Genomic DNA, 58,009 nt, shown 5'->3' on the forward strand with positions numbered 1-58,009 from the left:
ACTGCGAGGTCCACAAATTGTATTTATTTAATAATTTGTAATAAATGTGGGATTAAATATGTAGGGGAAACAAAGAATTCGTTATCAGTACGAATTACACAACATAGATATAATATTAAAAATAAAAAAGAAATGGAAACACCCCTGGTACAGCATTTCCTAATACATGGATTAGAGTCATTACGAATGGCTGGATTACAAAAAAATTTTAATTGGACCGATTTAGAAAGAAAATGTAAAGAAAGACAATGGATACATAAATTAGCGACAAAACAACCATATGGGTTAAATAAAAAGATGGGTTGAAATTATGAGTGACAATTGACAGAAGAAAATTACAAAAACATTTTTTAAGATTATTAAATTAATTTATATACACATGCATATCCCTGCTTATTTAACCTAACCATTTAATCCCAAACTAAATTCAGTTAACCCTAAATAATCCTAATTCTAAATTTAACCCTAATCTTCACCCTAATTTTAATTTCAATTCTACCCTGATTCCACTTAACCCTAATTCAACTAGTCCAACTTCTAAATTAACCCTAACCTTAACCATTTTATCCAACCCTAATTTTAGTTAACCCTTAATTTGTTAACCCTAATCTGTTAACCCTAATTTTAAGTCCCTAATTTATAATTAACCCTAACCCTAGAGTTAACCCTAACCTTAACCATTGGTTCACCCTAATTTAATTTTACCCAAATTCCACTTAACCATAACTCAATTAATCCAATTTCTAATTTAACCCTAATCTTAACCATTCATCCAACCCTAATTTTAGTTAACCCTTAATTTGTTAACCCTAATTGTAAGTAACCCTAGTTAAATTAATCCCAACCCTAGATTTATTAACCCTAACTTTGATTTAACCCTAACCTTAACCATTGGTTAACCCTAATTTTAAATTAACCCCAATCACACTCAACCCTAATTGGATTAATCCTAATTTTAACCTTACCCTAACCTTAACCATTTCATCCAACCCTAATTTTAGTTAACCCTTAATTTGTTAACCCTAATTGTAAGTAACCCTAGTTTACCCAATGTTAAATTAATCCCAACCCTAGATTTATTAACCCTAACTTTGATTTAACCCTAACCTTAACCATTTGTTAACCCTAATTTTAAATTAACCCCAATCACACTCAACCCTAATTGGATTAATCCTAATTTTAACCTTACCCTAACCTTAACCATTTGATCCCACCCTAATTTATGCAACCTAATTATCAATTAACCCTAATTCCATAATTAATTAGTTATAAATTTGATTATTTAAGGAGTTCTACATTTACAGAATTAAAAACAAAATAATAATTGCTAACCTACTATATACACAATATACAGGATTTAATTAATTAATTAATTAATTAAAAACATATATATACACTATTTACACTAATTACATATAAGAATAAGACTGGTGAAGAAAAGACATTGGAATAAATACACTGGTAAAAACTAAAAATGAGTCACTAAAACAGAGACTATAAAAGGGGAACCAGCTAAATCTTGTCACTTCACTTTCACTTTTGCTAAAAGACTTCACTTTCACTTTTGCTTTCGAACGAGCAACAGCTCTTGATATAACAGTAGGATAGTAGAAATTGTGTGCTAAAACCTGAAGAAGGCTTGACATAAGCCGAAACGTTGTTGGCACACACAAAGACAGAATTGGATAAAGACAAATATAATTGAATAAAAACAACTTTGTTTGATAGTTTCTTTATTATTTTTTTATTAAAATTTTTTTTTGAAAAAACATTTTTTGGCATCTTTACAATAACAATCCATACATTAGCAATACTATACCTGATAATTCATTGTAGAACATACAATTTATAAACTAGACAATAGAACATTTATTAATTATATAGCAAAGGCGACAGGAAAATCCGTAAATGAATGACAAAGACAGAAAACTAAGAAACAGATACAAAAACAATAAAAACTGAAAAAATACAACAAAACATACAAAAACATTACAAAAACATATACTAAAACAACAAAAACAATTAAAAAACTAAAAGTATAAAAAAACAAAAAAAGTGTTCATAAAAATACAAATTACACAAATTGACAACAAAATGATGGATGAGGGATGGACAGTGGCCCGGTATGGTCGCCGAGGCCAAAATAAATATCAGACAGGAGTTGGGAATCAAGGTGGAGGGAGATTCCAAGGGTGGAAGGCCAGTGCACCTCCCTTTCGCTCCGACGGTCGGCCGGAGGCCTTTAACCATCGGGGTGGAAGGGTTCAGCCTCAATTTCCTAACCCTAACCCTAACCCTTAACCAAATTGTGACTGTAGCCCTAACCATAAATAAACTCAAAAGCTAACCCTATCTGTAATCCTAATCTAAATATGGTTAAAAGGGTTATTAAATAGTCATTAAAGTTACTAAAAAGTTATTAAAAAGTCAAAAAGTTATTAAAAGGTTATTAAAAAGTTATTAAAAAGGATCAATAAGGGTCAAAAGAGTTAAGAACAGTTAAACCATAGTTCATATAAGTTAAATGGCAAAAAAAAGGGAAAAAAAACTGAAAAACTACAAAAAAAACTACAAAACAACCAAAAAAATATATAAAAACAATATTAATACTATTAAACCTAATTAATAATCAAATGTTACAATAAAAACAAGGTTAGGTCAAATTAATACATCATTTAGTTGGACATAAAGTCATTTATAGGGACATTGCAAAACATTTGGCCATTATGGGGTTAATTTCTAAAGTGAAACTAAATGTGAGTGTTGTAAAAAGAACAGCAAATACAAAGACAGCAGAGGTTATATAAGGATGTGCACTCATTTTGGCTCAGTTCGAGTTGGTTCACCGGAGTGCGAACATCGCAAACCTGCTGTGCTGTGACTGTGTGCCATTAGACCTGAGGAAGGCTCAAGGAGCCGAAACGTTGTCTGGGCACACAGAATTGGACCGGAAGTCACAGCTTATTTCAGATTTGGCCATTTTTTTGTTATTTTTGGGTTTTGTAAAAAAATTTTTTGGGTTTTTTTTGCAATTATATAAAAATACATTATCAATACAGATCTAGCCTAATAGATAGCATAATTGAAAACAACCATTATTATTTATATAGCAAAGGCGAATCCACCACAATAAATAAATAAATACATATTACTGGATAAAAGATAAATATACACATAAATTAAAAAAACAAAAAGATGTGGAATGGACAGTGGACCCAAGTCCACTATGGACGACGACGCCAACAGGCGCGTCACCAGGAACGGGAGGACGGAGGGGAGCGTTGGGGGAAGGACCGTGCACCCCCCTCCCGATCCTGGAAGGGGGATTACGTCCCTGTGTCCGGGAGAGGGAGGGCTCGGTTCCCCTCACCTAACCCTACCTGATAATTCATTGTAGAACATACAATTTATAAACTAGACAATAGAACATTTATTAATTATATAGCAAAGGCGACAGGAAAATCCGTAAATGAATGACAAAGACAGAAAACTAAGAAACAGATACAATAAAAACTGAAAAAATACAACAAAACATACAAAAACATTACAAAAATATATACTAAAACAACAAAAACAATTAAAAAACTAAAAGTATAAAAAAACAAAAAAAGTGTTCATAAAAATACAAATTACACAAATTTACAACAAAATGATGGATGAGGGATGGACAGTGGCCCGGTATGGTCGCCGAGGCCAAAATAAATATCAGACAGGAGTTGGGAATCAAGGTGGAGGGAGATTCCAAGGGTGGAAGGCCAGTGCACCTCCCTTTCGCTCCCACGGTCGGCCGGAGGCCTTTAACCATCGGGGTGGAAGGGTTCAGCCTCAATTGTGCATTACAACACCACGTAATCACTCAAACTGCTTCCCGCCACACACGCAAAGTGTAAAACGCCAAGCCAGCGACGACATGTGCATTATTAATTTGACCTTCGAGTAAAGTTCAAACTTCGCTCAACAAAATGAGCGAAGCAGCGGCGACGTCATATTCAAGCGACACTCCCGCCACGAGTACGATGGCAATTGTGCATTACAACACCGCTCGCTAAAACACCACGTAAACACTCAAAGTGCTTTGCGCCACATACGCAAAGGGTAAAACACCAAGCCATCGACGCCACGAAGTCAATTATTCATTTGGGCGTCGAGTAAAGTTCAAACTTTGCTCAACAAAATGGCGACCACGTCGCAGCAGCGCTGCCGCGGTGACGTCATGTTTAAGCGACAGTCCCGCCACGAGGACGACGGGAATTATACGTTATAACACCGATAAAACACTCAAAACGCCTTCACACAACTCAAGCAAAGTGTAGAAACCCAAGCCAGCGACGCCAGAAGCCACTTATGCATTTGGGCGTCGAACAAAGTTCGAACTTTGCTAAACAATGACGAAGGCGAAGCCCCAGCGACGTCATGTTTAAGCGACAGTCCCGCCACGAGGACGACGGGAATTATACGTTATAACACCGATAAAAAAACTCAAAACGCCTTCACACAACTCAAGCAAAGTGTATTAACCCAAGCCAGCGACGCCAGAAGCCACTTATGAATTTGGGCGTCGAACAAAGTTCGAACTTTGCTAAACAATGACGAACGCGGAGCAGCAGCGCTGCCGCGGTGACGTAATTTTTAAGCAACAGTCCCGCCACCAGGACGACGGCAATTGTACGTTACAACACCGCTAAAACACTCAAAATGCCTTCACACCACTCACGCAAAGTGTAAAAACCCAAAGGCAGCGACGCCACGAAGCCAATTATGCATCTGGCCGTCGAATAAAGTTCAAACCTTGCGCTACAAAATGGCGACCCCCGCATGTTCACTCAGCTGTATGAGCACAAATTAACGCATGTCAATTCACTCACAAGACGCTATCGCACCCCGAGTGCGTGCCAGAGTCAAACATGTCAAAACACGCTCAAATAAGTCAATACAAAGCAAAAACAACATTCATTGCTAGAGAGCTTGAAACAGCGTGCTTACCCTGACTGGAACAAATGAAGGCGAAAGCAACGGCACTCGCCTCACCCGTTTAAGTGATCCAAACCGGAAATAGATGTTTTGCATTAACCAATCATAGATGTTTTGCATTAAGCAATCAGCTTAGTGTGCGTACCTTTTGGTGCCAAATGCGACCAATCAGATGACCAAGTCCTAATTATGTCCTAGAAATGTCCATTTCTCGTGCTTGATTTACGTCATTCACGTGATGCCAAAGTCTGCTGTACTAGTACTAGTACTAGGAGGAAAGGTTGTCGAATATGTTTCATTTGCATCACAGTTTTTATTTTTGAAATAACTGAATGGTTCAGGGTCACTACACACAATGGAAGTCTTTCATTCGAATGTTATATTTTCAAAGTAATTTAGAAAAAAAATACTCCCCAAAAAGTTTGGATTCTGCAGCTTTTGCCATAAGTGTAGTACAATTTTTACATAGTTGTTCAATTAGTTTGCATTGATCCTCATGAGGCCACAATTTGGGTATAAGTGCATTACTTTTCTATTTACAAGTGGAGGTATTTTTCACTTTATTTGCACAATGCAGTGCAACAATCACTTAGTTTTACAATACGGTTTATTCCTTACTGGATGGATTCACAAACAACATACAAAACACACTGAGGCATTTGACACGCACGCCTGTCATGCAATAGTCCATCTGAAAGCAGAGTTGTGTTGGGAAAAGAGGCAAAGTCAGTTTATGAGAGAACACCTTTATAGCTCCTCACTCTAAACATTTCATTAATCAACAATTAAGAGAAATGACAACTTCATATTGTGTCAGCTTTGTTGGTCACAATGTATGTAGGGAGAAGCTGCGGCAAACATTTTCATACAAACCGAACAAACTGACATGCGGGTATTAATAAAACTTACTTTTAAGTCAGACACGTTGGAAGCAGCAGCGGTCGCACATTTATCACACCATCGAGTCGTTTTAATTTCCAAAGCTTATCTTTGATACATGACGGAACAACTGGCAACACGCGCACACGCTCGTGCAAACACCCAGCGTTGCGGAATCATTGTTAACCCCATTAAATTACATTCAAACAATCGTTGATAAAATTAAATATACATAAGCTTTCTTTTGAAAACCAATATCCACGTTGCAATCATATGTTCAGAACAAGTTGATGATACAATTTCAAAAAGTTACACGTTGTAAACAAACATTTTATCTTCATCAATAAGTGATTCATGAGTCCACTTAAGCTTTGGCTTTAAGCTTCACGTGGATAACGTGGTTACCATGGTAACACGTCGGCCCGGCGCATCAGTGGACACGGGAGCGGGAACGCCACGGCCATGGATCACATCGATGGGCGTGCGTTTTTACATTACATATTTAATAGTTCATTACAAATAAAAATTCATATTCTTCACCTAATTTGACATAAACGCTTGTACACGCACATTTCCCCCATCAAGGAGTTTGTAAAGTGCGAGCCCAGACACAGTAAACTTGAAATGAACGCCACATTGCACACACCGCTGTAGTGTGTCGCTCTACTTCGCACAACACCACAAAAGCATTGAAGGCAAAAAGGCGGCAGCGCACACTGGATGCAGAAACGGCACCCGACGACAGTGGAGCTTGGCGATGCTCGACCGTGAGCGGAAACGAGCGTGTTCCTGCACGCGCTATCGTTTTGTATGCCCTTCACAGCAAGCATCTGCTTAGACTAAACATGCTTATGCAAACGATTAATTTGCCCATTGGCCCGACTTGATTTCTTGATTGATCCTATCGTGTTGATGAACGCACGGGAGGGATGGTTGGGGGGGACTGGACAGCAAACCCACGAGAGCAAGACGATAAGAACAATTGGGAACTACTGGCAAAGCAAACGTTCACATTGGCGCATTACATCTAGAGTCAGCTGATCATGAACCACCCCCGTGACCTATTTAGTCGAGGTCACGACAAGCCAAACAAAGTCAAAACCACTTCAACACCTTGCATGTGCACATCCTTATCAGCATTATTATCAGTAGTATTATTAACAGCTCAACACACAAATACATTCAATGTTTTTCTTTTCTGTTCCACGTCCGAGATTTTTGCACATCGGCTTCTGGTGTCATTGAAGGTTGCGTGACGTAGAAACGAGGTGTCCCCGGAAAGTCTCATTTCGGTCTGAAGGCGGTTTCGATCGTGTCGTTTCTAAAAGATGGGTGTACTCTGCTGCGTGCAAGCAACGTGTAGACGCCGTTTATGACAAAATGACAGAATTGTAGGCTCTTTCATTAGCACAGCGGGCCAGTGGAGGAGCAATGCGAGTGACACCGCTTCGGAAAAAAAAATGCACAGTAAGGAAACGCAAAACAGCTGATCCTTGCCGCCTACGCCACGGTCAGTACAGCGGGTGCCGGCAGATAAGAGGACGGCATCTCCTCACTCGCGGAGGTCAAGGTTAGGGGCCGGAAAAGATCGTCGGTTGCTTGGCGATTCTGCTTCAGGAGTCGTACACTTGACGTCCCGTGTTCCTAAAGCGACACGACCACAAGCGATTACAAACTCCAAATGCGCAAAAACCACGCTGTATCCTATCGGTTGGATATCATTGGCGTTGGGTGGAACACTTGCATGTCCAAAACCATTACTTTTCAGGAAAAGAAAATAACTATGTCTTTATTAAAGCTGCATCATCAAAGAGCAAGCAATTTACAACGCTCAGTCATTTGGAAGAATAACAGTCCCACGTGTGGACTAAACAGTATCAATTGGTGAAAAAATATTCAATTGAACAGATTTGGGTAAGTCACCGATGGTGTAGTGGTACACTCGCCTGACTTTGGTGCGGGCAGCGTGGGTTCAGTTCCCACTCAGTGACGGTGTGAATGGGAGTGCGAATGGTTGTCCCTATCTATATGTGCCCTGCGACTGACTGGCGACCAGTTCAGGGTGTAGTCCGCCTTTTGCCCAAAGTCAGCTGTGATAGGCTCCGGCGCAGTGCCCCGCGACCTTTACCGGAATAAGCGGTGTTGAAAATGGATGGATAGACGGACCAAATTTGGACATGGAAGGATTTTGGCCCGATGCCCGCAATATGTACTCTATATACACGTGCGCACAAAAATGATTTACAAAAGTTCTTCTAAAAACAGTACATCTTTCACAACTTTAGGACCAATTATCATGTATAAAATATTTTTTGGATTGAAAATGTCAGAGAGGTATTCATTTTTTTTAAAATCACTACGCATGCTACTTTGTGTTGAAAACAATCGGAGCTGGCACGCTGACATCTAATTATGTTAATGTTGCAACCTACATGGGCAGTGTCCAAGCGCGCACGTTCTCAGGACAAAGGCTATTTCGGTCGGTGAGGCTCTCAAAAAGGAAAGGAGAATAAATGTGTGGACAATATGGAAAGGGGGGAAAAGGAATGCTGTGTGAAAGCAGCTTCAAGTAGCTGGCCATGCAGCTGCAAATCTTACCTCACCGGGCCACGAGAGGGAAGCAAAGTAACCCGCTCAAAACAACAGTCCAAATTCCGAATTGTCTGCGAGATGACTTTGTGTGTGTTTTATCGGCTGTTCCAACCTGAGAGCGAGCTGTTTGACTTCTGCTTGTGGAGCTTTTCCTTCTCCCTCTTCACCTTGGGCATGATCTTAAGCTTTATGCTGCTTTTACTACTGGGACGCGCCAACCCCTGGATGCACACACAATCACATGTGGCACAACGCACACAAGCACGCACGCCAGGGTGTTTCGCAATCCTTGCCTCCTCGGCACAGTGCGTGAGTGGACAGATCCGGTGGATGTCATCCAGCTTGTGGAGCTCAGCACTTAGGCTGTTCAGGGTTAAGCGGAGCCCCTCTTCCTCAGGGAACTCGGACTGAGGAGGATAAGAAGAAGGGTGCGTGAGAGATCGGATGGACAAAAAGTGGCAGCAGCTAGTGGCGAGAGAGGTTACCAGATGTTTTCCATCCAGAAGCATGGTTGTCTCTGCCTGGAGAACTTTGCTGCTGTTGACAATTTCCACGGCTGTGCTGCGACTCAAAAACTGAAAATCAACAACACTGGTTGGAGTGATTTATCCAAAACCTACAAAACATGTATTTTTGGGAAATAAAGTCAAACATTTGGGGTTAGTGCTACATCAATAGCAGAGTTGTGGCGCACTTTTCTTTTTAAATCCATGACATGTCAGGCCACATGTTCTCTGGACTACAGTAAAGTAGTCCTGTAACATTAGTCGAGCCCTGCGCTCACTTTAACCGCGTACATCAGAATATGGTACAAAAATGATATGAAATTCACACAACACACCGCGCTGCAAAAGCTGTATCACGGGTACATCGCATTGATGCAGTCTGGGATGGTTGTGGTTGACACGTAACAGCGTCCCCGCACATCTCATGTACAAATGTGCATCGAGTGGGTCCAACGGGCCATCTGTAGTCCCGTCTGGACCCATCTGCCTACACCTGTGTAGTCCCGTCTGGACCCATCTGCCTACACCTGGTGTCCCTACCTCAGGGCTGGACAGCTTGGCCTCGGTCAGCACCGTGGCGCTGGCGTTGACGGCGTGTGCCAGCTCCTGCTCCACCAGCTTGTGCGTCTTGGCGGCCTCGCGGATCCTGGGGAGGAGTGAAAACAGGAAGGGATGATAATTGTTCCGTCAGGTGTCGAGAGCGGGGACAAAACAACTCCCCTGAGGAGCGTGTCACTGACTTGCTGATGAGCGTGTCGGCCACCGTGCCCAGCTGCTGCACCTGAGCGCACTCCTCCTCCGTCAAGTACTCCATGGACTGCTGTGAGTTGAGGCGGGGCCTGTTGACGCGGTCGCTGTCGATCTTTAACTTATCCTCCCACGACTTGAGTGTGCTCTCAAAAGCCTGGCCAGCTGGGATGGAGGTGGCCTTATTTTAAGTGAGGACAAGACAGCTTCAGGCGGATCAAAGAGGTCACTCCCATTGGAAACAATCCTCCTGAACTGAGAGCTCCAATTAGCCATCAAACACATCCGACCGAAAGTCACATCCTACCCTGTCCCTGGTGAGCATCTGTGCTCGATTCTTGTGGAGTATCTTGACGATACCCGGTGGCTGGATCCAAGCCTCGCCGTCCACTTGCACAGGGACACCCTCCTCCCCTAGGATAGTGATCTTCACCTGGCGGCACTGAGCACAGGGCGGTGTATGTTTCCATCGTACACGAAGAGGTTTGTGATTTTATTGCAAACACCCAACATTTCCAACATACACAGGGCGGGCGGGGTATGTTTCCATCGTACACGAAGAGGTTTGCGATTTTATTGCAAACACCCAAAATTTCCAACATGCGTGACCCACTGCTGTTGTGGGCCCAGAACAAGGACCGAGTTGTGCAAATGTTCCCTGGCTGTACCACCAGCACTGAGCAAGAGGAGTTAATAACACCATTTACCCAGCCCACATCCCTGGTCGTGTTTAAACATATACGTTGTATGTAAATTTCATGTTGAGCTGTCCATTGTCTGTGTCTACAGATGATTGCAAAGCATTCCCTCATATCTGTACTGAAAAAATAACGTCAAACCCACTCGAATTTCATCACATTAGTGTTGACTTAAAAAATTGGAACTCATACAACCACAAGTCTGTCTGTGTGTGTGTGTGTGTGTGTGTGTGTGCGCGCGTGTGCGCGTGTGCGCGTGTCTAACCTGTGCAATACAGTGGTGCTGTAAGTTGATGACTCTGGACATGGCCATCTGCATGCTGCCAAACACAGCCACTACTTCCAGTTTCTTGTCGTCAAAAGACGGAGCCCCGAAGTTCTGGAAACATAGGAAAAAGCCAAAGTGTTAGCTGGCACCGAGGACGGCACTCTCTTTTGAACATTGTACTGCCAGATGTGCGCACGTTGTCCTCCTTGGTGCCTCCCCAAAAGTTGATGCCGCCTGCGTAGCTGGGAATGTTGAGCACCGCCAGGCCCTGGAGAATCGGAAGAGGAACGGAGACACCATCGCACTAAACAGAGAAGATTCTGTGTTAAATGTCGTTGCCTGAAATACCACAATTTTGGCTCTCTCGAAAACTTGTAATAGCCTCTCCTGCAAATAGTGTATAATTGTGTGTGTTTGTGTACGCGTCAAACCTCAAGCAGAACCCTCTGCTCCAAGTTTTTGTACGTCTTCTGGACCAGCTCTTTAGTCCCCAGCACTCCATACCACATCATGTTCTTTGTGCGACTGCTGCAGGACATCAACACACATACTGTACATCCTTATGAGCACTATGTGGTAATAAGAGTTTTTCTTTTGGGCCAAAGGTTGGCAATGTTACTTTGTCAAAACAGAAAAAAAAGGTACATGCACACTAAGTGCACTTCCCGCTTGAAACATTAACGAAGGACTGAAAATAAAATCTATTTGAGACATGTTATCAAATGTTAACTTTTTCAGGCTCTGAAACGCCATTCTTGCATAAACAAAAAAGCAGAGTGATGTGGCATAGAACATGTTTCTTAAATATTGAAGCACAAAAATGCCTCACCTGTGCTATCATTTAACAAACCCTCCAGACGATACACTGCTTTCTCTGGTCTTTCTTTTTTGCCTACCTGCACTTTTTAGGATGCTCATCTCGCTTGTTGTTGAACTCCAGCGAGATCTTGGCGTCCAGACCGATGCCAAAGTAGTTGTTCATCACACACTTCTCCAAGCATAGTCTGCCACCAAACAGAGATGCTCAGTGAGGACAAACAAACGATATGGCAATCGAGGGGCTTTAGAGCCAAAGAATGCTTACACTGAGTCCTCGTTGAATTTGACCGCGTGGAGTCTCTTCGGTTGCTCCAGGACGATGGGAGAGGTTGGACTTAAACGTCTGTAGCCTGGATAGAGGAAATGTGGGTAAGAAAAGGAGGAAGGAAAAAAAAAATACCCCTCATCCTTTACAAGTAAAATAAGCAATGTGAAAGACCCTGTAAAGTCAATTCAGAGTGATTTGTTTATCAATACATTCTACATGTTGAAGATAATAGTGGAAAACATATACAGAGACTGTGAAATGTATTGTACTCAATTGTACACTGTGTGCTGCACTTTGTTGTACGGCATGAGTTGCCCCAAGCCCACTCAATAAAAACTGGAGCGCCTTACTTGGCATCAGCGGTTATCCAGCGCAATTGTGACATGCGGTTATCTGGCTAGCTATGCCCACACCCTAAAAACGCATCTTCCCTTTGAATTGCCCTCTGGCGTAGCTGCTTTAGCGCACCCTGTATAGTCCACAATAGGCATTCAATGTTGAAGTTGAGCCTCCTAACGTGATTTTACGTCATATTAGCTATCACCCCCTCAGTATGTTTGATTCCTTTTGGCGCATCCATTCCATTCTGTGGTATATCGAATTTACATGCCATTTTTGGGGCTTGCTTTGTGCCACTTTAACATGATTCAATTTGCGTTTTGAGGATGAATCGCTTGCAACTGGACTCGTGGTTGTCTTGGAAGACGCTTCGCCTCTCATCTGAGCAGGCTTCAGGAGTTCATGCAACAAGGCTTAGTTAGGACTCACTACTACAAAGTACTTTTAAAAACTCAAACAGGGCTAAGGAGTTGATGTTTTATGTTGCTGAGACCAGAGAGACACATTTCAAAGAAGCCTATTTTCCTATAAAAAAAAAAAAAAAAGAAAAATGCTGAATGAACAAACAAATACTAAGAGACTAGTAACTCTGGTAAACCATGAACCACATTGACTGGTGAGCAAAAACGTTCACGACAAGCCCTGTGTCCACGTATAAGGAAGACGCTAACGAAATAGTAATTCATTTTTTATTGCTTCAAATTTGGCAAGGTTATTAACAACCCTCTTCTATGTGGTGTGTCAAATTTAAAAATACTTATTTTCACTTTACAGGTTCTTTAAGGACTATTCGTCATGTGGGTGGAGCCCGCCCACTGTGTTTTGTCTGAGCTGTTTAGGATAGTGTCTTTTAATGGAAACAAAAATGCTTATGAGGCTGGCAAATGCTGTAACCAACAGGCGGTGCTACTAACCCTAACTTCCCATTGCAGCCAATCACGAGACTGAACAAGGTCATTTTTGGACAAGTGTGAAATTTGAAACAAAGGGCTCATAGGAGGTAGTAAAAAAGAGCTTTTTCTTTACATGTACGCATCTCCGCATCCTTTAGTTCCTCGCTGTTTTCTCTTTTGATGGAAGATGACGACCACATCCTGTGGACCTGAGTGTGTCGGTTCTGCTCGTCCACCACTGCAAAAATGACACGGGTGAGCGGGCCGCCCCCACCCCCGAAAGCACAAACGAACGCCGCTTTGCTTTTACCTTTCTCTGCCTGTTCGATGATCTGCCTCAGGGTCTTTTTCAGGCTGTTGGCCCGTAGCATCAACTGCTCCCTAGAGCGGTAAGTTTGGGCACTGGAGCATGCGTCACTGCCATCCTTATCTGGGGCTGAGCCACCATCTTCCTGGCCAGCCAGGGAACCCGTTGGAACCACCTGGAGAAAATCGGAAATTATTTTTTTTGCACTCGACAAAGGGCAGCGTTTATAGTTGCTCCTTCTATTACCTGAGCTTCTGCTTCCTCACTTAAGGCTTTGACCAAGGAATCCAGCTTCTCATTCAGCAAAGCACACTTCGGAGAAAAGAGGAAAATTGTCTTTCATTTTTCAGCTTATGATTTTGTGACAAAAGTTTGGAGAACATATTTTTCAGCTTCCAGTACAGAAACCCAAGTTTTGATTGTCCGTTGCAGTCGGAGTTTGTCTTTTTTTGGAGCAGCACCAAACCAGACTGTGATGGAAGAACACAGGACTGATTCGATGACCGCTGTGTAGAACTGTCTCAGCATCTCCCGTGGCAGCCCGTGCTTTCTCAGAAGCCTCAGGAAGTACATCCTCTGCTGGGCCTTTTTGAGAACGGAGATGATATTGATCGCCCACTTCAGGTCCTGAGAGACTGTAATACCCAGGAACTTGAAGGTCTCGACGGTTGACACAAGGCAGTTGGACAGCGTGAGGGGCAGCTGTGGCGAAGGATGCCTCCTGAAGTCCACGATTATCTCTACACTCTCGAGGATGTTCAGCTCCAGGTTGTGTCGGCCGCACCGCAGCTCCGGCCGCTCCGCTTCCTGTCGATCTGCAGATTCGTCACCGTCCTTGATGAGGCCGATGACAGTGGTGTGATCTGCAAACTTGAGGAGGTTGACAGGAGGTTGGCGTTGATGTGCAGTCGTTCATGTAGAGAGAGAAGAGAGGACACAACCTTGGGGCGTCCTGGTGTTGATGCTGCGTGTGGATGAGGTGGCTTCCCCAAGCCTCACCTGCTGTGTTCTGCCCGTCAGGAAGCTGTAAATCCACCGGCTGTTGGCAGGCGATACGCTGAGCTGGAGAAGCTTGGAGGAAAGGAGTTCGGGGATGATGGTGTTCAACGCTGAGCTGAAGTCCACGAACAGGATCCTCGCGTAGGTCCCTGCACTGTCGAGGTGTTCTCGGATGAAGTGCAGTCCCATGTTGACTGCATCATCCGCAGACCTGTTCGCTCGGTAGGCAAACTGCAGGGGCTACAGCAGGGGACCTGTGAGGCTCTTGATGTGGTCCAGCACGAGACGTTCAAAGGACTTCATGACCACAGATGTCAAGGCGACAGGCCTGTAGTCATTTAGACCCGAGATGGTAGGTTTCTTGGGGACTGGAATGATGGTGGAGCGTTTGAAACAGGATGGTACTTCCCACAGTTCCAGAGATCTATTGAAGATCTGAGTGAAGACTGGAGCGAGCTGGTCTGCGCAGACTTTGAGGCAGGATGGGGACCCATGGTCTTGTCCTGCCGCTTGGTTAATCTTCTGTTGTTTGAAAATGCGTCTCACATCCTGTTCGTGGATGGTTAACGCAGAAGTCAGAGGTGTGGTTGTGGTCGCGGGTGCGGCCGGGTGGGTGTGTGGTGTGAAACTGTCCTTTTCAAATCTGCAGTAGAAGGTATTCAAGTCGTTGGCTAGTGTGCTATTGTTCTCAGCTTGGGGGGATCGTCGCTTGTAATTAGTCAGCGATTGGAATGCATGCCAGACTGATTTAGAGTCGTTTGCCCTAAACTGTTTTTCCAACTTTGCTGCATAGATCCTCTTTGCAATGTTAATTTCTTTAGTCAGCTGGTTTCTAGCTCGATTATATAGGGCCCTGTCCCCGCTTTGATATGCTTCCTCCTTAGCTTGGAAAAGTTGCTTAAGTTTGGCAGTGAACAACAGCTTGTTGTTGTTGAAAGTGCGAAATGATTTTGTTGGCACACACACATCTACACAGAAACTGATATAGGATGTGACTGTGTCCGTATATTCATCCAGACTGCCAGCTGAATTTTCAAAGACACTCCAGTCTGTGCAGTCTAAACAGCTTCGAAGTTCCATCTTGGCTTCATTGGTCCATTTTTTCACTGTTTTCACTGGAGGCTTTGCACATTTAAGTTCTTGCCTGTATGTCGGTATTGAGACAATTAAGCAGTGATCAGACGAGCCCAGTGCTGCACGAGGTTTGGCACGGTATGCGTTTAGTGTGGTCTCGCAGTGGTCTAAAATGTTATTTTTCCTGGTAGGACAGTCGATGTGCTGCTTGTATTTAGGGAGTTTGTGGTTGAGTTTAGCTTTGTTAAAGTCCCCGAGAATAATGAGGGGTGGGTCCGGGTGTTTTCAATTTCGTTGACTTGTTCGGCGAGCATCAGCAGTGTGGCGTTCGTGTTAGCTTGAGGTGGAATATAGACGGCAGGGAGAATGAATAATGGAAACTCGCAAGACGAGTAAAATGGCTTAGAGTTCAAAAACAGCGACTCTAAAGGCGGGCTGCAGTGTGTGCTGAGCTCTGTGACGTCCGTACACCATTTTTCGTTGATATAGAAGCATGTCCCGCCGCCTTTTGTTTTCCCCGATGATTCCATGTGGCGGTCTGTCCGGTGAAGATGAAAGCAGGGAAGCATGACGGCGCCATCGGGTACAGCGTCGCAAAGCCAGGTCTCCGTGAAGCACATTGCCGCGGAACGTCCGAAGTCTTTACTGGTCTTTAACAGAAGATGAAGCTCGTCCATTTTGTTGGGTAGGGAGCATAGATTCTCGAGGTGGATCGACGGAAACGCCAATCTGTATCCTCTCTTGCGTAGCTTCACCTGGATGCCGGCTCGCTTCAGTCTGTGGCGTCGGCTCCGCCTCCATGCGCCAAAGACCACGGTCGCTGCTCCGGTCAGTAACACGGGGAAAAAACTGAGCGAATTTGCGAAAGTTGGTGAAAAAGTCCGGAGTAGCCTCCTTGATGGTGAGCAAGTCTCCCCTTGTGTAAGTGAGTCGTGTAATGTCTCCAAAGACAAACGAAAAACACAAAAACAATACTAGAGAGCGCGTAACTGAGGCGACCACACGGTTAGGCGCCATCTTGTATACAATCAAATTGGGTGGGCATTTAATATTTAATATTTGCATGCACACCTGGGCACAACTTATGTGCACCCCTGCCTATAACCAAGTAAATAACAGCAGCATATTAAAATAATAATATAAAAATAAATAAAAATCCCCGTAAAGCATGACTTCACAAGTCCTGCAAATCAGTAAACGTACTCAACATGTATAGTTCTACCTTTTTCTTCAGCAGCTGACACCATCAACGAGCTGTCATGACTCAATACCATCTGACTTTTTCAAAGCTATTGCGAAGTCTGTGCTCGCTGATTTGCAGCAAATAATCAATTGCTCAATTCAGTCAGGCGAGTTTCCTAAAGCTCTTAAAGTAGCTGTCATTAACCTCTTCTAAAACATAGAACGCTGGACACCTCCATGTTAGCAAGCTAGAGACCCCTCTCAAATCTCCCTTTCATAGCAAAGATTGTTGAGAAAGTTATTTTTAATCAACTCAGCAATTTCTTGAACATAAATGGACATTTTGACAAATTTCAATCAGGTTTCCGAACTCATCACAGTACAGAATCTGCTCTTCAAAGTGCTAAATTATAAGGTTGAACACTGACTAGGGAAAGCTGTCAATTCTGGTCTTGTTGCATCTTAGTGCTGCTTTTGATACAGTAGATCATAACATACTGCTGAACAGGTTGGAAAGGTGGGTAGGACTAAATGGAACAGTCCTTAGATGGTTCAGGTCCTACCTGGAGGAGAAGGATTTATTTTGTAGCCATTGGAAGTGTTCAATCTCATCGAATGGCAATGACCTATGGGGTCCCTCAAGGGTCAGTTCTTGGACCCCTCCTGTTCAGCCTGTACATGCTACGCTTGGGTCAAATTCTTCAGAACTTAAATTTTGACTGTCATAGCTATGCAGATGACACAGTTATATCTACCAGTGTCTTCAGATGACTACAGTTCAATTGAGGTGTTGTGTCACTGTCTAAAACAGATAACTGGATGAGGCAAAATTTTCTTCAATTAAACCACAACAAAACTGATTATTGTTTTTGGCAATAAAGAAAAGAGAATTGTTGTTAGTAAATACCTGGAGTAACTCTCTTTAAAAAACAAACACCAAGTCCGAAACCTTGGTGTTCTGATAGATTCCGACCCTACGTTCAACAGTCAAGTCAAATCAATTACTAAAACTGCCTTCTACCATGTGAAGAACATATCCAGAGTGAAGGCTTTCATGTTTTAAGCAGACCAGGAGAAGCTCATCCATGCTTATGCTTATCTCAAGTAGACTTGACTATTGTCATGGTCTTCTTACTGGACTCCCCCAAAAGAGCATTAAACAGCTGCAACTCATACAGAATGCTGCAGCTCGGGTTCTGACGAGAACAAAGACGTGAGAGCATATTACTCCAATTCTAAAGTCTTTACACTGGCTTCCAGTCATCTATTCAGAATAGATTTTAAAGTTCTGCTACTGGTCTATAACTCACGAAATGGTTTAGGTCCTGAATACAAGAAATAAATGCTAATATAATGTAAACCCAGTAGGACGCTGAGCTCGACAGACTCAGGTCAAATAGTGGAGCACAGAGTCCAGCATTTCCACTTTTAAATTATATTTCTTGCACTGTACACCGTTTAAATTGTACTTTTATTTTTTTCCTCTTTGTTTTAAATGTTTATGAGCTGTTTTTTAGGGTTTTAGGGCTTTTAATCATGTAAAGCACATTGAGTTACCTTGTGCATGAAATGCGCTATATAAATAAATTTGCTTTGTTTACAGTATCCTATTTCAAAACAATGTATCATTTTCAGGTTCAAAGGTGCTTCAGGTTAAAAGATGCCCCTTCCCCTAAAAAGTTGTGTGTATTTGGATAAGGCAAAAATAGGGCTGCTTTATAAACTCATGCAAAGCATCTACAGTATGTCTTAAAAGCATTTGACATCGTCTTCGTCTTATTCAGAGTGGGCATACTTTTGCTCATTTATTTGTCAACAGTTTTGTAATATTTCAATTGCAAAGCTTTTAATTCTCATTTATTTCACTTATTTGAGTGCTTTCCCAAAAATTTTTATTGCATCCTCAAGAGTTCCTTTCTAATTCAAACTACAATGGAGCCTTTCAAAACACCTGGCTCCTTTACTCAGAATGGTTAGAAAGATGTATTTAAGACTCAAGTAAGAATTCCATGGATGTCAACTGGTCCACACGTGTAAGCTGCATAACGTGCGTGATCACATCTTTACTCCTATTGGGGTAGGCTAAGTGAATTGTTAACTGTGTTTTGATTCGGGGGTTTGCCGTCAGGGTGGCCAGCCCCCCCCAGTCCAGGGTGGCAGCGGCCACCACGTAGCTCTGCCCTTGCCACAGAACCACACGGTACACATTATTGGATGTTAACAACGTTATATTAAATGCATCATGGGGCCCGTAATTCATTCAAGTTAGAATGCATGCAACAAGTGAACCAACCTGCTCTGCGTGGGACAGTTCGAGGCTGCCGATTGAACACAATGATCTGAAGATGAAGATTTGGACATTGTGGGTTAAACAGTACGCGAGTTAAAATGGAACAGGACCAAAGTCGTCAACAAGAAAAAAGTAGAATGTGTAATTATGCATTGTAAGAAACGAGAGAGAGAAAAAAGACAGCTAATTTGTGAGTGAAAGTTTGTGTTGACACATTATAGACAGTATTCTACCTAAGGATTCAGAATTCAATAAGGTTAATAATAACAATAATAATGATTCAGAAAACCATTCGTACAAGATATTATTTCAGTATCTCAGACAAACAAAGCTGATAAAAAGCTAGTTGTTGGCGTGTTGTATTTTTTCCCCCACATTTAAGTGTTATCCATCCATTTTCTACCGCTGATCTGAGGTCAGGTCACGGGGGCAGTAGCTTTAGCAGGGACGCCCAGACTTCCCTCTCCCCAGCCACTTCATCCAGCTCTTCCGGGGGCATCCCGAGGCGTTCCTAGGCCAGCCGAAAGACGTAGTCTCTCCAGCATGTCCCGGGGTCCCCTCCCGGTGGGATGTGCCCGGAACACTTCACCAAGGAGGCGTGCGGGAGGTATCCGAATCAGATGCCCCAGCCATCTCATCTGGCTCCTCTCGATGCGGAGGAGCAGCGGCTCTACTCTGAGATCCTCCCGGATGAACGAGCTTCTCACAATTCGTTTTGTACAGAAGTGAAAGCAGGTGTAGGGCGTGTGCTGTCCAGTTCGCCACTGCCTCGCTCCGTGCGACGTGCGTGCGTGCACACGGCAGAGACAAGGGAGCCCAAATAACACAAAACACATTACACTTCAGGGAAGATGTCTTTTTGGGGTCGCAGGCTAGTTAACTGCACATTGTAGTAGTAGAAATGGGCTGTTATTATTACTAATAAGTCACAATTAGAGCGGCTAGCCACTGATAAATTCCCATTTTATATATTGTTGCTGTTTCCCCACCACCAATGTGACAACTTCTCAGGGGGTAAAAAACACACACTTGAGTTTCCAAACTCAAGTTGGTATGCCACTTTATATCGCGATCTATACCGTTGCACACTCACATGAACACAGCAGTACTGCAAAATTAGGTTCAATCGCTAATTCAATATCTTGAAAAATCACTCATGTATAAGGGGGTCATCTAGTAAAATGGCGAAAATACGCCGGCGGGCTACAGTCAAACCAGCCGCCCCTAATTTTCTTCATACTAGGCATTACGGTAATAGGCCGCCGACTCAGGCGAAAGCCACCTTCAAAATAAAAGCTCCCCAATAATACGGACGTCAGTGCTCTTCGGTTAAGGAATGCAACCAGCAAAGTTCCTTTGAATCTTGAGATAGATTAAAAAATGTACTTTATTTGATATTCTAGGAAAAATAAATGGTAATGGACTGCACTTATATAGCGCTTTATCGACATCATCACAGCGCCCAAAGCGCTTTCCAAAGCCTCACATTCACACACACATTCATAAACCAATGGGCGACTGCTGCCATGCGAGGCGCTGCCAGGCCCACTGGGAGCAAATTAGGGTTCAGTGTCTTGCTCAAAGACACTTCGACATGCGGACATTCGTAGCAGGGATTCAAACCTGTTCTACCTACTGAGCCGAAGCCACCCCAACATAATCCCATTGGTATCGAAAGACAAGGCCAGATCTGTGTGACAGACCAGCAAGGACTCCACTAAAAGAGGTTTGATGAAGATCTGAGATTGTAGTTTAAAATAAAAGTCTCTGAAAACTGCATATTTTGCTGTCATTACCCCTGACTGAAAAAAATCTGTTACACCACCCCAGGGGCCTCATGTACAAAAGGTGCGTACGCACAAAAACGTGGCGTCCGTTCTTTTTCACGGTAAAGTTCAGCTGTATCAAGAGTGACATGGCCGTGGAAATGTGCGGTCCCTCACGCCAACTGCATGGCTGGCGTACGCACGTTTCTGCAGCTTTTGGTGCTTTGGCGACACTTCGAGGTGATGCTGGGAAACTGTTCTCATAAATCTGCACGCCAGAGACACATGAATAATTTGCACTGATGAACAATTCATGCCCTGCAACATTTGATTTCAACAATGCAATTGAGGCGAGGACTTAGAATTCATTTGTTAACCAGTGTATTTAATGAACCACTGATATTTGTGCGTCATCAAAAATGAGTCCAAGTTTTTGATATCCTCTTTGATATGCTGATGTGCTTCAATTTGAATTCAAAAGATTGATTACAAATACCACACATACAACATTTACGCATGAACCTTTATCTCACAGGGCTGAGTCTAGGTTGCTGTATGAACACATTTGTTATGACCTCTAAAAATGCATGATATTAACCTTGTGGGGGGATCATAGTCAGCCACATGTCCTCCCATCACCCCTGAGAGAGCAGCGTCACCCACGATCGCAGTGATTCTCCCCCACCGGTTCTTCCTTCTTTTTTTGGCCACACTTTGGCGGTGGGCAGCTTTCCTCCACTTCACATCCACATTCATGTCTGACCACTTCTTTTTTAGTTCAAAGTGTGCGCGCTATTCTGTCTCCACAGCATTGACGGCCGCACACGCGCTGTTCCATTCGCTCCTCTTTCGCGTGTTGTTAACGCCGGAGGACAGCGTGCCAAAGAGGATTTTCCACTTCATTGACCAACTTCACATTCAGAAAAAATATTTTTCTTCATTACCTTGCTCATTTTCCTTTTTTCTGATCATGCAGAGATCGGCATCAAGATGCAGGGTTCTTTTAAATATGATTTACATATTCAAATATTGGCGGCACGGTGGGCGACTGGTTAGAGCGTCAGCCTCACAGTTCTGAGGACCTGGGTTCAATCCCCGGCCCCGCCTGTGTGGACTTTGCATGTTCTCCCCGTGCCAGCTTGGGTTTTCTCCGGGCGCTCCGGTTTCCTCCCACGTCCCAAAAACATGCATGAATTGGATACTCTAAATTGCCCGTAGGTGTGAATGTGAGTGCGAGTGGTTGTTTGTTTCTATGTGCCCTGCGATTGGCTGGCAACCAGTTAGGGTGTACCCCGCCTCCTGCCCGATGATATCTGGGATAGGCTCCAGCACGCCCGCGACCCTAGTGAGGAGAAGCGGCTCAGAAAATGGATGGCTGGATATTCAAATATGGGCGTGGACAGGGAGGAGTCGGCTACTCCAACATGTGCGCTCATTTCCACGTTGATTGGAATGTACGAAGGGAATGTGCTTGGATTCATGAGTACGAAGAGTTTCATACAACTGAATATTTTTGTGCGTACTCTATGAGTTATCGCAACACCAGTCCAGTTCTGGGGGACACTACACGACCCCAGGTCTCCAACGAAAGAGGTCCCATCCAAATCTGATGCCGCATTTCAAAATACAAGTCCCCTGAAATTGGTATATTTCACTGTCCTGAACACGGATTTAAAAAATTCATGAATTTTTTTTATGAGTTATCGCAACACCAGTCCAGTTCTGGGAGACACTACACCTCCCCAGGTCTCCAATGAAAAAGGTCCCATCCAAATCTGATGTGACATTACAAAATAAAAGTCCCCTAAAATTGGTATATTGGTCGTCATGAACACGGATTTCAAAAATTCATTAAAAAAAAATCTATGAGATATCGCAACACCAGTCCAGTTCTGGGGGACACTACACCACCCCAGGTTTCCAACAAGAGAGGTCGCATCCAAACCTGATGTGGCATTTCAAAATAAAATTCCCCTGAAATTGGTATATTTCACTCATTTCGGCCACTTGTATCCGGGATCTTTTTCTTTCGATCACGACCCACAGCTCGTGAACATAGGTGAGGGTAGGAGCGTAGATCAAATGGTAAATTGAGAGCTTCGCCTTTCGTCTTAGTTCCTTCTTTACCACAACAGACCGATACAAAGTTAGCATCACTGCAAACGCTGCACCGATCCACTTTTCGATCTCCCATTCCGTTCTTCCCTCACTTGTGAACAAGACCCCAAGATACTTAAACTCCTCCGCTTGGGGCAGGATCTCATCCCCGACCTGGAGAGGGCACGCCACCCTTTTCCGACTGAGGACCACGGTCTCAGATTCGGAGGTGCTGATTCTCATCCCAGCCGCTTCATACTCGGCTGCGAACTGCTCCAGTGAGAGATGGAGATCACGGCTTGATGAAGCCAGAACCACAACATCTGCAAAAAACAGAGATGCAATACTGAGGCCACCAAACCAGACCCCTTCTACGCCTCGGCTGCGCCTTGAAATTCTGTCCATAAAAATTATGAACAGAATCGGTGACAAAGGGCACCCTTGGCGGAGTCCAACCCTCATCGGAAACGAGTCCGACTTACTTACCGCCGGCAATGCTTACCAAACACTGACACCGGTCGTACAGGGACCGAACAGCCCGTATCTGTCATGTGTGTGTGTTCCGGGTTTTGTCCTCTCCCCTGTTTCACACACACCTGCTCCTGTGAGCATCTTCACCACCTGTGCCTCGTTCAACCTAATTACCCCTTGTATTTAACCTCGTGTCTCATTCCCTCTCGTTGCCAGTTCGTTGTACCTTGTCGTCGCGTTCCTAGCATTCCTTGTTTCCACGTCACAGACTCACAGTAAGACTTGACCCTGTTCCGATTATCGACCTTGCCTCTTTGTCTCATGTTTTTGGATACTGTTGCCTTTCTTGGATTGCCTGCCTGTGTACTGACCTATGCCCGTCTATTAAACCTCTCCTTTTGGAAACTGTCCATTTGTTTTGGAGTCATACATTTTTGGCTCCTATCCTCTGTTCCATTCATGACAGTATTAGGTGGTTCGGTACCACATACTCCCGAAGCAACCCCCCCCCCCCCCCCCCCCGACAGGACTACACAAGGGACACGGTTGAATGCCTTCTCCGAGTCCACAAAACACATGTAGACTGGTTAGGCAAACTCCCATGCAGCCTCTCGGACCCTGCCGAGGGTGTGGAGCTGTTCCACTGTTCCACAGCCAGGACAAAAACCACACTGGTCCTCCTGAATCTGAGATTCGACTTCCCGACGGACCCTCCTCTCCAGCACCCATGAATAGACTTTACCAGGGAGGCTGAGGAGTGTGATTCGCCTGCAGTTGGAACACACCCTCCCTTTTTAAGAAGGGGGGCCACCACCCCAGTCTGCCAGTTCAGAGGCAATGTCCTCGATGTCCACGCGATGTTGCAGAGGCGTGTCAACCAGGACAGCCCCACAACATCCAGAGTCTTAAGGAAGTCCGGGCAAATCTCATCCACCCCCGGGGCTTTGCCAATGCGGAGCTTTTTAACCACCTCGGTGACCTCAACCCCAGAGATAGGAGAGCCCGCCTCAGAGAACCCACACTCTGCTTCCTCATGGGAAGGCGTGTCGGTGGAATTGAAGAGGTCTTCGAAGTATTCTCCCCACCGACTCACAACGTCCCGAGTCGAGGTCACCAGCGCCCCATCCCCGCTATACATAGTGTCGATGGTGCACTGCTTCCCATCTTGAGACGCCAGATGGTGGACCAGAATTTCCTCCAAGCCGTCCGGAAGTCTTTCTCCATGGCCTCACCGAACTCCTCCCATGCCCGAGTTTAGCAGTGGTAATACGGTGTTTAAAAAGTCAAGCAGTGAGTGATTTGTGACCGGATAGTGAAATGTTTAGCTGCATGCTCCTGGGCTAGCTCGCTAACTCTCACATAGCCCAAGTCAGCAGCAGTCCGAATGACTGATGGCTGTTTTCTTTGTAAATATTATTCAAAATGAATAAATCCTCCAGTGAAGTTAAGTAACTAAATTACTTTTTCAATGTAACTGTGGCAACACTGGCAATAATAATAATAATAATAATAATAAAAGGCGGCACTCCGATTTCCTCCCACATCCCAAAAACATGCATGAATTGGAGACTCTAAATTGCCCATAGGTTTGACTGTGAGTGCACATGGTTGTTTGTTTGTATGTGGCCTGCGATTGGCTGGCAACCAGTTAAGGGTGTACCCCGCCTCCTGCCCGATGACAGCTGGGATAGGCTCCAGCACGCCCGCGACCCGAGTGAGGAGAAATGGCTCAGAAAATGGATGGATGGAGGGATAATAACAACAACAATAGCGGCACGGTGGACGACCGGTTAGAGCGTCAGCCTCACAGTTCTGAGGACCCGGGTTCAATCCCTGGCCCCGCCTGTGTGGAGTTTGCATGTTCTCCCTGTGCCTGCGTGGGTTTTCTCCGGGCTCTCCGGTTTCCTCCCACATCCCAAAAACATGCATGAATTGGAGACTCTAAATTGCCTGTAGGTGTGCATGTGAGTGCGAATGGTTGTCTGTTTGTATGTGCCCTGCGATTGGCTGGCAACCAGTTCAGGGTGTACCCCGCCTCCTGCCCGATGACAGCTGGGATAGGCTCCAGCACGCCCGCGAACCGAGTGAGGAGAAGCAGCTCAGAAAATGGATGGATGGATGGATGGTTCGAAGACTCCATACCAGTAGGTGGCGGTAATGCACTGAGAAGTTTCTTGCCAACCGTCATAGAACACTGAAAAAAGACGACGACGAAGAAGCAGCAGCAGCAGCTCGACGGACGAGCGAGGGGACAGGAGGCTCGATCGTACTTCAGTAAATCTTTCTGAATTTGGACCGAATGTTGTGAATCCTCCACGCGGGACGCCCCTGATCACTACTTTAGAGGACTAAAACATCATTCGTGCAATCTTCGTGTCCGGTTGGAGTCGTCTCGTGCACGTTGAAGCTTCTCGGCCGAGCTTAATTTAGCTTAGCTTAGCTTGCTAACAAAGAGACGCGTTTGTGATCAGAACTTCGCTCAGCAGAGATCAAGCGTGAGGTAAAGTGTTTTTCTTTCCGCCACCTACCAGTAAGGAGTGGGGACCTCAATGTTTAATAATAACACTTGACTGGTGAAAAAAAATTAACCCACATCAAAACAACAACAATTCTGTTAGCTTTGTCTGACATACTGAAATTTTCTGAATCATTCTTGTTATATTTTTTTAAAATTTTCTGAATCATTCTTATTATTTTGTTAATCAGATTTCTGAATCATTTTGTAGAATGTTTTTGTTTCATTACAAATTAGCTGTCTTGTTTCTGTGTCATATTTCTCACAATGCATAATTACGTTCCCCTATTTCCTCTTGTTGACTTTGGAGCTTTACCATTTGAACTCACGTAGTATTTCACCCACAGTGTCCAAATCTTAAAGGCTTCTTGAAACTCGCGCTGACAGCGACTGCTCTGACGTCACTGCGGCTATCCGCCGCATAGTTTGCCTTCAAACTCGAGCGCAACCCACGTGCGCAGTTTTGAAAATGTACTGCAGTTCACCTCCAAGTCGAGGGTGTCGCTACTGCAGGTATTGGCGAGGACACCACAGGGTGGCGTTTCCTCTGCATATTTTTGGGCCATTTCCGGTAGCTGTTTTTACTTTCCTTTCCGGAACAAGGAATAAAGCAACAACAATGGCGACCGTGGACCAATGTCTGCGAGAACAAATGGACCGAGATGACCAGATATGTTTAACGATGCTGCAAAATCAATCGAGATGGCGGTGGCGTAGATGCTATGTCGAACCGAGGGGGAGGCCGAGTACGTCATCACGGCACGTGACAAAAACGGACCAATCATGAGAGATTATGTCCGCGGCGTTCGACGCGCAGTAATTATTTTTGTCTTGTGCGCGTCAAGCGACGCAGAGGGGCTGCGTGCAGCAATTCGTCGGTCACGTGATGCAATGCGGGCGGGAGTATAAAGAGGCCTTTAATCTTGATGTCATTGTTACACGTCTGACTTGCACTTGCTTTTCTCATCTCTCCAACGTAGAGCAGAAAGTGTTGTGATCGTCGTATGAAAATGTGTGCAAGAAAGACAGCGGAGTACGAGGAGGAATTATGCGGCCCAAAAGAGGAGAAGGAGCCACGACGCCAACTAGTGGACGCTGTGTTCAATCTGCAGTCCTCGAATTGTGCTGCGCAGAGCAGGTTGGTTCACTTGTTGCATGCATTAGAACTTTACAGTTCAGAGGACAACGATTTTAAACTTTTTCTTGATAACTTTTGAACCCCTTGACAAACTTCATCTGCCATTTGGAAGTGATTATATAGCAGATATACAGCAGTTAAATCGATAAATATGTTGCAGAATGCGTCTTCTGCTTTTTGCATCCAGCGCCTTCCTGTCTTCGTCTCTTTCCTGCGCCGTGACGTCACACGAGCCAAACATCCTGTTCATTTGGCGTTGTGTGTTATTGTTCCATGCTGTTGTTCCCGTCCTTGAATATTTGATGTTGTATGATTTAGCGATGTCACAATGGTTTATTGGTTTGCATTTGGTTGTAAAAATGGTTCAGGCAGCGGCATGAGTTTTTATTGGGCTTTCCAAGTGAAAAATGAATGTGTGACCAGTGGCTAGGGAAAGTCAATCGACAGCGGAAGAAACGTGCTCAGCTATGGGTGCCGAGCAAGCATTCCAAACTGTGCTGATCACTTCGAACTGGCGTGCTTTGAGAAAGGCTTAGCATTGGATACAGAGGCAGAGGCTGAAACCAGCTACGGTGCCTACTATTCTTCTTACGGCCATCGGGACCTCAGCCGCCACAGCGAAGCGGCGCAGACAAGAGATGAGGATTTCCTTGTATATACCTACGACTCTTATTATGGTTACGATGCACTGGGCAGTAGAAAAAAAGACCCACGCAGTACTTTTCAGTACTGTCGTCTATACTTTTGCCTATATGATAAGCCAACAGACACGGCAAAGACTTTCTTTGCGGTGTGTTATAACGCCACTCGAGCGAGGGGCACACAATATACAGTGGGTACGGAAAAGTATTCAGACCCGCGTTAAATTAAAAAAAAAAAAAAATGATATTGCAGCCATTTGCTAAAATAATTTAAGTTCATTTTTTTCCACATTAATGAACACACAGCACCCAATATTGACAGGAAAAAATGAAACACAATTGTTGAAAATTTTGCAGATTTATTAAAAAGGAAAAACTTAAATATCACACAGCCATAAGTATTCAGACCCTTTGTTCAGTATTTAGTGGAAGCACCCTTTTGAGCTAATACAGCTATGAGTCTTTTTGGGAATGATGCAACAAGTTTTTCACAGCTGGATTTGGGGATCATCTGCTGTTCCTCCTTCCAGAACCTCTCCAGTTCTGTCAGGTTGGATGGTGAATGTTGGTGGGCAGCCATTTTCAGGTCTTTCCAGAGCTGGTCAATTGGGTTTAAGTCAGGGTTTGGTCTGGGCCATTCAAAGACAGTCACAGAGTTATTCTGAAGCCACTCCTTCGATATTTTAGCTGTGTGCTTAGGGTCGTTGTCTTTTTTGAAAGTGAACCATCGACCCAGTCTGAGGTTCTGAGCACTCTGGAGAAGGTTTTTGTTTGACTTTACGCCAATCTGATCGGTGTTATCAGTATCGGCCGATATTTAGCATTTTACGCTGATTGGCTTTTATGTCGTCATTCGCAGATCAATGACGTCATCGTCTCCGCAAAAGACATTGCGTGCACATTATATTGTATCCAAAAGCCAGTTTATTTTTAGCCCTGTCGTGTAGTATTGGAAATATCTGAGACATTTATTTATTTATTATTATTTTTATTTATTTTTTAAACGTCTGCGGTGTGGCACAGACAACACATCTGAGACAGACAACACGTAATACCCGGATCAAAGTACAATACAAATTTGCTATTTCACGATTGCACTATGTCAGACATGTATTTCGATACCGATAAGCGCCCCGACCAGTCCCAAAGGTAGGGGCATGGGCATCGGACAACCCCCCCCCCCCCCATTCATATCTAGAAAATGTCTCCATTACTTCCTTTGCAAATATGTTGAATTCTGGGTCTTTCAGTAGAGAAGTATTAAAGCGGCAGGTTGGGGAAGGTATCATGTTTGATTCAAGTTTGAAGCAGAGAGAAATTGGAGCATGATCGCAAATTATTATTGGATTTATTTTGGAAGTGCTGTTTTGAGCAATTTTGTTTTTTGTGAGAAAGTTATCAATTCTAGAGAAGGAGCGGTAAACTGAAGTGTATTCCCTTTTTGTATGAAATGTTTTTTATTTTTTTTCTACGTATGTCGGCGAGTCCAAATTCGTAAATATATTTGGGAAGACTTTTTTTTTTTTTTTTAATTTTTTTTTATTTGCGCGGTCAATGGTTGGATTAAGAACTATATTAAAGTCGTCACCTATAATAATTGTTGAATTAGTTGACACATTGGTCAGATGTGAATAAAAGTTGGATCATCAATATTAGGGACATATACCTTAACTAATCTGTATAATATAGTTGAATGAAACCTTATCGGCCTTCTGGGTTCAATTATTGTGCTATTTAGTGTAAAAGTAGTGTATTATGAATTAGTATTGAGATTCCTCGTCTGCTTTTATAGCTAGCTGAAAAGGACTGACTGAAATTTAAATTGGATAGGTAATTTTCTTCAGAATGCAGCCTTATGGGGGGCACAAGCCAGTTCAAAGTGTAGACCGGTCCCAAGCCCGGATAAATGCAGAGGATTGCGTCGGGAAGGGCATCCGTCTTAAAACTTTGCCAAACAAATATGAGCGTTCATCCAAAGAATTCCATACCGGATCGGTCGTGGCCCGGGTTAACGTCCGCCTCCGGCGCTGTCAACCTCCAGGGCGCCGGTGGAAATTCAGCTACTGTGGGTCGAAGAAGTGGAAAGCGGGTTCTTCGGCAGAAAGAGAAGAGGAAAGCACAGATCCTAGAACTGAATGTGGGGACTTTGAATGTAGGGACTATGACAGGAAAATCTCGGGAGTTGGTTGACATGATGATTAGGATAAAGGTTGATATGTTGTGTGTCCAGGAAACCAGATGGAAAGGCAGAGGTTTAGGGGAAAGGTTGAAATTATTTTACCATGGTGTAGATGGGAAGAGAAATGGTGTCGGGGTTATTTTAAAAGAGTTGGCTAAGAATGTCTTGGAGGTGAAAAGAGTATCAGAATGAGTGATGAGGCTGAAACTTGAAATTGAGGGTGTTATGTATAATGTGATTAGTGGCTATGCCCCACAGGTAGGATGTGACCTAGAGGTGGAAGAGATTCTGGACGGAGCTAGACTAAGTAGTTCTGAGCATCCCAGACAGAGAGTGAGTCGTGATTGGTGCAGATTGTAATGGACATGTTGGTGAAGGTAATAGGGGTGATGAAGAAGTGATGGGTAAGTACGGCATCCAGGAAAGGAACTTGGAGGGACAGATGGTGGTAGACTTTGGAACAAGGATGCAAATGGCTGTAGTGAACACTTTTTTCCAGAAGAGATACGAACATAGGGTGACCTACAAGAGCGGAGGAAGAAGCATGCAGTTGGATTACAGCTTGTGCAGACAATGTAATCTGAAGGAGGTTACTGACTGTAAGGTATGTGGTAGGGGAGAGTGTGTCTAGACAACATATGATGGTCGTGTGTAAGAGGACTCTGGTGGTGGGGAGGAAGATTAGGAAGACAAAGGCAGAGCAGAGAACCATGTGGCGGAAGATGAGATGGGACGAGTGTTGTGCAGCTTTTCGGGAAGAGGTGAGACAGGCTCTCGGTGGACGGGAGGAGCTTCCAGAAGACTGGACCACTGCAGCCAAGGGGAGTAGAGATGCAGGCAGGAGTGTATCTTTTGGCACGAAAGGAGAGGAGACTTGGGAGTGGAACCTCACAGTACAGGAAATCATACAAGGGGAAAAAGGTGAGCTAAGTAGTAGTGGGACACTGATAGGACTGAGGAGAGGCGAAAGGAATACATTGCGATGAGACATAGGGCAACGGTAGAGGTGGCAAAGGCCAAAGAAGAGGCATATGATGACATATGTCATGTTGGACACTAAAGAAGAAGAAAAGGATCTATACAGCTTAGCCAGACAGAAGGATAGAGGTGTGAAGGATGTGCAGCAGGGTAGGGTGATTAAGGATAGAGAGATGTTGACTGGTGCCAGTAGTGTGCTAGATAGATGGAAAGAATACTTTGAGGTTTTGATGAATGAGGAAAATGAGAGAGAGGGGAAGAGTCAAGTGTGGTGGACGAGGAAGTGGAAATGATTAGTTAGGGGGATGTTAGAAAGGCATTAAAGAGGATGAAAAATGGAAAGGCAGTTGGTCCTGATGACATTTGTGGAGGTATGGAAGCATCTAGGAGAGGTGGCTGTGGAGTTTTTGACGAGCTTGTTCAATAGAATTGTAGCGCATGAGAAGATGGCTGAGGAATAGACGAAAAGTGCGCTGGTGCCCATTTTTAAGAACAAGGGTGATGTGCAGAGCTGTGGGAACTATAGAGGAATAAAGTTGATGAGCCACAAAATTAAGTTATGGAAAAGAGTAGTGGAGGCTAGACTCGGGACAGAAGTGAGTATTTGCGAGCAACAGTATGGTTTCATGCCTAGAAAGAGTACCACAGATGCATTATTTGCCTTGAGGATGTTGATGGAGAAGTACAAAGTAGATCAGAAGGAGCTACATTGTGTCTTTGTCGATCCAGAGAAAGCCTATGAGTACCCAGAGAGGAACTGTTGTACTGCATGTGAAGTCTGGAGTGGCAGAGAAGTATGTTAGAATAATACAGGACATGTACGAGGGCAGCAGAACAGTGGTGAGGTGTGCTGTCGGTGTGACAGACGAATTTAAGGTGGAGGTGGGACTGCATCAGGAATCAGCCCTGACACCCTTCCTTTTTGCAGTGGTGATGGATAAGCTGACAGATGAGGTTAGACTGGAATCCCCGTGGACCATGATGTTTGCAGATGACATTTCTGCAGTGAAACCAGGGAGCAGGTGGAGGAACAGTTAGAAAGATAGAGGCATGCACTGGAAAGCAGAGGAATGAAGATTAGCCGAAGTAATACAGAATATATGTGCATGAATGAGAGGGGTGGTGGGGGAAGAGTGAGGCTACAGGAAGAAGAGAGAGCTGGAGTCACTTCTGCCATTCCCACTGTCTTCTTTTGGCCGTCCCGACCTCCACCACACCTCGCCCACCAGTTACTCAAACCGACCTCTCCTGGGTACCTGAAGAATATCATGACCTCTCCCCCATTTTCAGCAAGGGCCTAGCCATTTCTCTTCCCCCCCCTACCGCCCCTATGATTGCGCCATTGACCTCTTGCCGGTGTCAAGTGGGTTGCCAAGCCACATGAAGCGATGGAGCGAAAGGTAGTGATTGGCTTATGTGGCTGGGTTCATGTGAGTGAGCTCAGCCCCAGTTGCAATTCCTGGTTTAACCACCAGAGGTAGCCCAACTAAATTTAGATCAGGATCATGAGTCGCCAGTTCAAGCAAACGTCTTCTTAACCACCAGAGGTCGCCAAACCTATTTTCAGGCCATGATTAAGAGTCGCCAGTTCAAGCATAAGTTATCTTAATATCCTTATTCTGTCAAAATCCATATAATAAACATACACATACTGGTGTCAACAACTTTTAAATCTAATTAATTTTATATCCTTGATATACTTTTGATGTATATGCTCTCTTTGATGTTCTCCTATATAAGATCAGAATCAGAATCAGAATCATCTTTATTTGCCAAGTATGTCCAAAACACACAAGGAATTTGTCTCCGGTAGTTGGAGCCGCTCTAGTACAACAAACAGTCAATTTACAGAACACTTTGGGGACATAAAGACATTGACAAAAAACAATTGTGCAAAAAGATGCAGAGTCCTCTAGCACTTAGAGCAGTTCGAACGACTAATATTGCAATAGTCCGGTGCAATGACCATTGTGCAAAGGGCGCTGAGACTTCAAGGAGTGTATGCGGTTTAAAGTGACAAGTAGTGCGATCATCTGGGACAATGTCGGTTGTGCAAATGTTACAGATACTCCTCAATCAGTGTGCAAATGGAGCAGATGCTACTCTGGCATGAGTGGCCAGTATATGCAAATAGTGCAGCATGGCGAGACAACTACAGTGAGTGCACAAGTAATAAATAATTGGCCCCACAGAAATGTGACAACGAACTCAAGTCAAAAAATTGCCAGCTTGTTGTAATGGAATTATAGGTTAGGTGTTTAAGAAGTTGATCGCAAGAGGGAAGAAGCTGTTGGAATGTCTACTAGTTCTAGTTAGCGTTGATCGGTAGCGCCTACCTGAGGGAAGGAGCTGGAAGAGCTGGTGACCGGGGTGCAGACGGTCCGAGAGGATTTTGCACGCCCTTGTCTTAGTTCTGGCAGCGTGCAAGTCCTCAATGGTGGGTAGGGGGTTACCGACAATCCTTTCAGCAGTTTTGATTGTCCGTTGCAGTCGGAGCTTGTCCTTTTTTGTAGCAGCACCAAACCAGACTGTGATGGAAGAACACAGGACCGATTCGATGACCGCTGTGTAGAACTGTCTCAGCAGCTCCGGTGGCAGGCCGTGCTTTCTCAGAAGCCGCAGGAAGTACATCCTCTGCTGGGCCTTTTTGAGGATGGAGTTGATGTTGTTCGCCCACTTCAGGTCCTGAGAGATTGTAATTCCCAGGAACTTGAAGGTCTCGACGGTTGACACAAGGCAGCTGATCGTTTGATATTGAGTACATCAAGCTTAGTAAAGCTGTTTTACATTATTTTTACTTTTGTATTAGACAAAGCTTGGAAGCTGCTTTTGTGCAAAGACTGTAACCTGTGTAGAATTGTTGCTCTCAGACGAAGCAGCACATGATGTACTACAAAGACAAGAACAAAAACCTGTTGAATGCATGAGGGAATTGTATTCACATGAATGTTTATACATTTATTTTGACATAGGACATATACCCATTTATTGCATACTGCTTAGAGATTAACATGGTGTTATTGAATGTATTATTTGAGTTCAAGACATATGTAATATGCTTGTAACTGAATGTATTGCTGAATACCTATTTGAGTGAGCAAATGAGGGTTGAAGTCAGGACACGCTGGAAAGTGAAAGGTACTTTCTGGACACGAAAGGTCGTACAAACAGAACATTTTAGAAGAAGGGGGGTCAAAGCCCAACCAAGGTTATAAAGAGCCTCACACGTGAACGCATGGGGCTCTCTTATCCATCAAAGGATAGGGAGGCGCACGCTCTTCTCTCTCGCAATGACGGGGACATGCTGACAGGAGGAATTAATCAGGCTACTTGGATAGCTTGACTGTTTTTTGGGATTTTCCTCCTTAATTGGGTAAGACTAAAAGAATATTATAATAAGGTAATTATAAGGACCGCCATCGACATTGCATGAATAGGGAGAAGGGCTAGTCAGCTGTTCAGAGATTCTTATTTTCCCAAATACATTATTATTAATTAGGCTTAGGGCTCGGTAGGACTTGATCACCCCTTAAAGCTCACTCAAAAGGATATATTTGTTTTATGATTTTATATTTTTAACTATTACATACCCTTGCTGTCATATTATTATTATATCTTTTAATAATCACTTTATGAAAAACCTTGATTTAATTATTTTCTATTTTTGTCATTCTTATAGTAGGAGTTGTCTCATACTTACCACTCAACCTCTTATAACTGAATGAACGTCGACGACACTAATATCACCGGGTCGTAATACTATCCCAAAAAGTAACTCATCAATACCACTTCGGCTTAATAGAAAAACAAATCCGTACGCTCCTAACAAGGATTGTTAAATTTACTAGGTCAATGACAAGTGCAAACGATTCACAGAGATGGAGCTGCTGTAAAAACGGAGCGCTCACATTATTGTCCTTTGACTCGGTACGGTTACTCATCAAGGGGTGATAAGTGAGAGCAGACCGGATTGGCTCCGTAAAACTAAAGGCAGTTAGCACACCTAGGCGAATTCATCTCGACACCGGCTTAAAAATGCTCCCGCTATACAACGGGGGCAATTGACCCTTTAAACGGAGAGTCGGTCAGGACATTTCTCCCGATTAGTCCTGCAGATAAGCGGAATTTGACACCGGGAACCCCACTTCCCTCCAGCCGCCTCTTTAATCTTTCCCGTCCTGAAAAAGAAGCTATGGAAAATTATATCCGCGACTCCCTTGCCTCTGGACTCATCCGGCCCTCTTCTTTTCCCCGGGGAGCCGGCTTCTTTTTCGTTGAAAAGAAAGATACCGCTCTTCGTCCATGCATCGACTTGTGCGGTCTTAATGACATTACAGTGAAAAATAAAGCCCCGCTGCCCCTCATCGATCCCTCCTTCGAGCCCCTCTGTGACACCCAAATATTCACAAAGTTGGACCTGTGGAGTGCATATCATCTTATCCGCATTAGAGAAGGGGACGAATGGAAAAGTGTCTTCAGCACCCCCCTCGGACACTTCAAATACTTGGTCATGCTGTTTGGGTTAACCAACGCCATAAATGACGTCCTCCGTGACATGGGCAACCTGTTCGTCTTTGTATATTTAGACGACATTCTCATCTTTTCCCGCTCCCCCGAAGAACATCGCCAGCACGTCCGTCAAGTCCTTCAACGCCTACTCGAAAATTGTCTTTATGTGAAACCTGAAAAGTGCGAATTCCCGCTCTTGTCCGTTCACTTCTCGGGATAAATCATCCCCATAGGACAGTTACAAGAAACTGTTCACCAGCGCTCACATCCCAACCTTCCCTTCGTGGTGGAGGTTGACGGCTCTAACACAATGGCGGGAGCCGTCCTCTACCAGCGGGACCCAGTTTCCCCAAAACTACATCCCTGTGCCTTTTTTCTCCCGTCACCTTTCCACATTCGTGCAAAATTATGACTTCGGGAACCATGAGCTGCGAGCCATCGTTTGGGCCCTGGAGGAGTGGAGGCACTGGTTGGAGGGGACCGTTACACCCTTTATTATATGGACTGACCACAAAAACCTGGCTTATCTCCGTTCCGCCATTAATCCCCGGCAAGATCGCCAGGCTTTATTTCTTAGTCGGTTCAATTTCTGCCTCTCCTTCCGCCTTGGTTCGCGCAGTGGTAAGCCTGAAGCCCTCTCCCGTATGTTTGCACCCCCCTCCAGTCCAACAGAACCAGAATCCATCCTCCCTTCCACGTGCTTCATTCGGAGCAACGACTTGGAAGATCGAACAAGTGGTTAAAGAGACTTGGAAGACTCACCTGGATCCCAAGACTGGACCTCCTAACCTGTTTGTACCCGATTCCGCATGCTCTGATGTCCTTCGGTGGGCCCACAACTCCAAGCTCACCTCTCATCCTGGCATCACCCGAACCACCCATTTCATCCAGCACTTCTGGTGGCCCAGCCTAGTCAAAGACACCCGATACTTTGTACTAGCCTGTTCCGTCTGTGCCCGAGGTAAGGCTTCACATCAACCCCCAGCTGGTCTGCTCTTAGCCATTCCGAGCCGCCCTTGGTCCCACATTTCCCTGGACTTTGTCACCGGCCTAGCCCCATCTTAAGGTAACACCGTCATCCTCACCATTATTGAGCGGTGCTCAAAGTGTGTTCAATATAGACCCCTTCCCAAATTGCCCTCTTGCCCTCAGTGTGTTCAGACTTGATCCGTAACCATCCAACTACCTGCATCTGGACTCACCCGATTTTGTTCTCTTCCGTCTCCAGTGTTCCTTCAGTGCCTTTCCCCCCTCACTGTCTGCTCCAACTACACCGCCAAGCTTCATCACCTGCTAACGTTCCCGCTTCCTGCTCACTACTTATCCCGACGGTCCACCACCTCGCCTTGGATGTCCTTACCCTGAGCCAGCCCGCAATAAACCATTCTATATCTACTCCCTCCGCCTCAGTCTGCTCTTGGGTCCAGTCCAATTCACATACGACTTTGAATCTTGTTTTTATGAACTTTATTATTTTACACTTTTCCACATTTTATTCTTGTTGTTGACCTGCCCAATTTTGTTATTTCCAATATATCAAACTAATCTGGCTTTCACATTAACCTTCAATATAAATCTAAACCATCATACACAACATTAAAGTCACAACGTGAGGAAAGACTTGCCAAACCGTGTGTGTTTGTCTTCTTGTGTCTTGCAGACATCACTGAAGATCTCCGTACTGAGCAGCAGGAGCCAGAGCCCCCTGACATCAAAGAGGAAGAGGAGCCCATTTCGATTAAAAAAGAGGAGGAAGAAGCTCGGTCCCACATCAAGCAGGAAGAGGAAGATATCACCAAGTTTCCATCGACTGGTGTACCTTTGAAGAGTGAAGATGATGGTCAAAGTGAGGAGAGCAGACGGGTCGAGTCTCCAAACAGCAGCTCAAGTCAACACATGACAACAGAAGGTGATGGAGACCACTGTGGAGGATCACAAGCAGACGGCCTCTTAGCTCCACTGTCAGATAGTGATGACATGACGTCACACTCTACTCACACTGAAGATGATGATAAACAGTCTGAAGGTGATAGGACATGTCACACTGACAACAAACAATGGATATGTTCTCATTGTGGGAAAACATTTGTTTTTCAGAGCATTTTGAAACACCACGTGAGAACACACACTGGTGAGAAACCTTTTTCCTGCTCAGTTTGTGGTCAAAGATTCTCTGAGAAGGGACATTTACAAATACACACAAGAACCCACACTGGTGAGAAACCTTTTTTCTGCTCAGTTTGTGGTCAAAGATTCAAGCAGAAGAGAAGCTTAAAATTACACACAATAACCCACACTGGTGAGAAACCTTTTTCCTGCTCAGTTTGTGGTCAAAGATTCACGCAGAAGGGAAGCTTAAAATTACACGCAATAACCCACACTGGTGAGAAACCTTTTTCCTGCTCAGATTGTGATCAAAGATTCACTCGGAAGGAATACTTAAAAATACACACAAGAATCCACACTGGTGAGAAACCTTTTTCTTGCTCAGATTGTGGTCAAAGATTCTCTGAAAAGGGAAACTTTAAAAAACACACAAGAACCCACACTGGTGAGAAACCTTTTTCTTGCTCAGATTGTGGTCAAAGATTCTCTGAGAAGGGAAACTTTAAAAAACACACAAGAACCCACACTGGTGAGAAACCTTTTTCTTGCTCAGATTGTGGTCAAAGATTCTCTGAAAAGGGAAACTTTAAAAAACACACAAGAACCCACACTGGTGAGAAACCTTTTTCCTGCTCAGATTGTGGTCAAAGATTCTCTCAGAAGGAATGCTTAAAAATACACACAAGAATCCACACTGGTGAGAAACCTTTTCCATGCTCAGTTTGTGGTCAACGATTCACTCGGAAGGAATACTTGAAAATACACACAAGAATCCACACTGGTGAGAAACCATTTTCTTGCTCAGATTGTGGTCAACGATTCACTCGGAAGGAATACTTAAAAAGACACACAAGAACCCACACTGGTGAGAAACCTTTTTCCTGCTCAGTTTGTGGTCAAAGATTCACGCATAAGGGAAGCTTAAAAAGACACACTAGAACCCACACTGGCGAGAAACCTTTTTCCTGCTCAGTTTGTGGTCAAAGATTCACACAGAAGGGACACTTAAAAATACACACAAGAACCCACACTGGTGAGAAACCTTTTTCTTGCTCAGATTGTGGTCAAAGATTCATTGAAAATGGAAGCTTAAAAAGACACACAAGAACCCACACTGGTGAGAAACCTTTTCCCTGCTCAGTTTGTGGTCAAAGATTCTCTCGTAAGTCTCGGGTTAAGACACACAAGTGTGCTGGTGAGAATAGCAGTGATCAAGATGCTTTTAATGTAAATGTTTAATCTAAAAAGTATTTACTTTGTTTCTGACTTACAGAATACAAGAATGCAGACTTTTGTATACCAGCTTTTATTGTATCTACTTGTTGTCCATATATTTTCGAAATGTTGAGAGTTAGCACTGGTGCCAAAATACTTGAAAGGGATAAGTTAAAGGTGTGAACATAGACACTTATTCTATAGTTCTGGACTCATAAATGATATCTGTAGAGGGGAAAAAAAGCCCACCAAAATAGATTCAATAATAATTTTAGAGTCCTATACTGATGAACTATTTGATTTTCAGCCATATCTTTGCCCCCAGGGCTGCACGAGGTATAGCACGGTATGCGTTTTTTACCGTAGTGTAGCAGTGGTCTAAAGTATTATTTTCCCTGGTAGGACAGTCGATGTGCTGCTTGTATTTAGGGAGTTCGTGGTTGAGTTTCGCTTTGTTAAAGTCCCCGAGAATAATGAGGGGTGAGTCCGGGTGTTTTTTTTCCAATTTCGGTGACTTGTTCGGCGAGCGCTAGCAGTGCGGCGTTCGTGTTAGCTTGAGGCGGTATGTACGCGGCAGCCAGTATGAATGATGCGAACTCACGTGGCGGGTAGAATGGTTTACAGTTTAAAAATAGCGACTCCAAATGCGGGCTGCAGTGTGTGCTGAGCACCGTGACGTCCGTACACCGTTTTTCGTTGATATGGAGGCATATCCCGCCGCCCTTTGTTTTCCCCGATGATTCCATGTCGCGGTCCGCTCGATGAATGTGGAAGCCGGGAAGCATGACTGCGCCATCGGGTACAGCGTCGCAAAGCCAGGTCTCCGTGAAGCACATGGCCGCGGAACGTCCGAAGTCTTTACTGGTCTTTAACAGAAGATGAAGCTCGTCCATTTTGTTGGGTAGGGAGCGTACATTCGCGACGTGGATCGACGAGAACGCCAATCTGTGTCCTCTCTTGCGAAGTTTCACCTGAATGCCGGCCCGTTTCCCTCTGTGGCGCCGCTTCCATCTCCATGCGCCGAAAACCGCGGACGCCGCTCCGGTGAGTAACTCGGGGGGGAAAAAACTGAGCGGATTTGCGAAAGTTGGTGACAGAAAGTCCGGAGTAGCCTCCTTAATGGTTAGCAGGTCTTCCCTTGTGTAAGTGAGTCGTGTAAGGTCTCCAAAGACGGACGAAAAACGCAAAAATGAAAACTATACTAGAGAGCGCGTTACCGAGGCGACCACACTGGTAGGCGCCATCTTGGATATAGAGAGGCTAATACTGTCATGACTCTCTTGTGGTCTTCTTGCTGCCGTCGCTCTGCTGCCTGCTGCGCTGCTGCCCTTGAGAGTACTTCCAGAGAGTTAAATCCTGTGGGTGTTGCAACTTGATTGTCCACACCCTCCATTTTGAAAGTTGTGTTTTGCCATTCTACTCCGTGCAAAGAGGTTGCCAAAGTCTCCTCGGAAGCTGGCAACACCTCAGTATGCTGCTATTTGAGCACCAATGTGATTGCTTTCACCATTTCTCTGGCCCTCTGTTTCGGTCTCTCTTCTAGCTTCAACGGCTGGCGAGGCTTACAAGCTGCAGAAACTGAACTGGTTGGGGCATAGCCTCGATGTCCACTCCGATAGCAGGAAACCATAGCCATGTTCACTCTAACCTTCACATAGAATATTGAGCGAAGATCCTGGGGAGTTGTCAATTGTATTTAGCTGTCCATTGGAGCTATACAAAATATAGATTCTTCTTAAACTTAAATGTTATCGCAAAATAGTCCAACGCCGTGGTAAAACAAAACAGGTTACATCCCCTTAATGGGGTTTCTCTTGGGGCAGCCAGCAATGGTTTGAGGGCCATGTCTGCCCTATCAATCATTTGTGTAATTAGCTCAGCCCAGGTGAATCGCTGCCACGTCGTCTCATCTCTAACAGCCCACATTTTCCTCTGTGGTTCCACCTTCTCTCTCCTCTGTCTTCGTCGTTTCTCCACAACCGCGCTGGCCGACAATTGCCTCTCAACTTGCAAATCTTGTTGACACCATGTAGAGTTTGTCCCCGTCGGTGGCTCCATTTCAGTTGGATGGTACACAGGCCAACACTTATGTATCGAGTCATGAAGTCTCTTCCACTGTTGTTGTAAATGTTCTTGACCTCCCTCGAAAGGACAGGTTGACTTCCCGTGAATGGGAGCAGTGGCGCCATTGGAGTGACCGCCCTGGTCAGAATCAGAATCATCTTTATTTGCCAAGTATGTCCAAAACACACAAGGAATTTGTCTCCGGTAGTTGGAGCCGCTCTAGTACAACAGACAGTCAATTTACAGAACACTTTGGAGACATAAAGACATTGACAAAAAACAATTGTGCAAAAAGATGTAGAGTCCTCTAGCACTTAGAGCAGTTCGAATGACTAATATTGCAATAGCCCGGTGCAATGACCATTGTGCAAAGGGCGCTGAGACTTCAAGGAGTGTATGCGGTTTAAAGTGACGAGTAGTGCGATCATCTGGGACAATGTTGGTTGTGCAAATGTTACAGATACTCCTCAATCAGTGTGCAAATGGAGCAGATGCTACTCTGGCATGAGTGGCCAGTATATGCAAATAGTGCAGCATGGCGAGACAACTACAGTGAGTGCACGAGTAATACATAATTGGCCCCACAGAAATGTGACAACGAACTCAAGTCAAAAACTCTCCAGCTTGTTGTAATGGAATTATAGGTTAGGCGTTTAAGAAGTTGATCGCAAGAGGGAAGAAGCTGTTGGAATGTCTATTAGTTCTAGTTTGCGTTGATCGGTAGCGCCTACCTGAGGGAAGGAGCTGGAAGAGCTGGTGACCGGGGTGCAGACTGTCCGAGAGTGTTTTGCACGCCCTTGTCTTAGTTCTGGCAGCGTGCAAGTCCTCAATGGTGGGTAGGGGGGGTACCGACAATCCTTTCAGCAGTTTTGATTGTCCGCTGCAGTCGGAGTTTGTCCTTTTTTGTAGCAGCACCAAACCAGACTGTGATGGAAGAACACAGGACTGATTCGATGACCGCTGTGTAGAACTGTCTCAGAAGCCGCAGGAAGTACATCTCTGCTGGGCCTTTTTGAGGACGGCGTTGATGTTGGTCGGCCACTTCAGGTCCTGAGAGATTGTAATTCCCAGGAACTTGAATGTCTCGACGGTTGACACAAGGAAGCTGGACAACGTGAGGGGCAGCTGTGGCGAAGGATGCCTCCTGAAGTCCACGATCATCTCTACAGTCTTGAGCAGTGTTCAGCTCCAGGTTGTGTCGGCCGCACCGCAGCTCCGGCTGCTCCGCTTCCTGTCGATATGCAGACTCGTCACCGTCCTTGATGAGGCCGATGACAGTGGTGTCATCTGGAAACTTCAGGAGCTTGACAGTCGGGTTCGCTGAGGTGCAGTCGTTCGTGTAGAGAGAGAAGAGCAGCGGAGAGAGGACACAACCTTGGGGCGCCCCAGTGCTGATGCTGCGTGTGGATGAGGTGGGCTCCCCCAGCCTGACCTGCTGTGTCCTGCCTGTCAGAAAGCTGTAAATCCACTGGCAGATGCCAGAGACGTGAGACGCTGAGCTGGAAAAGCTTGGTTGAAAGGAGTTCAGGACCACAGATGTCAAAGCGACAGGCCTGTAGTCATTCAGACCAGAGATTGCAGGTTTCTTGGGGACTGGAATGATGGTGGAGCGTTTGAAACAGGATGGAACTTCGCACATTTCCAAAGATCTGTTGAAGATCTGAGTGAAGACTGGAGCGAGCTGGTCCGCGCAGACTTTGAGGCAGGATGGGGACACATGCTCCGGTCCTGCCGCTTTGCCATCCTTCCACAGTGCTGGCTGAAATGAGTCGACCAGCAGCTGACTCACCTAAGCAGGCCATGCACTGCCACAACCGGTTTCCGTCCCAGGCACAGGTACACACTTTAAGCAGTCGATCTCCACCGCCAAGGTCCTATTGGGCGAACATCTTCAGTCTTGGGAGGTATTTGTCTTGGCAATGAGCACACACACAGGCTCCCAGATCTTTAACTGGGTTGGGTCCTCCGGTCAGTACTTGACCGAGTACATCATGGGGGACATCTGGGTTTCATGAATCCCAGTCCCATCCATATCGTCTGTCAGGACTTTTCTGTCAAACAGACGACACATGGGATGTTGGCTGCTTGCCACCAACTAAATCCTCTTTGTTGGGGGAGAGCCATCCCTTCCTTGCATTGTTTAACAGAGTCAATGCTCTTCAGGCCGTTATTTCAGAGATCGATCTTCTGGTCATGATTGCTCCTTTGATAGCGGCCAATCTAACAAAGGGCGGTGCGGCGGCTGCTTCTTCCGCCATCTCCCCTTTTCTCTGGTTATTTCTTGGCTTGAGTTGGAGCAATTGAAATTGGTTTCAACTGCTCTACCCCTTGGATTCCCCGCTTCTTCAGGCACACTATTCAAATCCAAAATCTCTGTTACTGTGTCAGAAACATCATGCTTCACTTTCACTGCTGAATTCTTAGGTTGGTCTCGAGCCTTGATCCACACCCACTGTCCAACTCTGAATGGATTTATTGTGTTGTCATCTTTTGTTGGACTTCGTCCTGCCTCCAACGACACAAAGCGGTGTTGGTTCAGCTCCTCAGAGGGGGAGGGTCTTCCTGTCCTACTTCTCCCATTCAAGTCAACAGTCAATCTAACCTGTCTTTCAGGTTTAAGCCTTTTCTCCAGCATAACAGCACTGATCCTGACCCAGATGATGGGGTGGTAGTGTCGGACATCCCTCGCCCCCTGTCCGACCATTGCGTTGATGTCCTTCAGTGATTAATAAATCCCATCACGTCGACCTTGTGTGACCACCAAGTTTACATTCAGACACTAGATCTTGTGTGAAGACTGAGTGAAGTCTAATTCATTCACTGCAACTTTGAAATGAAACCCTATCAGCAAACTTGTAAAATTTCACATTTTCTTATCAAGTATTTATGTGCATGACTGCAAGTTTCAAGTAGTATAAACATTCAAGATTTAGTTTAGAGGTTCTTTTTCCAAAGATGATTTGTTGTTCATTCAGTGCCTCTTTGATGTGGTGTTCAAAAAATATTTTCAGTCTATATCTTATCTTTTGTTCAAAATTGACTGGATGCTGCGTATTCCCTTGTCCGGGTTCAATTGCATATGACTTTGTTTTCCAATTCAAAATAAAACATTGTATTGTGACTTAATAATACTTTTGAAACTGGTCCACCCTCAGAACCCACCATGAACTGTGTAATAAAAAAACAATAAACTTTAGATATTAGCGTTCTCAGACAGCAGAAAATACAACCAGTAAATGAAAGGGTGCAAAAATGCAGACTCCTTTCCCACCTGCCCAAAACGCCAGTTTCTTTTAAGAAGAAAAAATTGCATTTCATTGTATTGTACTGTATAAAACCGGAGTAACATTTTTTCTCGATATAACCTGCAAACACACAAAATGAGAGCACAAAACACTATTCTCCTTACTGTATAAAATACTAATAGCATTTGTTCCCCACATAACTGGGCAACGCAAAACACGGCATCGTCCTTTCTGTATAAAACACAATAACACTTGTTTGCACATAACCCTGAAACATGAAAAATGTGAGCACAATGTGGGGTCTACTGGCGGTTAGTATACAAGCTCAATGGTGAATTATCACAAGCAACTGATATTTTCTTTCCACTGCAAAAATTCCAGGGAAAGACCTGTAAAAAAAAAAGATATGTTACAGTAAATTAACAGCACTGCACAGCATGTTCAAATCATAACAAGCTTTGTTTGACCATTAGTTTTACAGTACTGTGTTTTGTCCTCTAGACTAATTGCTGTTAGGTGTATTCTTAAACATGATTTAAGGGTTAGACCTGGCAATTTCTTGATCCATACTCGGTCGCTGACTCTTTTCTGTGCTGGCGTTGCCCAATGACCCATTCAGAATTTAAATAAAGTTCCGTACAGCTGCTGGAGCCTCCATTCCAGGGGTAGAATCTTGCTGCAAAGTGAAGATGAACCGGTTTAGTCACAACACTGTACATGTTCTGCAGATGGTAGGTATTATTGTACAACTTCATTAATAGCCAAAGCATTGTGTGATAGCTAGTGCAACAGTCTGATTTCAAATGTTGTTAAGGCTTTATTGCACCCCCGCTGAAATGCTGTCAAAGTGTGACTTGTTGGCACAAATACCTGACTGGTATTTAGACCATAAAACACTGTTTTAAATCACACAAGAATTTGGTAGTTTGGACAGACAAACAATTAACTAAAAGAACAAACAACACCCACGAGGAATTCATATATGTACTTGGATGATAGTGTTCATTCTTTATTCTTAGCACACATGGAAACTTGCAGTGTCACACAGTCGTTGGATGTATCAATTATAATTCTTATAATTATGATTACAAAAATAATTACTTCATTGACCTAATGTGTGTGCTCAGACCGAAGGCAGAGGGAGTTCCTAGAGAAAGAACGCAAACAATAATCATTGTGTCAATGAATTCCATCTTTAATTAAGTCATACTGGTCAGTGGTGTTAAGTGTTTAATGTTATTCAATAATAGAATGCTCAGTTTAGGAAGAAAAGTGGCCATAGTAGTATACACACACAGATGAATATGGCTCGTCACAATAATTGCCATCTTCTAATGAATTAATGTAACATTAATGTCACCACTTTTTGTGAAATGTTTGTTTGTTGTTGTGCCGTGAGATTTTTCTATTGTAAAATATGTGCCTCGGCTCCATAAAGGTTGGAAATCTGAGTGATACATAAACTGGGTTAATAGCTACTAAATTGTTGATGAACTGTGGCTGTGCGCTTCGAACGCGTTACTAGCATACAATTACAACATCACTTCTTGCGAGTACAGCATTGACAACATATATGACAGATACATTACTTACATTGAACTGAAATCTCAGTCGGCGGCACGTTGGGCGACTGGTTAGAGCGTCAGCCTCACAGTTCTGAGGACCCGGGTTCAATCTGTGTGGAGTTTGCATGTTCTGCCCGTGCCTGCGTGGGTTTTCTCCGGGCACTCCGGTTTCCTCCCACATCCCAAAAACATGCGTTAATTGGAGATTCTAAATTGCCCGTAGGGATGACTGTGAGTGCGAATGGTTGTTTGTTTCTATGTGCCCTGCGATTGGTTGGCAACCGGTTCAGGGTCTACCCCGCCTCCTGTCCGATGACAGCTGGGATAGGCTCCAGCACGCCCGCGACCCGCTTGAGGAGAAGCGGCTCAGAAAATGGCTGGATGGATGAAATCTCAGCGGGCAGCTGTCCTCCGCTTTTCACATCCACCTTGATGTCCGACCACTTCCTTTTTAGTGTGCGCGTTGTTCTGTCTCCACAGGATCGACATCCGCACACGCGCTGTCCCGTTCGCTCCTCTTTCGGGTGTTGCTAACGCCGGAGGACAGCGTGCCAAAGAGGATTTTCTTGCGCGCCTCCACTTCATTGAGCAACTTCACATTCGGAAAAATTATTTGTCTTCAATACCTTGCTCTTTTTCCTTTTTTTCTGATCATGCAAAGATCGGCATCTCGGGTGCAGGGTTCATTTCAATGGGATTTGCATATTCAAATGTAGGCGTGGACAGGGAGGACTCGGCTTCTCCAACGTGTGCGCTCAATTCTACGTTGGTTGGAATGTACGAAGGAAATGTGCTCGGATTCATGCGTACACACAGATTCATACAGCTGGATATTTTTGTGCGTACGCCATGTTTTAGGAGGAAATCCACGCAAGTCTTTGTACATGAGGCCCCTGGGGTGGGCTAGTGTCACCCATAACTGGACTGGTGTTGCGATACCGAAGAGATTTTTTTCAAATCAGGGGTAATGACCTTTATTTGGAAATAAAATATCAGATCTTCTTGGTTGTTCTCATCTCTCACAGATCTGGACTGGTCTTGCGATACTGGGGGAAAAGATATACTTGCAGTCATGTATGCAGATTTCAAACAAACTTTAAATTTAGTCGAATGAACCTTGCTGGTTGCAATCCTGGCATAATTTACTTTCTCTCTGAAGTGGACAGGTTGCTTTATCACAGAGAGGTTATTTAATCTAATTTTTTAAAATCCGAAGCATTGACGTCCCTGGAGGGCAATTATTGTGAGGCTTTTATTTTGAAGGTGGCTTCACGAGTTAGCGGCTTCTTACCGTAATGCAGAGTATGAACAAAACTAGGAGCGGCTGCCTTGACTTCAGTTGGCTCGAGTCGGTGGGCTGTCGCTTTAAATATGTCTGTCGTAAAGGATCACGGGTAATACATCGCCTTTCCCTTCTCGCCATGTGGAAGGAGGTACCATCGCGCTTCAGCAAATTTTCCTGAATTTGGACCGAATGTTGTGAATCCTCGACGCGGGACGCCCCTGATCACGACTTTAGTGGACTAAAACATCATTCGTGCAATCTTCGTGTCCGGTTGGAGTGGAGCACGTGGAAGCTCCTCGGCCTAGCCTATCTTAGTTTATTTTAGCTTAGCTTATCTTAGTTTAGCTTGCTAACAAATAAACACGTTGGTGAGCAACACCTCGCTAAGCAGAGAAAAGGCGTGAGGTAAAGTGTTCTTTTTTTCCCGCCACCTACTAGTTAGCAGTGGGGACCACAATATCTAATACAAACACTAAAATGAGGTTTTAAAAAAAAAAATCAAAACAACAACAATTGCATTCTATTAACTTTGTCTGTCTGAGATACTGAAATAATATCCTGCAACAATTATTTTCCGAATCATTATTATTGTCACGGTGGCCGACTGGTTTGAGCGTCTGCCTCACAGTTCTGAGGACCGGGGTTCAATCCCCGCCTGTGTGGAGTTTGCATGTTCTCCCCGTGCCTGCGTGGGATTTCTCCGGGCGCTCCGGTTTCCTCCCATATCCCAAAAACATGCATGCTAGGTTAATTGACAACTCTAAATTGCCCATAGGTGTGAGTGCGAATGGTTGTTTGTTTGTATGTGCCCTGCGATTGGCTGGCAACCAGTTCAGGCTGTACCCCGCCTCCTGCCCGATGATAGCTGGGATAGGCTCCAACGCTCTCGTGACCCGAGTGAGGAGAAGCGGCTCAGAAAATGGATGGATTATTATTGTTGTTATCTTAATCTGAATTGTGAATCCTTTTGAAGAATAATGCCTATAATGTTTCAACACAATTCCCCCTCAAAGTAGCCCTCTTCTTTCTGTCTCATGTTTCTTACAATGCATAATTGCACGTTCTACTGGTTTCTTGTTGTTCACTTGAGTACTTTACCATTTTAACTAACGTACTGTTCAATCCACAATGGCCACATCTTAATCTCGATGTTGTTGTTTCACATGTCCGATTATCACTTGTCTTTCTCATCCTTCCGACGTAGAGCGGAAAGTGTTGTGATCGTCGTGTGAAGATGGGTGCAAGAAGGACAGCGGAGTACGAGGAGAAACTTCGTGGACCAAAAGAGGAGAAGGAGCCACGACGTCAACTACTGGACGCTTCGTTCAATCTGCGGCCTCCAACTGTGCTATGCAGAGCAGGTTGTTCAATTGTTGCATGCATTCTAATTTTAATGATATTCCTGTTTTTATTTAAGGGTCCTGTTTGATGATAATTTAATATAACATTATGAACATCCAATAGAGTGTACTATCTGGGTCTGGTGGCAGCAGGGGCGGAGCTACGTGGTGGCCACTGACACCGTCGGCCAACCCCCGAATCATAAACAATTAACAATTCTGTTAGTCTACCCTAATAGGAGTAAAGACGTCATCACGCACGTTGCGCAGTTTACACAATGTGTGGACCAGCTGACATCCATGAAATTCTTGGCCTGCAAGTGGTATTTATCGGCTACATCTTTCTAACCATTCGGAGTAAAGGTGCCAGGTGTCTTGAAAGGCTGCATAGGAGTTTGCATTAGAAGCAACTCTTTATGATGCAATTAAAAAATAAAAAATAAATAAATAAAAACACTCAAATAAGGGAAATAAATCGGAAGTAAAAGCTTTGCAATTCAAATATCACAAAAAATGTGAACTCAAAAAGGATTAGCAAAAGGAGTGCCCACTTTGAATACGAGGAAGACTGTCAAATGCTTTGAAGACATCGTGACATAGTGCAGGAGTTCATAAAGCATCCCTGATTTTGCCTGACACAAATGCACGTGATAGCTTTTTAGGGGAGGGAGCAGGCATGACCATGAGCCTTAAATAAAAAGTATCTCATCTTAAGATACCGAATAGAGCTAACCCAGTGGCAAGCTTTTTCCCCCAGGAAGTTTTAATGTTTTTATTTTGACATTTTTTTGATTGTTTTCAATTTCACACTAAATTGAAACAACCTCGCCTTCTGTTTGTCGTGGCGAGCCAGGCAATTGAGGAGAGAGAAGAGAGACTACATATACAAAGTGCATAACATATATACACCTCAGCACAATAATTATTGACTTGTCTTGGAATGGTTGTAAAATACATCCCTTGAGGGATCACATTAAGAAATTGCTAGTTGCTTGTGCGCCGCTAATTATGAGGGGCTGATGTAAGCCAAAAATGCCAGGGGCATATTATTATTTTTTTTGGGTCCCACTCCACCCCTGGTAGTTGTACTTGTAGTTTGTGTTAGATCAGTGCTTCTGTTATTTTTCCTTGCCCCCCAGGAAGAAAACATTTCCCCCCTCCCCATTTATAAATAGTATAATTTGTTCATAAAATTCATCCAGCATGACAGAGCATATCTCATGAAGCACTCTGACAATGAGCGCCACTGCCACCTACTGTCGTAAACTTGCAATACCCTCTTATGCAAAAAAGCATGTTCCCAGAGTCAGATGAAACATTGTCTGTAAATTCAACGGGTGCCACCAACATAACACACTCGTTGACCTATTATATGCGCAAAGACGTGGGCCCTCTGAGCTCGGTGGAAAGTGAAGGCTTGCGTGATATGATAAACACAGGAGAGCCTCGTTGCACCAATACCATCCCGCCAGCATTTCACTGATGTTGCTGTGCCCCGTTTGTACAACGTTCCATCTTTAAACACCAAAACAAGTGATTCGTTCTTGTTCTAGACATACCTCTGTTAAATTGCACTCATGTTCAGTTCACCCTGAACTGGTCACCAACCAATCGCAGGGCACATATAAACAAACAACTATTCACACTCTCATTCACACCTACGGGCAATTTTGAGTCTTCAATCAAGCTACCGTGCATGTTTTTGGGATACGGGAGGAAATCAGAGTAATCGGAGAAAACGCACGCAGGCACGGGGAGAACATGCAAACTCTACTCAAGCAAGGCCGGGATTTGAACCCCAATCCTCAGAGCTGTGAGACAGCTGTGCTCACCAGTTGTCCACTGCGCAACCCTTTTTCAACCACTCAAGCCATTTGATTGTACAGGTAGTGTCACTGGACAGACAAGCTTTTCCTGTGTAAGTAGTTCCCATTTTATTACATGTTCTATCGTGTGTACAGTCTAATGTCTGCAGTCTTGACTTTGAGGCAGGTAGGGGCAGCAGCGCCTGTTGATTGGCGATTGTGACATCAGCAAAGATGATAGCGGAAAGGAACATTTCAGCTGGAACCTTTCCTCAAGTTAGTCAGTCTGAGTGCGGAGTGACAGAGCATGTGAGTTGCAGCTGATAGGAGCTCTTGCATGCATTCTCTGCCAATTGACTGTCTGTTGTCGTACTAGAGCGGCTCCAACTACCGGAGACAAATTCCTTGTGTGTTTTTGGACATACTTGGCAAATAATGGTGATTCTGATGAATGAGCATTTGTTACCACTCATGGGAATAAAGCGACTGTGCCATCAGTTACAGTGTACGATTTTTGTGAGTGTGTGTGATGCGTGTGGAAACTTGACGTGGCTAAGGAAGAAGGTCTACTTGGGCTTGTAAACGCATTCTTTCAGTACATTGTGGGATGTGACAATGAGGCCAAAGACAAGCACTCGCGTCTGAGTGCAGTTAAACCCCCACCCCGCCGTCTGGTTTCACACTAGGCTAAGTGCCTCAAATTCTGGGATGACAATACTGACTGCATTTTAACAGGTAACTAGCAACGGTAGCGAAACATCTCGAGGCTACCTGAAAACAGCGTCCCGTGGTTGACGTTATCGCTCGTTCTTCGCTTTTGGTACAGAAAGTACCGCCACGTACTTTGCTGTTGTACTTGCACACATTTCACACAACAGTCACAACACTTTATAGTCACACTTGGTCTCTGTTTAGCGAGCTGTTGCTGACAAATGTGTCTCTTGGTTTGCGGCTAGGCAGCTAAGATAGGCTAAACTAACTTGGAAAGATTCAAAATGCAACTAGACAAGTTCACCCGGACACGAAGATTTGATGAATGTTTTAGCGCGGTAGTGATGGATGTTGAGGCTTCAATGGAGTACCAATTTGGAAAGAAGTAAATCTGCAGTGGATGGAGAACAGGAACTCGACTTAGACAAACTATGCTTGTCTACGGAGGCCAAACACATTCTGTGTGAACCTGCATTATATGGTCTCACATTATAGAAAATACTTTTTTTGTTATTGTCAATATATTTTTTGACATTGGATTATTTTGCTAATATTTTGAGTAACAACAAATATTTATCCTTGTACAATGTAAAAAAAAAATAAAAAAAAATAGAGCATGTGATTTCACTTTGGTAGTTCAGTTGCATTCATTAGTAATGTAGTGCATCTCTTTTACCAGATGCCACTATCAAGAAAATGGTGACATATCCCCACACCCTACAATCTTACTTTTTACCCCAAATCTTTTGAGTTTTTTTCCACTTAGATTGATTGAACCATTTTTCTGCACTGCACAATTATTTTGCGCATGTCAGTTTAACAATCCTTCATTGGCCAGAATAAAGATACACCCCTAGATTTATTATGTAAATGTTTTTCAGGCAGCACGGTGAGCGACTGGGCAGCACATCTGCCTCACAGTTCTGAGGACCCGGGGTTCAAATCCCGACCTCGCCTGTGTGGAGTTTGCATGTTCTCCCTGTGCCTGCATGGGTTATCTCCGGGTACTACGGTTTCCTCCCACATCCCAAAAACATAACATACTAGGTTAATTGAAGACAAAGTTGCCCGTAAGTGTGAATGTGAGTGCGAATGGTTGTTTGTTGATATGGGTCCAGCAATTGGCTGGCGATCTTTTCAGGTTGTACCCCACCTCTCGCCCGAAGGTAGCTGGGATAGGCTCCAGCACGCCGAATTTAAGGTGGAGGTGGGATTGCATCAGGGATCAGCCCTGAGCCCCTTCCTGTTTGCAGTGGTGATGGATAGGCTGACAGATGAGGTTAAACTGGAATCCCCGTGGACCATAATGTTTGCAGATGACATTGTGATCTGCAGTGAAAGCAGGGAGCAGCTGGAGGAACACTTACAAAGATGGAGGCATGCACTGGAAAGCAGAGGAGTGAAGATTAGCTGAAGTAAGACAGAATATATGTGCATGAATGAGAGCCTCGAGGCAGGTAGCCTCGAGATGTTTCGCTACCGTTGCTAGTTACCTGTTAAAATGCAGTCAGTATTGTCATGGTGGAGGAAGAGTGAGGCTACAGGGAGAAGAGATAGCAAGGGTGGAGGACTATAAATACTTGGGGTCAACCGTCCAGAGCAATGGTGAGTGTGGTCAGGAAGTGAAGAAACGGGTCCAAGCAGGTTGGAACGGGTGGAGGAAGGTGTCAGGTGTGTTATGTGACAGAAGAGTCTCTGCTTGGATGAAGGGCAAAGTTTATAAAACAGTGGTGAGGCCAGTAATGATGTACGGATTAGAGACAGTGGCACTGAAGAGACAACAGGAAGCAGAGCTGGAGGTGGCGGAAATGAAGATGTTGCGGTTCGCTCAGGTTGGATAAAATTAGAAATGAGCTCATCAGAGGGACAGCCAAGGTTCGATGTTTTGGAGACACAGTTAGAAAGAGCAGACTTCGATGGTTTGGACCCGTCCAGAGGAGAAATATTGAGTATATTGGTAGAAAGATGATGAAGATGGCGCTGCCAGGCAAGAGAGCTAGAGGAAGACCAAAGAGAAGGTTGATGGATGTCGTGAGGGAAGACATGAGGGCAGTTGGTGTTCGAGAGGAGGATGCAGGAGATAGGCTTACGTGGAAAAGGATGACATGTGTGGTGACCCCTAATGGGACAAGCCCAAAGGAAAATATTTATTGACTTCCCTCCTCCCCGCACCCACAAACACACACGAGCATTCTGCTTTTTAGCGTAAGTTTGGTTGAGCGAAGAACAAGTCTCAATTTAAGACACTACATATGATATACAATATTTTGACATTAAAATATATTTAAAACACTGAACATTTCTTGTCATGTAACAGAAAAATGGGAAAAGGCAAGTCTTTCCATGGCTGACCAACGATAAACCCTAACCCTAAAAAAAAAAAAAAAAAAAAAAACAGAATCATCTTTATTCATTGTGAACATATGCACAATTGTTCCTCTGCATTTACCCATCACAGTAGTGAACACAGCAAACACACACACTTGTTAGTGGCACACACTGGAGCAGGGGGCAACATAAGCGCCCGGGGAGCAGTTCGGTGTATTGGTGTCTTGCTCAAGACACCAGAGTCGTGGGTTCCGGGGTTGTTGTGGTTGGGTGGTCCGTTGCCGCAGCCTCTAAAGCTCTGTCAAGCTTAACTTCTTGGCCACGGCTGCTGAAGTTATGTTTACAAGAGGCCACTGTCATAAAAAAAAATAAAAAAATGTTTTTAAATGCAAACATTTGCAAATGCCAAACCAGGAGTATGCAGGGGTCCACTGTATTACCTTTACTGATACTTGTGTTTTATGAACTTCATTATTTTATATTTTGTCACTTTTTATTGTTGTTTTTGACCGAGCCAATTTTATTTCCAATATATCAAACTCATCTGACTTTCATATTAACCTTAAATATAAACCGTAATACACAAAATTAGTCCCGTGAGAACAGATTTACCAAACCATGTGTGTTTGTCTTCTTGTGTCTTGCAGATAACAGTGAACATCTTCGTCCTGAGTGGCAGGAACCAGAGCCCCCTCACATCAAAGAAGAAGTGGAGCCCATTTTGATAAAAAAAGAGGAGGAAAACTCACGCCCCCACATCAAACAGGAAGAGGAGGAGGATATCACCAAGTTTCCATCGACTGGTGTTCCTTTGAAGAGTGAAGATGAAGGTCAAAGTGAGGAGAACAGGGAGAAGGAGTCTCCAAGCAGCAGCTCAACTCAACACATGACAACAGAAGGTGATGGAGACCACTGTGGAGGATCACAAGCAGACGGCCACTTAGCGCCACTATCAGATAGTGACGACATGATGTCAGACTCTACTCACACTGATGAAGATGATGATGATGAACAGTCGGAAGGTGATATGACATGTCACACTGACAAAAAACAATGGAAATGTTCTCAGTGTGGGAAAACATTTGCTTATGAGAGCATTTTGAAACACCACATGAGAACACACACTGGAGAAAAACCTTTTTCCTGCTCAGATTGTGGTCAAAGGTTCTCTCACAAGGGACACTTGACAAGCCACACAAGAACCCACACTGGTGAGAAACCTTTTTCCTGCTCAGTTTGTGGTCAAAGATTCTTTGTGAAGGGAAGCTTAAAAATACACACAAAAATTCACACTGGTGAGAAAAATTTTTCCTGCTCAGTTTGTGGTAAAAGATTCACTCAGAAGGGATATTTAAAAGTACACACAAGAACCCACACTGGTGAGAAACCTTTTTCCTGCTCAGTTTGTGGTCAAAGATTCTCTGTGAAGGAAAGCTTAAAAATACACACAAGAACCCACACTGGTGAGAAACCTTTTTCCTGCTCCGTTTGTGGTCAAAGATTCTCTGAAAAGGGAAGCTTAAAAATACACACAAGAACGCACACTGGTGAGAAACCTTTTGCCTGCTCAGTTTGTGGTCAAAGATTCTCTGTGAAGGGAAGCTTAGAAATACACACAAGAACCCACACTGGTGAGAAACCTTTTTCCTGCTCAGTTTGTGGTCAAAGATTCACTCGGAAGGGAAACTTAAAGATACACACAAGAACACACACTGGAGAGAAACCTTTTTCCTGCTCCGTTTGTGGTCAAAGATTCTCTGTGAAGGGAAGCTTAAAAATACACACAAGAACTCACACTGGTGAGAAACCTTTGTCCTGCTCAGTTTGTGGTCAGAGATTCCCTCGGAAGGGAAACTTAACACAACACACAAGAACCCACACTGGTGAGAAACCTTTTTGCTGCTCAGTTTGTGGTCAAAGATTCTCTCAAAAGGGAAACTTAAAAATGCACACCAGAACGCACACTGGTAAGAAACCTTTTTCCTGCTCCGTTTGTGGTCAAAGATTCTCTGTGAAGGGAAGTTTAAAAATACACACAAGAACTCACACTGGTGAGAAACCTTTTTCCTGCTCAGATTGTGGTCAACGTTTCTCTTATAAGTATCAGGCTAAGACACACAAGTGTGCTGGTGATAACAGCAGTGATCAAGAAGCTTTTAATGAAAATGTAAATGTTTATTATAAAACGTAATGAATACTGACTTACAAAAATCTAGATTCTTGTATTCTGTGTACGAGCTTTTATTGCATTCTCTTCTTGTTGTCCATATATTTTCGAAAAGCCTCCTGTGGGCAAGTCTTGCCAATTAGCACTGGTGCCAAAATCCTTTCAAGGGACTAGTTAATGGTGAGAACATTGGCACCTATTCCAAGGTTCTGGATTCAAATGATGTGTACAGGGAACCCCCCTCTCCAAAATAGAGTCAGTAGTCATTTTATAATCGTTTACTGATGAAAAATTTGATTTTCAACCAGATTTTGGCCCGTCCACATTTTGGACATCAGCCTGTCACAGCCTGACACATAACGAGCAGGTGCCGATTACAATTGCTTATTGAACTTCTGTATTTTGCAGGGTGTCATTTTTGCCCGTATTGAAAGTCTGGATGTATTTTTTTTGACAATAATTAGTGAAATATGTTGGAAGGCTTGTTGCTTAAAAATCAACCGTTGAAATGCCTCCTTGAGAAAAGAAGACAGCCACGTCATCCCGCATGAAGTAATTCTTGCAGCTTCATTTCCTCATACGTCAGCTCCATTTTGAATTGATTGCACCACAAATGTGTAGTATGTATCTGTGTATATGTATGTATAAATCACAAAGGCGTTTCCGTAGGCGGCATTGTGTGACAGACGTGGACTTCGGCTGGCTGTCATAATGTCGGATGACCCATGACGAGGGTCTCCCGGCCGAACGTGTTACGTCACTTGATGTCCCGAAACTGCAGCTGATCTGATTTGATCTTATCTGATCCATAAAATCTCAAATATCGGGCTGATGTAATATTTTCAGAGATTGAAGTTGCCTTGAGTAAAGATGTCCGTATAAATTTTGGTGATGATTGTTGAGACTTTTGGGATATTAAGCCACATTTCTTGGGTTCATGCATGAGGCTTGCAAGGATGTAGCACTCGCCCGCCGTGTTCATTTTAATGATGACATCCTAATAAATTTGCGATTTTTCAGCACAATTAATTGGTGATTGAACATAATTTTGGGGTACTAGCTGTTGTTCATGTGGTGCAATGATATATGACAGGAATGTAAGAGATATAATACCAACTTGAACAAAGTGGTGTTTGGAAACTCTAGCAAGCTTTTTTTTTTTTTTTTTCCTCTTTTCTTCTTCCCTGAAAAGTTGTCATTTTGAAGGTGAGGAGATTCCACCTGACAGATATGATATATAAAATGCATACACGAAAAATACCTAAAATGAACTTGTTCGTGAAATATGGACCATGAAGACCCATACTTCCTTTAAGCAATGCATGCATGTTGTCAAATGTTTTAGTGATGTCACTATCAAATAAGTGAATGATTGACAGAAATAGACTGTAAAGAAACTGACTTTTGGTGGTAAACTGTAAAGTGTATATGTGATCCTTAATAAACTACACCTCTTAAAAAGTGAGTATGACTTCTATATCAAATCCATTTCCCCCATGAAAAAGAATTGAAATGTCTTGAATAATTGGAAACCTCCCAGAAACAAAACTGTCGCAACCGAAAGCAAAAAATGGCCCAAGCGACACGGCCTCAGTGGAAAAAAAACTGCAAAGCTTCCCTGGCTCCCGCCCCGTGACTTCCGTGAGACACTTCTTCATAAAAGTAACACAAAGTACTCGTAAAATAAAGTTTCCATAACTGGTTAGTTATTTCCGATTGTCATGATACATTTCCAAGGGCATATTTCCCAATATGTTTTTTTATTGAATTTTTTATGTTGTTTGACGCTACAACCGTTCCGTTTCTTGGCAGTGAAGATTTCCATATGAGCAAAATATTTAGTTTGACACACAACATTTAGATTTGATATTTATTTATATTTAACTTGTTTACTTTTAATGTATTGATTTAAATTGACATTTAAGATATATTTAATTAACATTTAGATTTCAGCTTTATATTTGGATATATATTTATGATTTAAATATGTTAAACATTTCGATTTGAGATTTAGGTGGAATATTTAATATTTGGATTTAACTATAAAGTTGACAAATATTGTTCTAAATGTGCAGAAAAGGGACTTGAAAAGTCGCACCCGTATAGCTCATCGCCCTGTCCATGTCCTGACACAGAGTGTCAACTTTGTTTGGGCAGTAAACGTACATAAGCGATTGCCCCGGGAAGGCCGTGTGAAAGCAAGGGCCGTCAGTCAGATCCTTGCTTTCAGCACGTGACGGCCGGCTCCATCTTCACCGCCGGAACGCTGGCCGTCCGGCTGCCCTCGGACAGTGTGTTCCTCGAGGGCTGCTCGTCAAGCGGCGGCGTCGCCCGCTCTGCGCACCGGGCGGCATCCCGGCCACGGCCCCAGATCCTGCGGCTCTGTCTTCATCCACGTCTCGTGGTGTTGAGAGCAGGTCTGTCTCTTGATGTCATGGTTAGGTGCAGGTAGAGGAACAGGGTTGAATGCCTTGTCTGAGGAGATAGGGTGTGGGAAAAAAAGGGAGAAACACAAAACAATCAACAAGAGCACAACATTTGTTTTCAGACGGCATCGTGGAATGGTAATTGGAAGCAGCATATCTTACGATGTCACATTTAAACTGGAAATTACCACAAGAATGTAATATCCATTTTAACATGGATTTTATATTGGCCTTTCATACAAAATAAAACGAAAAAACTGTTTTTTGAAAAAGTCAGAACTGTTGAAAAAGCTGTTTCCAACCTAACCGGTTTCAACCTTTTGCGTGTTAGGCGGACGTGATAACCACTGCACTATGGAAACTGCCTGTTCCAGTTGTGTCAAGGGGTAGACTGGGAGGCATTCACATGCAGACCGACCCAACGTGCTAACGGGAGTTTCACGTAACCCAATTTAAAAAAAACTGCATTTGACTTTGTTCATTCATTCATTCATCTTCCGTTCCGCAAATCCTCACTAGGGTCACGGGTGTGCTGGAGCCTATCCCAGCTTTCTCTGGGCGAGAGGCGGGGTACACCCTCAACTGGTCGCCAGCCAATCGCAGGGCACATATAAACAACCATTCAC

At 44.1% G+C, this 58,009-nt stretch overlaps 2 protein-coding genes across 5 annotated transcripts; one reads left to right on the forward strand and one right to left on the reverse strand.

Annotated features, from left to right (window-relative positions):
* Positions 1-7,402: 7,402 nt before the first annotated feature.
* On the reverse strand, positions 7,403-16,781 carry LOC133398270 (diacylglycerol kinase delta-like). Its single transcript, XM_061669908.1, has 16 exons — positions 16,776-16,781; positions 13,534-13,599; positions 13,291-13,462; positions 13,120-13,218; positions 11,746-11,830; positions 11,558-11,665; positions 11,093-11,189; positions 10,858-10,965; positions 10,659-10,772; positions 10,003-10,137; positions 9,689-9,852; positions 9,489-9,594; positions 8,928-9,017; positions 8,736-8,849; positions 8,555-8,663; positions 7,403-7,494 (listed from the first exon to the last, which is right to left on the reverse strand). Exons 1-16 carry the CDS (start codon positions 16,779-16,781, stop codon positions 7,403-7,405), a joined length of 1,665 nt encoding a protein of 554 aa, XP_061525892.1.
* An 8,600-nt stretch (positions 16,782-25,381) lies between these two features.
* Positions 25,382-56,799, forward strand: LOC133398275 (gastrula zinc finger protein XlCGF57.1-like). Of its 4 annotated transcripts, none has more exons than XM_061669918.1 (4): positions 25,382-25,666; positions 26,662-26,819; positions 47,811-47,967; positions 53,438-56,799. In XM_061669918.1, exons 2-4 carry the CDS (start codon positions 26,730-26,732, stop codon positions 54,979-54,981), a joined length of 1,791 nt encoding a protein of 596 aa, XP_061525902.1. In that variant the 5' UTR covers positions 25,382-25,666; positions 26,662-26,729; the 3' UTR covers positions 54,982-56,799. The 4 variants fall into 4 exon arrangements, with proteins under 4 accessions (XP_061525902.1, XP_061525903.1, XP_061525904.1 ...); XM_061669919.1 differs by having other exon boundaries at positions 26,667-26,819; XM_061669920.1 differs by lacking the exons at positions 25,382-25,666; positions 26,662-26,819 and adding an exon at positions 37,047-37,152.
* The last annotated feature ends 1,210 nt before the right edge of the window (positions 56,800-58,009 follow it).

This window comes from Phycodurus eques, unplaced genomic scaffold, assembly GCF_024500275.1.
Source record: "Phycodurus eques isolate BA_2022a unplaced genomic scaffold, UOR_Pequ_1.1 contig_29, whole genome shotgun sequence".
Taxonomy (NCBI): Eukaryota; Metazoa; Chordata; class Actinopteri; order Syngnathiformes; family Syngnathidae; genus Phycodurus; species Phycodurus eques.

What these genes read in the sequence shown, in the direction of transcription:
- LOC133398270 (XM_061669908.1), bottom strand. An exon ending in GAGGCACCAAGGAGGACAAC is followed by an intron (nt 10,773 to 10,857) that starts GTGCGCACATCT and finishes CTATGTTTCCAG; the next exon opens with AACTTCGGGGCTCCGTCTTT. An exon ending in CCAAGCTGTCCAGCCCTGAG is followed by an intron (nt 9,018 to 9,488) that starts GTAGGGACACCA and finishes GTTGATTTTCAG; the next exon opens with TTTTTGAGTCGCAGCACAGC.
- LOC133398275 (XM_061669918.1), top strand. Translation starts at nt 26,730, where the DNA reads ATGCGGCCCAAAAGAGGAGAAGGAGCCACGACGCCAACTAGTGGACGC. An exon ending in AATTGTGCTGCGCAGAGCAG is followed by an intron (nt 26,820 to 47,810) that starts GTTGGTTCACTT and finishes CTTCCGACGTAG; the next exon opens with AGCGGAAAGTGTTGTGATCG. An exon ending in AACTGTGCTATGCAGAGCAG is followed by an intron (nt 47,968 to 53,437) that starts GTTGTTCAATTG and finishes TGTGTCTTGCAG; the next exon opens with ATAACAGTGAACATCTTCGT.